Source organism: Silurus meridionalis, chromosome 17 (assembly GCF_014805685.1).
Source record: "Silurus meridionalis isolate SWU-2019-XX chromosome 17, ASM1480568v1, whole genome shotgun sequence".
NCBI classification, from domain to species: domain Eukaryota; kingdom Metazoa; phylum Chordata; class Actinopteri; order Siluriformes; family Siluridae; genus Silurus; species Silurus meridionalis.
Window position 1 is genome coordinate 11,445,817 of NC_060900.1, and position 72,089 is coordinate 11,517,905.

Sequence of the window (72,089 nt, forward strand, 5' to 3'; positions counted from 1 at the left end):
TCCCAGGTATCGGTATCGGAAGCGAAAAAGGCGGATCGGTGCATCCCTAATGGAAACTTATTTTACTGTTAGCTACGTGAGGCAAAATAAGTCAGAATGAAGGAAAACTGAAATTCACAGAATTTCAACAACTTCTCCTCACGCACTTGAAGGATCACTAAGGGTAAACATCATATTATGCGACTACGCATTATTTTACGGAGACCTTACGAGCTACTAGCTATGTTCTTGCCTTAAGTACAAATGGTGCAACCGAATAAAGTACAAACTAGCTAGTAGTTACTAAGCCACTAGTGTGGACTTTGTTCCAATTTAAGAAAGAACTTACAAATGGCTGGTGCAACCTACCCTGTTTATTAACCGCTAGAGGGCCGAAAATCGCGGACAGCAGCTTTAACTTAGTGATACATTTTCCTGCAGCGCCACCAAATCAGGTGCTGGCGCCTCTGTCTGTAGAACTTAGTGGCACTGGTGCCACTGCTCTCAAATGTTAGTCTGGAGCCCTGTGTCACTGCAATTGACAAATTCAGCTGTCTGTTAGGGTTCATGTAATTTCCATGTTTTATTATTTTAATCTCTATTTTAATCTTAATTTCATTTCAGAATTTATTTGTTAGCCCTGTAAAGTATTCCCCACTGGTTACCGTTTTTGAGTGTGTATTTTACCTGACAGGCAATGGTGCCGTGTTCCAGCTTCAAATATACTGGTTTAGTGCATGGTTCTAATGATGGGTAATTCAATTGTACTTTTCATGATCTCTTTTATGTTATAGACAATGATGTAGATGGAGAGACTGTTGACATTGGGCTGACGGAGTCAATGGTTTCATTCCTCTTTGAGGGATCATTTAAGAAGCAGGCAAAATTCCACCAATTTGTCCAACAGATGAAGGAAATGGTGACATTAACGCTTGAACCTGTGCCTGCAGAATGTCTTTTTCAGTCTTCAGCTGGAGCAAGGTTGTTGTCATTTAATATTTAATATTGTTTCATTTGTTTCAGGAAACTATTCTGAAAGTTAGGGTGTTAGAAAATATTGTTACACGTGAATATCGCAATATTATGTTTGGCGATACTGTATCGATTCTAGGGATGTCCCGATCACGTTTTTTTGCCCTCGAGTCCGAGTCATTTGATTTTGAGTATCTGCCGATACTGAGTCCCGATCCGATACTTCTATAATAGCCTACATAAAAAAGAATAAAGAAGAGCGAAAAACGGATCCAGGAACAGTGCTTTTCAGGTTTTTCAGGTATCTAACAGTAATCAAATAGGAATGCTTCAAAGCTAGAAGCACGGCCAGCATCTCTAGGCAATTGATGTGCCACAGTAAATGGTGCCCCTCCCACAGACCCTGGCGGAGCGACCACTCATGACCGCTCCCACCCTGTGAGGGACGATCCGTCGTTAGCATTAAGCGACAACCGGGACTCCCAGCACAGGGCCTAGAGGATCCAGTACATATACTGTTACACATGCGCTGTCTTTCTCGAGAAATACGTCCTGAACCACCACTGAAGGGGCCTCATGTACAGCAGGCCAAGTGGAATCACACTGGACGCAGCTGCCATAAGCCCTAGCAGTGTCTGGAACTGCTTGACAGTGAGAGGCTGCCCCTCCCTGACCTTCCCGACGGCTGCAAGGATGGCCACAATGCGGGCAGGAGAAAGCTGCGCACGCAAAGTAGTTGAATCCCATATGACGCCGAGATAGGTGGTTCTCTGAAAAGGAGTAAGCACACTCTTCTCGGCGTTCAACCGAAACCCCAAAGCCTTCATGTGGGCGAGAACGACATCTCGATGCCGGACCGCCAGCTGCTCTGACTGAGCTAGGATCAACCAATCGTCGATGTAGTTGAGGATGCGGATGCCCTGAGACCTCAGGGGAACCAGAGCCGCATCCACACATTTCGTGAAGGTACGGGGCGAAAGGGCAAGGCCAAATGGAAGAACCCGATACTGGTAAGCTTTGGCCCCGAAAGCGAACCTCAGGAACCTCCTGTGAGATGGTAGGACGGACACATGAAAGTACGCGTCTCTCAGACCCACCGTGACAAACCAGTCCTCGGATCTGATTTGAAGCACGACCTGCTTGAGGGTCAGCATCTTGAACCTGAGTCGCATGAGAGAGCGGTTCAGCTGGAACATCTCCGGACTCTCGCTTGAATGGCATATATATATATATATATATATATATATATATATATATATATATATATATATATATATATATATATATATATATATATATATATATATATATATATATATATATATATATATATATATATATATATATATATATATATATATATATATATATATATATATATATATATATATATATATATATATATATATATATATATATATATATATATATATATATATATATATATATATATATATATATATATATATATATATATATATATATATATATATATATATATATATATATATATATATATATATATATATATATATATATATATATATATATATATATATATATATATATATATATATATATATATATATATATATATATATATATATATATATATATATATATATATATATATATATATATATATATATATATATATATATATATATATATATATATATATATATATATATATATATATATATATATATATATATATATATATATATATATATATATATATATATATATATATATATATATATATATATATATATATATATATATATATATATATATATATATATATATATATATATATATATATATATATATATATATATATATATATATATATATATATATATATATATATATATATATATATATATATATATATATATATATATATATATATATATATATATATATATATATATATATATATATATATATATATATATATATATATATATATATATATATATATATATATATATATATATATATATATATATATATATATATATATATATATATATATATATATATATATATATATATATATATATATATATATATATATATATATATATATATATATATATATATATATATATATATATATATATATATATATATATATATATATATATATATATATATATATATATATATATATATATATATATATATATATATATATATATATATATATATATATATATATATATATATATATATATATATATATATATATATATATATATATATATATATATATATATATATATATATATATATATATATATATATATATATATATATATATATATATATATATATATATATATATATATATATATATATATATATATATATATATATATATATATATATATATATATATATATATATATATATATATATATATATATATATATATATATATATATATATATATATATATATATATATATATATATATATATATATATATATATATATATATATATATATATATATATATATATATATATATATATATATATATATATATATATATATATATATATATATATATATATATATATATATATATATATATATATATATATATATATATATATATATATATATATATATATATATATATATATATATATATATATATATATATATATATATATATATATATATATATATATATATATATATATATATATATATATATATATATATATATATATATATATATATATATATATATATATATATATATATATATATATATATATATATATATATATATATATATATATATATATATATATATATATATATATATATATATATATATATATATATATATATATATATATATATATATATATATATATATATATATATATATATATATATATATATATATATATATATATATATATATATATATATATATATATATATATATATATATATATATATATATATATATATATATATATATATATATATATATATATATATATATATATATATATATATATATATATATATATATATATATATATATATATATATATATATATATATATATATATATATATATATATATATATATATATATATATATATATATATATATATATATATATATATATATATATATATATATATATATATATATATATATATATATATATATATATATATATATATATATATATATATATATATATATATATATATATATATATATATATATATATATATATATATATATATATATATATATATATATATATATATATATATATATATATATATATATATATATATATATATATATATATATATATATATATATATATATATATATATATATATATATATATATATATATATATATATATATATATATATATATATATATATATATATATATATATATATATATATATATATATATATATATATATATATATATATATATATATATATATATATATATATATATATATATATATATATATATATATATATATATATATATATATATATATATATATATATATATATATATATATATATATATATATATATATATATATATATATATATATATATATATATATATATATATATATATATATATATATATATATATATATATATATATATATATATATATATATATATATATATATATATATATATATATATATATATATATATATATATATATATATATATATATATATATATATATATATATATATATATATATATATATATATATATATATATATATATATATATATATATATATATATATATATATATATATATATATATATATATATATATATATATATATATATATATATATATATATATATATATATATATATATATATATATATATATATATATATATATATATATATATATATATATATATATATATATATATATATATATATATATATATATATATATATATATATATATATATATATATATATATATATATATATATATATATATATATATATATATATATATATATATATATATATATATATATATATATATATATATATATATATATATATATATATATATATATATATATATATATATATATATATATATATATATATATATATATATATATATATATATATATATATATATATATATATATATATATATATATATATATATATATATATATATATATATATATATATATATATATATATATATATATATATATATATATATATATATATATATATATATATATATATATATATATATATATATATATATATATATATATATATATATATATATATATATATATATATATATATATATATATATATATATATATATATATATATATATATATATATATATATATATATATATATATATATATATATATATATATATATATATATATATATATATATATATATATATATATATATATATATATATATATATATATATATATATATATATATATATATATATATATATATATATATATATATATATATATATATATATATATATATATATATATATATATATATATATATATATATATATATATATATATATATATATATATATATATATATATATATATATATATATATATATATATATATATATATATATATATATATATATATATATATATATATATATATATATATATATATATATATATATATATATATATATATATATATATATATATATATATATATATATATATATATATATATATATATATATATATATATATATATATATATATATATATATATATATATATATATATATATATATATATATATATATATATATATATATATATATATATATATATATATATATATATATATATATATATATATATATATATATATATATATATATATATATATATATATATATATATATATATATATATATATATATATATATATATATATATATATATATATATATATATATATATATATATATATATATATATATATATATATATATATATATATATATATATATATATATATATATATATATATATATATATATATATATATATATATATATATATATATATATATATATATATATATATATATATATATATATATATATATATATATATATATATATATATATATATATATATATATATATATATATATATATATATATATATATATATATATATATATATATATATATATATATATATATATATATATATATATATATATATATATATATATATATATATATATATATATATATATATATATATATATATATATATATATATATATATATATATATATATATATATATATATATATATATATATATATATATATATATATATATATATATATATATATATATATATATATATATATATATATATATATATATATATATATATATATATATATATATATATATATATATATATATATATATATATATATATATATATATATATATATATATATATATATATATATATATATATATATATATATATATATATATATATATATATATATATATATATATATATATATATATATATATATATATATATATATATATATATATATATATATATATATATATATATATATATATATATATATATATATATATATATATATATATATATATATATATATATATATATATATATATATATATATATATATATATATATATATATATATATATATATATATATATATATATATATATATATATATATATATATATATATATATATATATATATATATATATATATATATATATATATATATATATATATATATATATATATATATATATATATATATATATATATATATATATATATATATATATATATATATATATATATATATATATATATATATATATATATATATATATATATATATATATATATATATATATATATATATATATATATATATATATATATATATATATATATATATATATATATATATATATATATATATATATATATATATATATATATATATATATATATATATATATATATATATATATATATATATATATATATATATATATATATATATATATATATATATATATATATATATATATATATATATATATATATATATATATATATATATATATATATATATATATATATATATATATATATATATATATATATATATATATATATATATATATATATATATATATATATATATATATATATATATATATATATATATATATATATATATATATATATATATATATATATATATATATATATATATATATATATATATATATATATATATATATATATATATATATATATATATATATATATATATATATATATATATATATATATATATATATATATATATATATATATATATATATATATATATATATATATATATATATATATATATATATATATATATATATATATATATATATATATATATATATATATATATATATATATATATATATATATATATATATATATATATATATATATATATATATATATATATATATATATATATATATATATATATATATATATATATATATATATATATATATATATATATATATATATATATATATATATATATATATTAATATATTATTATGTATACATATATATCCGAGTCCTGATCGGGAGGTAACGTCCAATTCCGATCGAGTCTGAAACGTTTGAAATCAGGCGTCTATCAGCCTACCGGTCCGCTGATTGATGCCTGCTTGTGCTTTCAAGCACTCCCGCTTTCAAAGCATTTTCAAACACTTCCTTGTGCTTTCAAACACTCTTGTACATTGATCATTGTAGCCAATCACAGACGCATCCGATGTGTGCGTGAGCACAATGGCCAGAGGTGTTTACGATTCCAGTTCAACAGTGCTCAAAGCATCAAATTTTTAAAATTTCAGTACTGAATTGGTATCGTGGTTGGTATTTTATCGGAGCTGATACGGAGACTGAGTATTGGATTGGCGCATCCCTATACTGATAACCTTAATCCAGGTGTGTTTGATTGAGAAGATATGCAAAATGTGCAGTGTTGGTGCCCCTCAGGAATGTGATTGGGTACCACTGGCCTATACTATAACAAAGTAATTGTTATTTGTTAATGAATGTATTCATCTGTCTTTCAGTAGTAAGAACTGGTACTTTATAGTATTTGTCATACTTTATGTATCCCTGTAACATTTCATTGCCTTATTATTACTTTCTCTTTTTTTACCATAGTAATATCAGCCCATCAGCAGCTTATCCTGCACTTTTTGAAGTTCCTAAGTTTCCTTTTGATGTTCAGGCTAAGTTGGACCAAAAACAAAGCAAACTTGCAGCATCCGATAGGATCAAAATTATAAGAACATTGTATGAAAGCATGGCTCAGTACAGTATGTAAGTATTCCCCATTAACTGTGCCCAAGGTTTTACATTTTAATTACATTTTAAACAAGATGTAGGTGTCTTTGTTTCTACAAAGTGTTTAAAATGTTTTGCAGGTATCCGACTAATGAAGAGTATGTTCAAGTGGCTAAGGCCCTTATTCTGAGGTACCCTTTTAAAGGACAAAGAGGGCAATGGATATGTAAGTAGAGGAGTAAATCTTAATATCCTACTCTTGGTTCTAGTCATACAGTTAATTTTGTGTAAAACCTTTTTTCTTCTTCTTCTTTTGCCAAAATATGTTTTTAAATAGCACACATGGCACATGTCTCTGAAACGCAAGTTTAAATTTGAACGGACACCTTTGGCTGATGTTGAAGAAGTGAAAAAACTTAAACAGAAGTTTGGTCATTCAAAAAGTCTCAGGAACCTGAAAAAGCACTTGCAAACAAATGAAAAGGCCTGTGGTGAGAGCATACATTTATAATCTTTTACAATGGTACATGTTGCCAGTGTATTGTTCTCAAATTTATCATTATAACGAGTGACAAGACACCTGTGAAAAGGCAAACATTTTCTTTATTTTCTTGCCAAGAAGTTAGAAATAATATTCTACCTGATTGTTTTGTCTGTGTACAAGGACATGGATGTTGCTGGAGAGGATGCTACCTCAATAGAGGGACATGTGAAAGTCCTACAGGACCAATATCGAAAGACACAGCCAGATGCTCGTATTGTTGAAGAGCGAATGAGGAGGACCTTTGCCTGGAGGCGTAAGGAGATTATTGGTGGGATGACTGTTGAAGATGCTGTCAACAAATATCCGTTTTTGAAGAGTTCATCAGGGGTAAGTGTGGAAATTATAAAAGTACACAAACCCATTAACATGTAGGACACTGAAACTGTATAAAAAATTCTGACTTTCTTATGTTTGTGTCTTTTTAACAAATTTCAGCTTTATCAAGAAATTGGTTTCCTGTACAAGTCTGTTAATCTTTGCCGGCACTTTCAAGAAAGCTTTGGAAACATTGCATCCAGTGTGCTACAACTTGCTTGCGGGAAATCTCTTTTAGCAAAGCCGCTCATAGAAGCTAGAGAAGAATCTCTCGTTGAAGACCATAATGGTAATTGACGTTTTTTTAAATCTTATCCTATTTATTAAAGGGTTAGTTCACCCTAAACTGAGAATTCTGTCAGTAATTACTCATCCAAACCTACAAGACTTTTGTTCATCTTTGTAACACAAATGAAGATATTTTTAATGAAATCTGACAGCTTTCTGCCCCACCATTGATGGCTACGCACCGCTTTCAAGGCTCAGTCAGGTTGTATATCATGTCTGTATCAATGGCTCAATACGAGAGGCAACGCAAAATGCAAAGACATGTGAAATATAACGTCATCACAGGTGTTGCGTGCAAACGTGTGTATGGTGTTGGTTTCATGGATGTTAGGATAACTATTAAAGAGTTCACATGTTCACTTTTCTTGATTTGTTAATAGCTATAATCTGTTAAATGCTTCAGTTTGTTTTCATATTATAATAATATAATAGTAAAACAAATTGAAGCAAACTGATATAATATATCAGTTTAAATAGTTATAACCGATATGTTTTAATAGGCCTACTTCAATTATCTTTAAATTTTATTATATTATATTGTAAGCCTAATAAAGCCTAGCCATTAAAAAGTTTGAAACCCCCTGATATAGAAAAATCGTGGAAATTCAACAAACATTTAATGTTGATGGTTTAATGCTGTCTATTGCTAATAATTGACTAGCCTATACAAAACACATTAAAGTTGTCCGAAACCATCTCAGTGTAACTGCTCATATTATTATTATAAAGAATTAAACTGTCCTGCGGAAGATTTTTTAAAATAGAATTTCTTAGTAAAGACTAGTTAACACAGCACTGTAAAAAAAAAAAAAAAAAAAAGAAATAAAAGTCACCTAACATGCTTAATTTAGTGACTGAACTGATTGTTTTCACTAAGTTACATCAGGGGTCAAATAAAATAGAAATGGCACATTATTTAAAAGTTACAATTACATTTTTTTGTGTGTTTACGTACACTGTACAAGTTCAGGTGGTCAAAAATGTCCGCTCAATAGAGAAAAGTTTTGCTCAGTAAGAAAAAAAATTAGAGGGAACATTAGTCAGTATCATGTGTTTTCTTTTGTTTCAGGAATTGATTTCAAAACAGCACTTCTCATGTTGCTAGTCTTGTTCAGAGAAAAGCTTGAACACTTCATTGTGCTTGGGGAGGTATGCGCATGTTTCTCTGTCTATCATAAATGCATTTTTTTAATTTTTAAAACATTTACTGAATAATAATCATCTTACTATTAATGCAGATTAGTTAAATTGTTCCCTGATATCTACATAGAGTGTATGTGGCTTATTTAAGGGCAAAAAATGTCCAGATATGGTTTTACAGGTCCATTTACAACCCTAGAAATTGTCCCTAGAATGAAATGGGCTGACATTGCCTTATTTGGAAGTGTCATGAATAGTAATGTAGACCTCTGCTCTGATTGGCTGTTTCATTGCATAGTCAGTTGCGGCATGACGGTGGAGAGATTAGGCATTGATCCAACCTTATATGTTTGAGCCTGTTTCAGTAAAAATGTACTTGTTTAAAGCTAAAATCTGTGGTTTATTTATAAAGAGAGCACCTATTTGAAATTTTGATCTCCAGTTTTTGGAGTTGCGAGATCCAGTCGGCCACTGGGCGCTCAGTGCTCATTAAGCCTGGCTAGAGCAGCCTTTTCTCGGCTAGTCCTTCTGACGTCTGCCGCTGGCTCTGATGTTTCTGTAGTGGTTGAACATGAGTTATAATCCGTCTTGTGCATATCTATCGCGGCGATCTTTGGCCTCATGGATCTATCAATTGTTCCTTGGCTATTTGTTTTGGCTGAGGGTAAAGTGAAGTTATTTCTTTGATCATTAAAACTTAACGAAACGAGAGTTGTGTTTTATGTCATATTTAATTTTATTACAGTGAAGATAATCATATATGCACACTTATTGCGTGAACCACTTATTAATAGGCTTAATATTTTTTTAAATGTAAACGAAAAGAGGCAGGGTTGTTTTATTTCGTTTTATTTTATATGCAGTGAAGATAATCAATGTACGCGTTGCCTGAACAACATTTGTGTGGCTATTAATAGGTTTACATACATACAGAGATAACCAGAGTAGCCAGAGCGAGCTGAGTGACGCTGTAAGAATGCTGCTGTTTTCCGTCTGCAGAATCACCAGACTTCCTCTGGAGTTCGTTCTCCTGATTCGAACTTGGCAAGTCATTGGCTGGCATATGCAAATGCTAGGGGCGTACATTCCGGTGGTTGCGTTACAGTCGGTGTTATGTTGAGATTCGCCTATTTTTCCGTGGTGTTTTCATGCACAAGATTTACATATGAAAGGAGGAAGCAATAGTGTTTGAGACTCACGATATTTGCCAAGGTGCCAAGGTTAATTCAATTTTTCATTCTAGGGCACATTTAACCTGTATGATCATAAAATTTGACTGATATAAAATCTTATTTGTGCTTTTGTCTTTTTAGAGTGACCCATCTTCACCATATCCAACTGTTCAAGTACAGGAAACCACTGACTGGAAAACTGTGCTTACAAGAAGAGTCACTGCTGTCATCAGAGTTGATGGGATAGAGATCTGCCGGGCTAGCGGTGTGGACGAAGGGGTTCTTTCTGCATTCTGTGCCTATTTTGTCTTCAATTTGACATATCCACCTCACTTGAAGAACACTCTGGTGTTTCTTCAGCGGTATGTTTTGAAACTTACTGTGGATGGTGACAAGCTTCTACTTACTCCAGTTACCAGAGTAATCAACCTTTTACAGTAACATCTGCAAAAATGCCTCGCCCCTTCTGTTGTCCTAAATGCTCTCGGAGAACATTCACAATTGTCAAATTAATCCAGCACATTGGTCTCATTCATGCACATGAGGCAAATTTTTCAATAACTTGTGGTCTTAATGACTGTCAGAGAACATTTTCAAAGTATGAGTCCTTTAGATGTCACGTTTACGAAAGCATAAACATACGGTGTTACAACAGACTATGACTGATGATCCTCTTCCTTTCTTTGAGGATGTTGAGGAAGAATGTCCTAATGATAGTGTTGTACTGTCTGCCCCTCCAAACATGAAGGAGCTGTTTCAGCAATTTAGAGAGAACCTATGTGCCTTTGTTCTGAAATGCAGAGAAAAAAATCACCTGCCTCAGTCAGTGCAGCAAGACATTTTAGATGATGTAAATTTCTTATTTAGTTTTTTCAAAGAAAACTATGACTCATTTCTTGCATATCATCTAAAAGAAAATGGATTTGATCTTGCTGCATCCCCAGAACTTCAAAAGTGCTACAGTCCCCTGACTTTTTCAGAGGCCTCGAGACTTGTTAGGTCTCCACACATGTTCAAAGAGTATTGCAAATCAAAATTTGAGTTGACTCAGCCTGTGCAGTATACACTAAGAGACACGTATGGTAATAAGACTGGAAGTTACTCGTACATTCCTATATGTGAGGTATTGAGAAATTACTGTTCCCATGAGGACATCTGGGACCAGATACAAACTGAGTTCAACACTGAAAAAGATGAACTTGGTCTAAAAGATTATCGAGATGGACTTCATTTCAAAAACCACAAATTCTTTGCAAATAACCCACAAGCTCTGAGACTGCATCTTTATGAAGACGAGTTTGAGGTGTGTAATCCTCTGGGTTCAAAACGTAACAAACACAAACTCTGTGCATTTTACTATACAATTGGAAATATAGGTACAAAGTATTGTTCTCAGTTAAAACATATTCATTTAGCTTTACTTGCTCGCTATAGCCTTGTGAAACAATTTGGATTAGATGAAATTTTGAAGCCATTCATAGATGATCTTAAAAAGCTTTCATCAGAAGGAATTAATGTACTTGTTGATGGTGTGGAAAAAAAATGTTCGTGCAGCTGTTGAAGTTGTATCTGCTGATAACCTTTCCTCTCACTTAATAGGTGGATTCAGCATGTCATTTAATGTTGGTAGAATTTGTAGATACTGCATGGCCACACATAGCAACATTAAGAGATGTTTTAATGAATCTGACTTTGTTTTAAGAACTACTGATGTCCACAGATACCACTTGGAGTGTGTAAAGGAAAATCCTGACACGAAAGCCATTTATGGTGTTACCAGAGACTGTCCTTTTGACAAACTGGACTACTTTGATGTCACTACCTCACTTCCTCCGGATGTGATGCATGACTTTTTAGAAGGTGTAGTTCCTCTAGTGTTGCGCCTTGTTTTAAGTAAAGCTCACAGAGAAAAGTCATAACCATACAAGAGTTTAACGAGGAGCTGAGGAAACTTACTTTTGGACAGAATGATAAAAAACAAGCCTGTTCCTCTTTCTGAAAAACTTCTACACAACTTGAATGTAGTAGGGTCTGTCACACAGAAATGGTGTTTATTTCGCCTACTGCCCTTTTTGGTAGCACACAGAATCCCAGAGGGCTGTAGCTATTGGCATGTCTACTTACTTTGTCGTGAAATTTCTGACATTATAATGGCACCAGTTGTAAAAAAAGAATGGCTTCCCACTCTTGATCTCTTAGTTTCTGAGTTTTTGTCATGTACAGGTAAAGAGTTTGGTGATGTTCTTACGCCAAAATGTCATTATTTAATCCATTACTCTCGTTTGATGCTATGCTATGGGGCTTTGCGTTCTTTATGGTGTTTAAGGTTTGAGGGCAAACATCAATATTTCAAACAGGTCGCTAGCGCTTGTAAAAATTTCATTAACATTTCATCCACTTTAAGTAACCGACATCAGCATAGACAATGTTGGGAATTGTCTTCTGTTAATATGTTGGGGGAATATGAGAAAGTTGCTGGAATTTGTGTGAACACACCCTTTCAGTCTTTACCTACAGCTCTCCAGCATTCAATAAGTGTGAACAAGAAGTACAGCCATGTCAATTTTGAAGGCAAACAGCTTCAACGAGTAACAGAAGTAGAGATTGATGATGTCAAATATTGTGTTAAAGATGTGTTTACTGTGGGTCACCTCCATGCAGAAGAAGTTCCGTTATTTTTTCAGATTAAGTACATTCTTAACATGGACACAGACTGGTTATTGTGTGGCAAGCTGTTTATACCTGAATCTTTTTGTCGTCACTATTATTCATACTGTGTGAAATATGAAAATGAATGGACTGTCCTTTCACCAGGTGAGGAGGTTGATTACCAGGCACTAGATACCTACAGTGTTGATGACAAATTATTTATTAGCAGTAGGTATTCTTGCTGAAAATGCCCTTTGCTATTAACTTCAATGTGCAGCACATGACATAGCCTAATAATTAGCTATATATCAGTTCTTGTATTTTTTCTGATTTGATTTGTAAGGATTCTAGTGTAAAGACAATTTCTTGTATTCCTGTTAATTTTATTGAAGAGGTTGCTGTTTTAAAACTGTTTTATATCTCTGTTTATATTTAATGTCTGAGCTTTTATGTGCTATGAACTTGTCTATTTTTGCACCTGCTGTTGTGGTATGATGCAATACATTTCAAGAAATTCTATTCAAGTAGGTATTCTTGCTGAAAATGCCCTTTGCTATTAACGTCAATGTGCAGCACATAAAATAGGCTGATAATTAGCTGTATATCAGTTCTTGTATTTTTTCAGATTTGATTAAGGATTATACAGTAAAGACAATTTCTTGTATTCCTGTTAATTCTGCTTGAAGAGGTGCTGTTTTAAAACTGTTTTATATCTGTTTATATTTAAGTAATGTCTGATGAGCTTTTATGTGCTATGAACTTGTCTATTCTTGCACCTGCTGTTGTGGTATGATGCAATACATTTCAAGTAATTCTCTTTGAAATAGAAAGTTTATAAATAAAATTGCATCTGTAAAATCTGCATGTCTGTAAGCCAGTTTAAGATATTTTTCGCCCACATAGGATCAAAACTGCTTTCATTGGGGTATACCCTGGGAATCCTTTTAATAAGGTACAATTTTGTGATCTTTTCAAAATGCACAATTGTACCTTGGTGTACAAAATTGTTCCTTATATGGTACAAAGTTATAAGGTATAATTTTGTACCTTGCTTTAAAAGGTACAAAACTGTACCTTTGAGGGTACCACCCCAGTGACAGCCACTTGTACCCTAAAAGGTACACTTTTGTACCTTTTTTCTGACAGTGTGGGGTACAAAATTGTTCCTTAAATGGTACAAAGCTATAAGGTACAATTCTGTACCTTGCTTTAAAGATACAAAAAGGTACCTTTGAGGGTACCACCCCAGTGACGGCCACTTGTACCCTAAAAGGTACAGTTTTGTACTTTTTTTTCCGACAGTGAAGTAGCAGCACTGTTTTGTTCAAGAACATTGCAAAATTGGAAAAAGCAGATGTGTTGGTTAATGATACAGTCATATGCCAGGGCCTATTGGACACTGGTTCTATGGCATGTACTATTAGCGAGGAAATAGAGCACAGGCTGCTAGATGCATGTGGGACCCTTGAGTCTGATCAGCCCCACGCTGATATTTTACTTGTAGGTTGTGGTGGTGTTCGGGTCAGGCCCAAGTTCATCTATCAGCTAAAAATGCATGTATATGACCACTCAGTTGTTGTACCAACCCTTGTTGTACCAGAACATAAAGACCAGTTAATTGTCGGTACTAACGTCATCAAATACATTCTTAGTCAACTTAAACAGTCCCCAAGCTATTGGCGTGTCATGAATCAGCCGAATCCTACAGGAGAACCAGAGATCCAGTGGTTCTTGAGTATGTTATCTGGGCATGACAGATAGCAGGGCAGTTCTATCCCTACCATCATCGGTACCGCTAAGCTTGCTAAAGCTGTCACACTTCTTCCGTTTCTGTGGGTAGTGCTGTGCTGGTTGAGCCACCAAAGGCTCAGACTCACAAGAAGGGTGTTCTTGTCGGGCGTGTTATAGCCACACTGCCAGGTGACAGATGGGTGCCGGTTAAGGTTATTAACCCATCTGATGAACCGCTCACTTTGAGACGTAATGCCAAAATAGCAGATGTGTCTCCTGTTTTAGCAGTTTAAGACTTGGATGTGCAACTTGGACATAGTCACGGAGAGGCTGTGAATGTACAGAGCCAGTCTGTCTCCTCTACTGTTGGTATATGCGGTTCCCCTTCTGATATACATAGTGTACTGCAAAAGCTTGGCCTCGGTAACCTTGACATAGGGTCCTGCGAAGTCACTTCGTACTGGAAGGATCAGCTTCTACAGCTGATTCAGAAGTATCAGGATGTGTTTTCTAAACACGGGCTAGACTGTGGTAAGGCCAAAGAGTTTGTCCATAGGATTCATTTATCGGACAACCACCCTTTCAGGCTTCCGTATAGGCGTGTCCCCCCGGCCCAATATCAAACCTTGAGGAAGGTGCTCGCAGAGATGGAGGAGCAAGACATCATTAGGAAGTCTTGTAGTGAGTGGGCGTCCCCACTGGTCCTTGTATGGAAGAAGAGCGGTGAACTTCGCGTTTGTGTTGATTACCACTGGCTTAATGCTCGGACCATTAAAGACGCTTACCCCTTACCTCACCAAGCAGACTGTTTGGCGGCCTTGGGTGGGAATGCTTTGTTTAGCGTGAGCGTGCGTTTTTTGGGGCACGTTATTGACAGTACAGGGGTAGCAACTGACCCAGACAAGGTCAGTGCTATTGCGGCAGTATCAGAGTCTGATTTGATGATGGAGGATGGGGTAACCCCGTCTCAAAAGAAAATAAAGTCTTTCCTTGGGATGGTGTTGTATTACCAGAGATTTATCCAGAATTGCTCCACAATCGCAAAACCTTTGTTTGCATTGACAGCTGCCCCAAGGGGCAAAAAGCCTCCAGATAAGCGTGTTGCTGCGTTCAGGAAATTGAGCCCTGGGGATTGGAAGGAGGAGCACAGCAGTGCCTTCCAGCAGCTAAAAGCTGCTTTGGTGAATTCTGTGGTGCTGACACATCCTGACTTTACCCGGCCATTTATATTGTCCACTGACGCTTCTACTGACGGGTTAGGTGCCATACTATCGAAACTTGCAGAGGGTGAGACCAGAGCTCAGCCGATCGCTTCTGCTAGCAAGGCTCTTAACCGTGCCCAAGCCAGGTATCCTGCTCATCGCTTAGAGTTTTTGGCTTTGAAGTAGTCTGTCTGCGACAAATTCAGCCACTGGCTGAAAGGCAGTGAATTTGTCGTATGGACCGATAACAATCCATTAACTTATATCCTCACAAAGCCTAAACTAGACGCGTGTGAACAGCGATGGATCTTCAAGTTGGCTGAGTACTGGGCTTCAGGGCGCTGATGACCCTCCCTGTGTAACATCAAACCAATGTCCACTCTCCTGTGTTGAGGTGTCTGCGGTGTTAGAGGGTCATAGTCACTGGGAAGCAGGAGTAGAATCAAGAGCAGTCTCATTGATCGCTCAAGACATCCAACATTTGTCACCCCCTGGGCAATGCCCTTTACCAGTTTTGTCATTGGATGAACTTCGAGACGCACAACAAAATGATCCTTGCCTGTCCCGGGTCCTGTTTTAGATCAATAGGGGCAAACGAGCCTCGTGCTGTGAGCACGCTGGGGAGATTCAGAAAGTTCTCAGGCTTTTGAAGCAGTGGGACAAATTGAAGATGGTTGATGGTATTCTGTATTCTGTATTTTGAGCCTGTATCACTGAGTTCTGTACATAAAGATGTTTTAGCATTCTCATATTTGTTGGCCAGATGTTGCAAACTTCTACCCTGGAAAGCAATAAAATATCCCTCCATCTCTCGGGGATTTAAAGATTTGATGTTTTTTCTTAAGTTGGAGAAAATAAAATATACACTGAGGGGTTCTCCTGACACCTTTTTTGCAAGTGGCTTATTTTACGAGACTATGGGTGTTAACTGATCTAATTTGGTCAAAACTTCGACTGTATACATAAACTTTCTTTTGTTTTTTCATTTGTTTTAACAGGGGGATGTGGGGTGTGTGTGCATGAACATGTGTGTGCATCTTTGTCGGCGGTTTGTTTGTTGTTTTGGGTGGCTGGGTGGGGATGTTTGCTCTTTGTTGTTTAAAAAGGGAAAATGGAGAATTTTTCATTTACATTTTTGCATTTAGATTGTTGTTTTTCAATAAAAAAGAATTGAAAAAAAAAAAAAAAAGATATGGACCTGGAAGAGGGGGATTGCCTATTCTAGATAGATTGTGTTCAAAACCCTGTGTATGTGTATTTATGTGGATATGTGGTTGTAAGATTACCTGATATAATCGTTTAAACTAAACCAGTATATACGCACATCTGCACAAGCTGCAGAGTTGGTCGCACTTACAAGAGCATGTCAGTTGTCTGAAGTTAAAGTAGTGACTATATAAACTGCTTATGATGTTGTGCATGATTTTTCCTAAACACGGAAGCAAAGTTAAAAGTTTAAAACAGCTGATTGGAAAGCTAATAGCACATTTTAATCTCATAGGGGACCTTTAAAATGCTGTTCAACTCCCTGTCAAAGTGGCCATAGTTTAGGCTAAAGAACAGGCGATTCAGCAGACATTTGGGGGAAACACGTTAGCGTATAAAGTATCTAAGGAAGCAGCAAAACAACCAGTAGATTTGGACACAGTACATGCAAATCTGAGATCCCGATGATGGCACATATCTCCAATATACTGGATATTGATAAAAAAATACTTCAGAGTCAGCCAACTGAGGAGGACATAAAGTATTGGACTTTTAAACAATGTAAATCAGATTCTGCTGGTATCATTAGAGATGTAGATGGAAAAATGGCTCTGCCTAAACTATCTTTAATAGTGTTTTACCATGGGATGTCACACATTAGCTAAAGTCACACAGGTTATAAACCGATCATACTTTATTGCTGATGTAGCTAAAACAATGAAGCTTGTGTTTCATGTTTGACTTGTGCCAAAACTTACATACATTGACCTGTACGACATGATGCGCTTACTTTTCCTGAGCAATCGTTCCAACAATTACAGATGAATTTCACACATATGCCACCTGTGGGAAATTTGAGATACCTGTTGGTTATAGTTGACAGATTCAGATTCCTAGTGTGATTAAAAGTGATAAATGCACACCTTCTGCATCAACAAAAGTAACACAACTTTTGGCTAAACTCTTATCAATTGATTGCCATTTTATTATTCCCTATCACCCACAGTCAGCTGGAGTGGTAGAGAGAATGAACAAAACCATTAAGGAACATGTTACTAAAGCATGTCCTGATACGAAGTCTAAAGCCTACCAAGGTCGTTGAGCCGAAGTATCCAGTGACTGTTCTAGCTGTAACCAGAACTGGAGTTCTGACTGATTTTCAGCCACAGTGTATACACCCAAGCAGGATCAAAACAGCACCCCTTTAATCTCTGCACTACTTGGTTTGTTGGCATAGGAAGCCTGCTTAACTGAGTATTCAGGGCTGAAATATTTGAGAGCCCATGGAAATATCCTTTATAGTAGAAAGGGGGCCACCTCCGGGGTGAAGATCTGACAAACTGTTTTGTTTAGCGTACGCTGATACATGCTCTAGGTCTAAATTCTATTACAATATGTGCATAGTTGTACTTACACTCCAAATTTTCCTTATTCTCTTTGAACACATCATTCAGAGAGAAGAAACTGCTACGTATACCTGATAATACTGCTTATAGACATATTGAACATGAACTGAGAAACAATTGTCTCATGATGTCTTGAGAACGTGAAATAACTGCTGACAAAGTTTTTTGAGAACATTAAGAATTTATTCATGAGTGTTGAATACTTGGTTTTAGGATTGATTCTTGTATTGCTGTTTGGAATTGTACTTTGTATGTTGCCATGTTTGATGGCGATGGTAAGACTGGAGTGGTAATGATGAAGGATTATTTGCATATAGGGACGGAATGAAATGAAACCTGTTGTTTTTGTTTTGTACTTTTGAAAACGTGCCATAAGTGAACGCAAAACAATAAAGTGACTATAAAAATCAAGTTTTTACAAAAATATTACTTTTTTATAAAACATTTAAAAGTTATTGTAAAAATATACATTTTCTTACTCAAATGCATCATTTAATTATAAAAGGTTTAAAAAGTGCAATATGTAAGAAAAAACTTACTTTAAGAACCATGGGCTGAGAAAAATATATTTTTTTAAATAAAATATGAAATTAATTGTTAAAATTTACCTTTTTATATTCATCTAAATAATTTCATGAAAAACTGTGCATACATTTAATGAAAAACGTGATATGACAAATCAAGTTTTTACAACTCATTTTGAAATTATGACTTTTCATATTCATAAGCATAATTTAACTAAAAACTGTTGAAGGTGCAACAATTCAACGCAAGAAGTGTTGACAAACAATGGTTTGAACAAAATCTGACTTTCTTTTATTAAAAATCAAAGTATTAAAAAATTACATATTATATTCATAACCATAATTTCATGAAAAAAAAATCTTTAACATTTTTATAAAAATATTATTGTGAAAATATGAATTTTCATATTCATAAGTATTATTTAACTACAAACCATTAAAAGTGCAACAAGTCAACGCAAAACGTGATAAACAATGGATTGAAAAAAAAAAGAATTTTTTAAATACAAAATGTATTTTTTTTTATTTAAATATAACATATTTCATGGTTATACTAATAATTTCATAAATTGTTTATCTTCTCATAAAAAATATGATTTATTGTAAATTTATGAAATTTCATACATTAGCATAAGTTCTTTAAAAACTATTTAAAAAGTGCATTAAGTGCACGAAACGGTGACATGACAAAATGTGTTTAGACAGCAATATGACGTTTTTTTCATAAAAATATTTATTGTAAAAATATGAATACACATTAAAAAGTGCACTCTGTGAACGAAAACTTTTACATGAAAAACCATGGTTTGACAAAAATATGACTTCATACATAACGAAAAATGATAATTATGAAAATATAAATTTTCATATTCAGCAAGCATATGTTCATGGAAAACCTTTAAAAAATTAAGTAGCAAAAACAAAAAAGAGACCGTACAAAGCATATTTTGACAAAATGTCATTTTTATTAAAAATGTAATAGTTATTGTGAAAATATGAATGACCATATTTATTAGCATAATTTAAAGAAAATACACTAAAATAATGCAATTATGCATGCAAAAAAACTTCTAATAAAAACCATGGTCTGAGAAAAATATAACTTTAAAAAATACATATGATATTAATTTGGAAATTATAAATTCTCATATTCTTAAGAATTATTTCATGAAAAACTGTTAAAAAGTGCAAAAATTCAATGAAAAATGTGAAATGACAAATCAAGTTTTAAGATATTGTTAAAATATAAATGGTCATATTTATTTTCATGAAATACCATGTTTTGACATAAATATGACCTTTCTCATATAAATATAAAATAATTGGTAAAATATTAATTTGCATATTGAAAGGAATAATTTCATGATTTCAATAATTTCTTTTTTTGATAAGAATATGATTTTTATTGAAAAATATGAATTTTCATATTCATAAGCACATTTTTCATAAAAAGATAACCATTATTTTTAAAATGTGAATTTTTATATTTAGAAGCATAATTTAATTGAAAATCATGAAATTTTGCAATAAGTGAACAATAAACTGAAATGAAAAAATATTTTTGGACATATTTTTTTCATACATAACAGTTATTGATTTTAAGGGTTCTAGGACAAAGAGAAAGCGTTTTTTTTAACCCAGCATCATTTAACTGAAAAAACTAAAAAGGTGCAAATATTCATCGCAAAAAGTCATATGACAAACAAAGGTTTGAAACAATTCTGACTTTCTTTTATAAAAAGAAATATTGTTTTTATTAAAATATTACATTTCACATTCATTTCCATAATTTCATTTAAAAAAGTAAAATTTTCATAAAAATGTTTTTGTGCAAATATGAATTTTCATATTCATTAGCATAATTTTATTAAAACACAATAAAAAGTGCAATATGTAAACGAAAAACTTTTACATGACAAACCATGGTTTAAAATATTACATTTCATGTTCATAATTATAATTTCATAGATAAATATCAGTTAACCTTCATCATAAAAATGAGTTACTGTAAAATATAAATCATATGTTGATGGAAATACCATACGTGAATGCAAAACAAAAAAGTGACCATACAAATCATGTTTTGACCTTTGTTAGTTATTTTGAAAATATGAATTTTCATCATTTGATGAAAAACCGTTAAAAAGTGCAATATTTAAGCAAAAGACTTGCATTAAAAACAATAGTCTGAGAAAAATATAACTTTTTTAAATTAAAAATATAGGATTAATTGGTAAAATATACATTTTCATATTCATACAAATAATTTCATGCAAAACTGTTAAAAGTGCAGAAATTAAATGAATAACATATGACAAATCAAGTTTTTACAAGTTATTGTAAAAAAATTTAACTTTTTATATTCATAAGCATCATTTAACTAAAAACGTTAAAAGTGCAAAAATTCAACGCAAAACCTGATAACAATGGTTTAAAAAAATATATATTTTTTAGACATTTATTTTTTTTTTGTAAAATATTACATTTCATATTCATAATTATAATTTCATAAAAAATCTTTTACCATAAAAATGAGTTGTTTAAAAAATATGAATTTTCAGATTTATAAGCATAATTTAATGTCCAAAACATTGCAAGACGTAAACGAAAAATGTTTCATGATAAACAGTGGTTTGAAAACAATATGACTTTTTTGATAGAAATATGACTGTTATTGGGAAAATATTAATTTTCATATTCATAAGCAAATTTTGATTAAAAACCGTTCAAATGTGCAATACTACTGAGGAGGACATAAAGTATTGGACTTCTAAACAATGTAAATCATTAGAAATGTAGATGGAAAAATGTCTGCCTAAATTACCTTTAATAGTGCTGGTGAAGAATTACTATGGGATGTCACACATTAGCATAGTTAAAGTCACACAGGCTATAAACACAGGCTAATACTGTATTGCTGATGTAGCTAAAACAACAAAGCTAGTGTTAGATTCATGTTTGACTTGTGCCAAAACTAACATACATTGACCTGTACGACATGATGCGCTTACTTTTTCTGAGAAACCTTTCCAACACCTACAGATAGATTTCACACACATATGCCACCTGTATGAAATTTGAGATACCTGTTGGTTATAGTTGACAGATTCAGTCAGTGGCCAGAAGCATTTGCATGCGTGACAGATAACGCTAAACCAGTTGTAAAAATATTAACGAAAGAGATCATCTCTAGGTTTGGTATTCCTAGTGTGATTGAAATTGATAACGGCACACCGAAATTGAACTGTTAGTACTGTTTTGGCAGTACTCACAAAAATGAGAATGACCCCATCTTCAACTACTAAACTGTCACCTTTTGAAATTCTAATGGGCCGGCCTTTCCCGACCCCATGGGTCAGGCGACGCACTGGCATTTCTTCCTCGGGTAACCTGGACGTGATGGTGGACGACTACGTTTCTGCCCTGGTTAAGAAATTTAATTCTATTAGTGCTGATGCCTCACTAACTCTTCCTCTGCCCCAAGAAAACCCAACACACAATTTTGTGTCTAATCAGCATGTCCTGATATGAAGTCTGAAGCCTACCAATGTCGGTGAGCTGAAGTATAGTTGTAACCAGAACTGCCTCCGGGGTGAAGAAACTGCTTTTCTGCCATTTTTTTTTTTATATTTCATGTCATCATTTAACTATAAGCAAAACGTGATATGACAACATAGGATAGTCATTATAAAAATAGGAATTTTCATATTAAGAAGCATATTTTCATGAAAAACCCTTTGAAAGTGCAATAAGTGAACGAAAAAGGTTTCATGATAACCGTGTTTGGCAAAAATATGACTCTTTTAACATTAATATGAAATAAAGGAAGGAACAATTTAATGAAAAACTGTTAGAAAAGGGAAATATTTTAATAAAGAAACGTGACATAACAAATCAAGGTTTAGAAATCTATTGTGAAAAATATGACTTTTCATAGTCATTAGCATCATCGAACTTTGATGCGGATGGGCTACAGCAGCAGAAGACCACACCGGGTGCAACTCCTGACAGCTAAGAACAGGAAACTGAGGCTACAATTGGAACAGGCTCACCAAAATTCGACAATAGAAGATTGGAAAAGCGTTGCCTTGTCTGATGAGTCTCGATTTCTGCTGCGACATTCGGATGGTAGGGTCAGAATTTGGAATTTGATGTCAACAACATGAAAGCATGGATCCTGCCTTGTATCAACGGTTCAGGCTGGTGATGGTGTGGGGGATATTTTCTTGGCACACTTTGGGCCCATTAGAACTAATTGAGCATCGTGGCAACGCCACAGCCTACCTGAGTATTGTTGCTGACCATGTGCATCCCTTTATGACCACAGTGTACCCTTCTGATGGCTACTTCCAGCAGGATAACACGCCATGTCATAAAGCGCGAATCATCTCAGACTGGTTTCTTGAACATGACAATGAGATCACTGTACTTAAATGGCCTCCACAGTCACCAGATCTCAATCCAATAGAGCACCTTTGGGATGTGGTGGCACAGGAAATTCGCATCATGGATGTGCAGCCGACAAATCTGCAGCAACTGCGTGATGCTATCATGTCAATATGGACCAAAATCTCTGAGGAATGTTTCCAGTACCTTGTTGAATCTATGCCAGGAAGAATTAAGGCAGTTCTGAAGGCAAAAGGGGGTCCAAACACATTAAAAAACACATTAACCTTTACCATAAAAATATGCATAATTGTCAAAATATAAATCATTTGATCATGTAAAACCTTGAAAAAAGTGCAATAAGTGAATTAAAAAATGTTTTGACAAAAAAGATGACATTTTCAGTTAAAATGAAAATATAGATTTTTAACTAGGTCCGGCGACAGCTGTGTGGCATTGAAGGCATGCGGTACAGGTTGTTTTGTCCAGCGCGGCTACGTATTACACACAATGGTGTGGGGAAAGATTTTCTTTCACCTGCCGAAGCCAGCAAGTATATAAAAACTATCTAAACTGTCTAAAGTATGAACATCTTTTTTGTCGCTGTCGGACGTGATGTTTACTCCTTGTTTTTATATCACTGATGATCCTTGATGATCCTGATTTTGCAAATAGGTTACAGAGCAGTCTTCCCTTTATAAACACCCATTTGATAATTTTTGGTGGTGATTTGAATTGTGTTTTGAACCCTGTTTTGGATTGTTATAGTTCTCGTCCTGTATCCCAATCTATAATGTCTAAATCGATCTCCGATTTTGTGTAACAAAACGGTAGACCAATGGTGATGTCGCAATCCCGGGATCAAAAAATTCTAATTTTTCTCCCCAGTGCGTCATTCATATTCCAGAATTGATTATTTTTTTTAATTCATAGCCATCTTAATCACGCCGTTGTATTTACAGATTATTTGGGCATTATGATCTCTGATCATGCTCCTCTAGCGTTGGATATCCAATTCTTAAAACAATCTCCTTGGTGGTTTAATTCGCATCTCCTAGCAGGATCCTAGAAGGATTTCTGTTCGTCTATTTCTAAAGCCATTGATGAATTCTTTTTGTTTAATCATCTTGACTCTACTCCATGCTCATTATTATGGGAGACTCTGAAAGCCTATTTCAGGGGGCAAATTGTTTCGTACTCTGCTTTTATATATCGGAAGCACAGAGCTAAACTAAGTGAAATTTCTTTGGCTATCAGCCAACTCGATCAGAGCTACGCGTCCAACCCTTCTCCAGAGCTATACAAAGAACGTGGTGAGTTGCAAGCAGAATTCAATCTCCTCTCCACCAAAGAAAGTGAACGCATGCTACTACAAACTCGAGGATCGTATTATGAACACGTGATAAACCAAGCAGATTGTTAGCTCATCAACTAAGATAGCAGCCTGCATCACGCCTAATACCGCAGATTAATAATGACTCAAATGTTACTGTTACCAATCCCATAGAGATCAATGCAGTATTTAAGTCATATTACTCTGCTTTTTATAAATATGAATGCCTTACCGATAATAAGAGACTGTGTGCTTTCCTTTAAAGTGTCGCTTTTCCTGTTATTGATACGGTCTCTGTAAGGGACTTGGACTCTCCACTATCTCTTTAGTGAAGTCAGCGCTTCAATATAGGCAATGCAGTCTTATAAAGCCCCAGGCCCAGATGGTTTTCCTGTTGAGTTTTTAAAAAAGTTTATCGATAAATTGGCACCGCTGCTCCTTGGTGTGATCAATGAATCTCTGGATCAGGGCATGCTACCGCCCACTTTTAATCAAGCCTCAATAGCCCTTCTCTTGAGGAAGGGCAAGGATACCAACCTGTGCGGGTCGTACAGACCGTTGTCGCTGCTGAATCCAAGGCTTTATTTTGCTGTTGGTTTTACTAGATCTTAGTGCTGCATTCGACACTATAATTCAACTCTTTTTTTTGATGCACTTCAAACAGAACGACACTTAGGCGAGAAAGAAAATTGAACAGTGGTTAATCTAGTCCAACAACAAGAAATTGGTCTCTTTCTTTCTAAGTTATACATACAATCACAATAATTAATGTTAGCATCAAGAACAGGAGAAAGATATAAAAATAAAATAAAATATTTGCACCTAAGTACATTACACTCTCAAAGATATATGTTTTCCTTTTTCCTTTCTACATCTACCAAGAAGTCAGGGCAAGGGGAAGAGCTCAAAAAGGCTAAACAAGGAGAACAGAATTTTTTTTTTCCCATTCCTCTTTCTCTTATATATGATAAGAATGGTTGCCAGGTGGTTTAAAACCTTTCCATAATACCAAGTAATGTAAATCTGATCTTTTCTATTTGAATAAATTGCGACAGGACATGTATCCAATGAGAATAACTGGGTGTGTGAGGATTCTTCCAATTCAGTAATATAAGTCTCTTTGCTACTATAAAACAAAAGGCGAGCATGTTTGATTGTAAGGATGACAAGGAGGGATTTGTGGGGTTGAGTCCAAATAATGCTATTAGGGGACATGGTTTAATATCTAAAATGAAGTACTCAGAGATTGATTTAAAAATTGATGTCCAGAAAGAGGTCAAGGCTGGGCAAAGCCAAAAAGTATGATAAAGAGTAGCCAGAGCCTGCCAACACCGATCACAAGTTGGATCCAAACCAGGGTTAATTTTAGATAGTTTGGTCTTTGTCCAATACACTTTAAACTGTATTAACGAATGACGGGTGCATATAGACGAAGTATGTACACGACCAAAGGCCTTGGACCATTCCTCTTCCGTGAAATTATAATTAAGGTCTGATTCCCAGTTACTCTTTATTTTAGAAAGGGATGAAGAGCCTGACTGGACAATGAATGAAAAAATTGTTTTATAAATATTAGAGACAGTACCCTTACAAAGCAAAGTTTTGTTTCTAAAACTCGATCAATCTCTTGTTTAGGAGGTGGGTGCAGGAAATGTCGCTCATACCAGGTAACATGGAGGGGATCCACATCTGCCCCGTGCAGACTCACCACTGGTGTCCCACAAGGCTCGGTACTTGGTCCCCTCCTTTTCTCCCTCTATACCCACTCCATTGGTGAAGTCATATCCTCACATGGGTTTTCTTAACACTGCTATGCAGATGACACTCAACTAATCTTTACTTTCCCTCCATCAGATACCACAACTTCCGCTCGGATATCAGCATGCTTGACAGACATATCTTCATGGATGAGTGCTCACCAACTAAAACTCAACCCCAGCAAAACAGAACTGTTGGTCATCCCAGGTGATTCATCTCCAGGTCAAGCTTTCCAAATAACACTTCATGACTCTCTGCTCTCCCCTTCAGCCACTGCTCATAACCTTGGGGTAACTATGGACAATGAACTGTCCTTCTTCCCACATACTGCTAATGTTGCTCGTTCTTGTCGATTTCTTCTCTATAACATCCGAAGGATTCAACCATTTCTGTCCACACAGGCTGCCCAGGTGCTTGTTCAGTCTCTTGTCATTTCAAGACTTGACTACTGCAACTCTCTGCTGGCAGGTCTTCCCCTGAACGCTATTCGTCCACTGCAAATGATCCAAAACGCAGCTGCACGACTTGTGTTCAATCAGCCCAAGTTCTTCCACACCACCCCACTGCTGCACTCCCCTCACTGGCTTCCAGTACTGATGCTTGCCTACAAGGCCAAAAATGGACCAGCACCATCTTACCTCAGTGACCTCATCACATCTCGCACTGCATCACGTTGTCTGAGATCCTCCAGTACTGCTCGACTGGTACATCCTTCTCTCAGAATGAGAGGTAGGTACACTTCAAGGCTCTTCTCTGTTCTGGCACCGAGGTGGTGTAATGAACTTCCCCTAGATGTCGGTACAGCAGAGTTCCTGACTATTTTCAAGCGACGACTAAAGACCTACCTCTTTCTGAAATACTTAAATTAGCACTTTCAAGCTTGTAGAATTCAAGGGTTATATTTATATTAAGTTTGTAATCTTGCATACCAGTGTAGATTTATTCATTACTAGAGACTCAAAGCACTTTTGTACGTCGCTCTGGATAAGGTTGTCTGCTAATGTCTTGCACAAATGTAAATGTAAATGTAAATGAGAGGATGTATTCTTTACAAAATCACGAATTTGGAGATATCGGAAAAAAATAGTTTTAGGTAGGTTGAATTTTTCTGACAGGTAGGAAAATGTGACAAATGTATTCTCCTGAAAAAGATCATTAATGTTTACAATGCCCCTTCTTAACCACAGTGCAAAGGATCCATCCAAAATAGAGGGTAGAAAGGAGGGGTTTTTATATATAGGAGACAGACCTGATGCTGCCTGGAAACCGAAATGTTTTCTAAATTGTTTCCAGATTTTAAGGCTTTGTAGAACTAAAGGATTGGAGGAGTAATTGGATGTCTTCAACGAAGAGCATAACGAAGAGCATAATAAAGCATGCAGAGGCACATGAGTACAGGAACTACATTCTATCTCAACCCATGCCGGAACCCATTAGTACAGGCCATAGTGTGACTGGCTCCAGGCGAGAATACTATGGATATTTGCTGCCCAGTAATATATTAAAAAGTAGGGAGTGCAAACCCACACAGTTTTTTGGGCTGTTGAAGAAACAATTTTTGAAACCTTATTGGGCCTCCGTTCCAAATATAATTAGATACTGCTTGATCTAAGGTTCTAAAAAATGTTTTTGGTAGAAAAAGTGGAATACTTTGAAACAAGAAAAGAAATTTGGGAAGAATATTCATTTTTATACTATTGATTATACCTGCCAAAGAGAGCGGAAGAGTCGTCCATTTGGCAAGATCTTGCTTGGTTTTCTCTAACAATGCAATAAAATTATGCTTAAATAATATTGTTACTCCCAAGTATCTCAAGTTGTCCGAGGCTAATTTAAATGGTAATGTTGATATTGGAATAGATCTTGCAGAAGAATTAATTGGAAAAAGCTCACTCTTATGTACATTTCATTTATAGCCAGAGACACCACTAAACTGATTCAAAATATCTAAAACGTAGGGAAGAGATGATTCTGGATCTGAAACATACACCACTATGTCATCCGCATAAAGGGAAATCTTTTGTTCATTTCCTGCTCTAATAATACCAGTGATATTGTGGTTATTACGAAGGGAGATCGCGAGAGGTTCTATATCTAAAGCAAACAAGAGGGGATAGTGGGCAACCCTGTCTGGTGCCATGGTAAAGAGTAAAATAACCTGAGCTAACACCGTTTGTTCTCATGGACGCCAAGGGAGAGGAATGTTAGTTTTTAGTAGGACTCAAATCTATCATCAAAAAATAAATAGTCCCACTCAACTCGATCGAATGCCTTCTCTGCATCGAGAGAAACCAAGGCCTCAGGCATAGAAGAGTCAGATGAAGTGTAAATTATATTCATCAACCGTCTGATATTAAAAAAACCCTGCCTATTTTTAATAAAGCTGGTCTGGGTGAATGATGTCTTGGATAACAGTTTCTTATCCAGGAGAGAAAACTTTTTTTTTACATCTACATTGAGGAGTGAGACTGGGCGGTACAATCCACACTCCAACTTTTTAATAGAAGAGAAATTGACGCCTGACATAAATAGGGGGGTAGGTAACCGTCGTTTAGAGACTCTTTAAAGACCGAGAGAAAGCTGAGGTGAAAGCTTTTTAAAAAACTCTGTCAGAAATCCGTTTCTCACTCTGCATTTGTGATATAGATTGCATAATTTCTGTTAAGCTAATAGGTTAGTCCAATTTGGCTTTTGATTCGCTAGCAATTTGGGGGATCTTAAGATCAAAAAAACTACTGATAGCGTTAGGATCCTTAAAAGATTCTGACTGATATAATGATAAATAAAAAGATTTGAATACGTTATTAATTTCTTGCGGATCTGTTAAAATACTACCTTCTTGGGTTTGGATTTGGGTAATAATTTTTTTTGCAGTTTTAAATCTAAGTTGTAATTCCAGTGCTTTACCTGGTTTATCGCCAAACTCGTAGAAATGGTGCGATTTAAGCAAAAGCTGTTTAGCTTGAGCGGTGGAAAGAAGGTTAAATTCAGACTGCAAAAAGACCCCTTCATTATATAAGGAAAGAGTTGGGTGGCTTGCATAATCCTGATCTAATATGCCAATTTGCTCAGAGAGTTCGAGAAGCCTCTTATTACGGAGTCTCTTGATATGAGTAGAGCGGGAAATAATTTCCCCACGTAAATAAGCTTTGAGTGTTTCCCAAAGTAAAGATGTAGAGATTCCCTCTGTTGAATTAATTTCAAGAAATGTAGAGATCTTTTCTGAGAGAAACTGAACAAAGTGGTTATCTGACAAAAGTAATACATTCATTTTTCAAGCATATAAGGACCTATAGCAGCCAGGGAGGGCCAATTCAAGAGTTACTGGAGCATGATCGGAGAAAATTATACTTTCATAAGAGAAAGACTTTACTGAAGGGATGAATTTACTGTCAATGAAAAAATAATCAATACGTGTATACGTGTGGTGAGCTGGAGAGAAAAAGGAAAAGACTCTAGAAAGGGGGTTCTGAAGACGCCACACATCCGTTACTCCGTACAACTCTAAGAGGGAGTTAATTATTTTCGATAATTTACTTAAGTAGATTTTTTTGTTATCAGTACTTCACTATTTATATTTCAGATAAGAAAATAAGAGAGATAAGAATCAGCAGGGCAGAAGGCAGTAAGAAGTGTAAGAAGTTTGGGGTTAATGTGGATGAGACAGAGGGAGTCAGTGATGAAAACATGACTGAGATCAGACACATTCCTGATCATCATCATCTTTTCTCTGCTTGTGTTCTATATGCGGATGTTCGGCCTGGATACATTCATTCGGTAACAATATTTAAAATTTGTTTTGTATTAATATATGTATATATATTTGGCTGTCAAAATTAGAATGATTGTAAACGGCACTAAATTTTATTAACGCGCCATCAATTTAGTGCGCATTTCTGTTTTTATAATTTTGATAAAAAAATGTAAATACATAAATAAATATCTAAATATAAAAGAGGCAAAATTAACACCTTTGGCAAAAAATAAATCTATCCACGACGTCCGTTCTTTACTTAGATATAACAGATAAAAAAAACTCCAGATAAAAATATTTTTAATCAGTAAACTTTTGTTTTATTTCTGCGCCAAGTCTCAAATCAAACACCAAATCCGCCATGTTTTACACAATTAACCCTCTAGGTAGCGTGTTGTGGGTTTTTCTTTTCATAATGGAGAAACGAACTTAAATTACTGTCTTTATTGATCGTACAGATAAAAACAATACAACATTTAAATCTGTAAAATGTCTTTGATTATATATATAAAAGCTTCTTTACTTGACTTGAAGAGGTGCACTTTCTCTGGTATCAACTCATTGACTGTCCGTGTGGAAACATAGCAAAGACTCTTAATGATGTCCACACATCTCTGCACTGTTATAGCCTTTATATTTAATCACTGTACATATGCTTACATATATATCACATGCTGTACATATGCTACATATTTATTTGCACTATTTGCACGATTGCTACTTTTTGCACTTCTGGTAGATGCCAAACTGCATTTCCTTTGACCTGAGCAAGCTTTTGTGGCGAGAGATCTTTAAATGAGTTTCCTGTAAAAAACATACATTGGCTTTTAGGTTGTTTAAATGAGAAAATACTTTTACACTCTACCTTACACTTTACCTTATTATTTAAGCCTTTGACATTCCAACTAATCATTTTAACCCTGCCCCCAGTAGCTTGGTGCATATCAGGCATTCTTAGTCAACAAGGGTTTAATAGAGTCAATAAATTGGTCAGGGGGTTTTAAAGAGAGAGCATTAAAGAGAAGAGCAATCAATAACAAGTTGATCGAAGGTGCACAAAACAAACAAACAAAAATAAAAGCATAAACAAGCCCAATCCCCTCCGAACATCCAGAGTGGACATAGGGTCTAACACCCATAGCTACTACAAACCTAACTGGAAACTGGATACAAAAGAAAAAAACTAATGGGTTCCTTTAATTATTGGCTGCCCTTTCGGCAGTGCTCCTTGAACTGAATTACGATATGTACAAGTTATTATCAGCAGTATGTTACATATGATTAAATTAATGTGGCCTTATGTAACAAATACACACAGAATACTAAATTTTACTCTTCTTATTTTTTCTTTTCCTTTTTTTTTCTTACTTTTACTTTACTTTACTTTATAAGCTTCAGGTAAATTCTGCTCGTCAGGCATTGTTCGCTGTAGTCTTGATGGAAGCAGTGAAAAAAGAAGCTTTCACGTCCTTAAACTCAGCACGGCGCCTCACCACCTCACCCAACATGTCCGGGAAAATACGAATCACCGCCCCGTTGAATTCTAGAGAGCCCCGTTCACGACTAAGCTTCAATATAAGTTCTTTAGATTGATAATGGTGGAGTCGGACAAGCTTATGCCTAGGATACGCGTTTGGTTTTGGTTTCTGACCAACGCGGTGTGTGCGATCAATTTCGAAGGGCCTCGTGATTGGAATATTCCAATTATCCTTAGGTTTTGCCTCCATGAGCAAATCGTCCAGCTTGAGTTTTAAGCTGTTGTTCTCTGGTTTCAATGCGTCGCACATGGTCTCCACCACTGTCAATCGGCCGTCTGAGTCATTAAGTGCCGTTTCAATGTCTCCAATCTTCTGAGCTTGCTATGAAAGGGTTGCTTGTAGTGTGGACATGGCAGAACGAATCTCAGACAGAAATTCAAATCGCAGTGTTGAAATTTCCGAACGAATGGTGAATGATATTAACTCCCTCAAAGAAGCAGGTGTGAGCTCAGTCTCCGGTTCAGCTATAGCCGTAGCGTTAGCGTCGGCTGCTTGCTCGTTTTCCAATTCAGTCAACATTTTGCTGTATTTCATCCTTGCTTTCCCACTTTGGGCATTTTTCTTTGAAAATATGTTACAGATAGACTTGTTTATGAGTATGTTGCAAAAAATAATTAAGATTGCTGATAAAAAAAGACGAATGTTCACGGAGCGACTTCCACCTATGTCTAATCACCACGAGGCATACCGGAAGTCCTGCATTCGACACCATGATCTCCTCCTAGATCGCTTAGAGAAATACATCTGCATTCAGGGACAGGCATTAAGCTGGTTTAAATCCTACCTGTTCGATCGTTACCATTTCATAGACTTAAATGGAGAATTATCCAGGCTAATGCTAGTAAATTATGGCGTGCCACAAGGTTCAGTTCTAAGACCCCCGCTCTTCACAATATACATGCTTCCGTTAGGAAATATTATTAGAAGGCATGGAATTATCATTGTTATGCTGATGATACCCAGCTATATATCTCAACAAAACCAGGCGATACAGCTCAATTAGCTCGCATAAATGAGTGTGTTAAAGAAATAAGAGATTGGATGACTCATAACTTTCTACTACTAAGTTCTAAAAAGACGGAGATTTTGCTCATCGGCCCAAAAAACAGTATACAAAAGCTCAAGCATCTCAACCTGCATTTAGACGGATGTTCTGTAACCACTGGTTCAATGGTAAAAGACCTGGGAGTTATTTTAGACAGCAACTTGTCTTTTAAAAATCATATCAATCAAGTTACAAAAACAGCCTTCTTTCACCTTAGAAATATTTCTAAGTTAAGAAACATGTTATCTATATCCGATGCAGAGAAGCTTGTCCATGCGTTCATGACCTCCAGAATAGACTACTGTAATGCATTATTAGGTGGATGTCCTGCATCATTAATAAACAAGCTTCAGTTAGTTCAGAATGCGGCAGCAAGAGTTTTTACAAGGTCAAAAAAATATGACCATATAACCCCAATCTTATCATCCCTACACTGGCTACCTGTTAAGTTTCGAATAGACTTCAAACTACTACTTCTTACTTATAAAGCACTAAATGGTTTGGCTCCCATGTATCTCTCCAGTCTTTTAACACGCTACAATCCGCCATGCTCCCTGAGATCTCAAAACTCTGGGCTTCTAGTAGTTCCTAGAATAGCAAAGTCCAATAAATTCTTACATTTAGCTCCTAAACTCTGGAATAGTCTTCCTGACAGTGTTTGGGGATTTAGACACACTCTCCCAGTTTCAGTGTAAATTAAAAACATATCTTTTTAGCAAAGCCTACACATAACACGTCTCACATCATAACCTTGTGCTCCAGAACATCTGATCACATGCACATTATCAATTTGTGATGTTAATATCATGAACAGCAGCTATGCTAATTCCTCTCCACTGCTTCTCTTTCTCTCCCCATCCTGAGGCATCCTGAGGTTTGGCCAGCTCCAGTCACGTCCTCATGAAGATTATAGAACTTTAAATAAGTAGATGCCGAACTCGCAAACATCCCGAACCATCTAGAGACGTACCAGTGCCAATTGGATCCCGCTACAGGTTTTGACATCCTGGAGTGTTTAAAGGCAGAGTAGAGATATGGGTTATATCGGTAGAAGAATACTGAGGATGGAGCCACCAGGCAGGAGGAAAGGAGAAAGGAGGAGTTTTATGTATGTGGTGAGGAAAGGCATGCAGGTAGTAGGGGACAGGGTGGTATGGAGACGGCTGATCCACTGTGGCGACCCCTAAGGGAGAAGCCAAAAGAAGATGAAGGAGATAGGAAGTGGTCTAATTGGCTGTAGTTCATGTTGCTGTTAAGAGTTTTTATTTGCTGAAGCATCTTGAATTTCTTTCTCACCCTGATGGTGGAATATGATTCCATAGTCACCGTATGATCTGTTATTAGTAGGATGTGGCTAATAATATATAATGTACCAGTGCTTGTTATGTTATCATTGAAAAATCTAATTAAATTTTTTTTTTTACATGGAGCCAATATTTCCCCCTTATTCTCAAGTCTATTTTCAATCTCACTGCATAACTTAGCCCTACTTTCTGTAATAGCAGACCTTATGTTTGTTCAACCTCTAAACTCATAGGAATCAACTCAGAAAGAGGGACCAATGCCAGGGGTGTTAAGGCTGTTTCCAAAATGACAAGAAGAGTTGTTCAGAAGAAGTCTCTCACAGTCAACCAGCATTTGTCCACTCTTCTGAAGAACCTCATAGACTTTGAGTGGAATTTTATTGGTCAGTGAGTGCTCTCTACTTAGATCACATAAACTCAGCCATGGTTAGCTGCCAATTTAACTTCTAGTTTTATGCTTATCTTCTTACTGTCTGATTTAGGCACTTTTTTGTAGTATTCAAATTTGACTGGTTAGATCAGGGGTGGCCAACCCGCGGCTCGCGAGTTGCATGCGGCTCTTTGGCTGGTTTCATGCGGCTCTTACGTTCATATCGAAGATGTGTTTTTTAATGTGCGTGTTCACTTCGCTTGAGTTCAATACGGTATTTTTAAGACTTAAATGAGCTTGCCCCTACTGGGAAACTTTGCTGTATATCAGACCTGGGCAAACTACGGCTCGTGGGCCACATCCGGCCCTTTGTATGTCCCTGTCCGGCCTGCGTGAGGCCAATCATAAATTACAGGAATGCACCGAAAATTTTCAGCCGAAATACCCAAATCACCGAAACAACACGGCAGAAACACAATTGTAATGATGCAATAAAAAAGCGCAGCCAGCACACGGTTATCTGGATAAGAGCCAACATGTCTGCGGTGTGCGGATAGCGATTTGCAAAACATGCACATTTCAAAAGGGGGTGTATCTGCAAAGAGTTTGATACATTTGATTTTTATTTATGTGCATCAACAAAGAAAAGGGAAAAACATTTTTTTTTCCAGTTTTGGAGTATTAGAAGAAAATGAAACTAACGTTTTATCATTTTTCAATTTCTCTTTCTAAAACCAAAATTGAATGACAAGAAGGTAAACGGACCAGAATAAAAGTTCTATTTCGTATTTTATACGTCAGGTGGATTTATTTAAGAAGGAGGTTGACCAGCAGATGGCAGGTTTTCTCTTTTTTTATTATCATTATTATTTGTGTTTAGTTTCATAAAAATGTTTGTCACTTATAAAAATAATTTTACAATGACAACATAACACAAGTGAACACAACATGCAGTTTTTAAATGAAAGTTTTTATTATTAAGGGAAAACAAAATCCAAAACATAGCCCTGTGTAAAAGTGTTTGCCCCCTGTTGAAATTGTGGTTTATCACACCTATGTTAAATCTCTCTAACCACACCAATGCCTGATTACTGCCACACCTGTTTGCAATCAAGAAATCTTTTAAATAGCACCTGCCTGACAAAGTGACGTAGACCAAAAGATCCTCAAAAACTAGACATCATGCCACGAGCCAGAAGAATTTCAGAAAACAAATGAGAAAGAAAGTAGTTGAGATCTATCAGTCTGGAAAAGGTTATAAAGCAATTTCTAAAGCTTTGGGACTCCAGCGAACTATACTGAGAGCCATTATTCACAAATGGCAAAAACATAGAACAGTGGAGAACGTTCCCAGGAGTGGCCGGCCGACCAAAATTACCCCAAGAGCACAGCGATGACTCATCCAAGAGGTCACAAAAGACACCACAACAACATCCAAAGAACTGCAGGCCTCACTTGCTTTAGTTAAGGTCAGTGTTCATGACTCCACCATAAGAAAGAGACTGGGCAAAAAAGTTCAAAGACAAAAACCGCTGCTGAACAAAAAGAACATAAAGGCTCATCTCAGTATTGCCAAAAAACCTCTTGAAGATCCCCAAGACTTTTAGGAAAATACTCTGTGGACTGACGAGACAAAAGTTGAACTTTTCGGAACGCAATTCTACACAATTTAAATTCCTCCACAGCGCTGTAACAGACTCATTGCAAGTTATCGCAAACGCTTGATTGCAGGTGTTGCTGCTATGGGTGGCCCAACCAGTTATTAGGTTTAGGGGCAAACACTTTTTCACACCACTGTACATAAACTCTTTGAATAATCTTTCTATTTTATGTATCATCCCTTAGTGTAATCATTTATTTCAAAGACTGTATTAAAAGAAAAGCCTTTAATTCATCTCAGGAATGGGTCTATTATAAAAATTTTGTCACTAAACAAGTCAGAAAAGATTATTTATCATGCGGATGATCCGCTGTGGCGACCCCTAATGGGAGAAGCCGACAGAAACTAAATTTATAGTTGGATTATTTTAATTTCTAACACTATAGATATTCTGGTATGTGCATAAACAATGAGCAAATAAGCAATACGCAGACAGAATAAACAGTATAAACAGAAAAAAAAAGAAGAAACTAGATAGTTAGATCACTTTATTCTTCCCAGAAGTGCCTTTTAGGGTAATTTGTACCAACAGGGATCACAGTGTAGAGCACTGCTTTAAGCCAGTTTTAGGATTAGCTCATTAATCTATATCTGCACTTGACCATCATTCACTATTCACAACCATGTGCACTGCCATTTTAATGCCATTTACTCTTCTGCTGTTACATTGTCCGCTTCGATAACGGTTGCTCTACACCTTCACTTTTATTCATTTCATGTCAATTATACTGTTGTATCAGCAGTGTTTACCCAAAAAATGTTCTGCTGCAGTACATTTACTTCATCATACTGTATCTGTTTCTTCTTTATATACTGTATATCTATACTGTATAATATGTTTATTCTCTTGCTATTTTTATTTATAATGGAAATTGCCTACTCAGCCCATGAGAAAACAATCCTGAATTACCCCATTATCCCACTTTTTTAATAGGGTAAACGTCTTGTACAAATTGTTTGACAAACAAAAATATATATTTTTTTAAACAAAAAACATTAGTTTGAAAATCAAATCGAAATGACATTTTTATTAAAAAAAAACATTTGTCTTAGCATTATTTCTTAAACTTCTAGCATAAAATTAGATGACTGACTTATTACTGGCAAATATGAGGCAACTTTAATTATAATATAAAACTATGGACAAACATTAACATCAGGGTACGGACCACGAGTCGGATGCGAAGTAACTCAATCATCTTTATTTAGTGTTAGAACACAAACTGGACTTGAATCAAGGTACGAACCATAACGCTTGTACAATCCGTACTGCAGGTAGAATCCAGGAAGCACATATATATCCGCACAGCGAGTGCAGTCTGTAAAGCAGGTAGAATCCAAGGGGCAGGTATAATCAGTAACGGGAGTGATCTTCTGCGACACAGAACACAAAGCATGAGACAGAATAAACAGAGATAGATAGATAGATAGATAGATAGATAGATAGATAGATAGATAGATAGATAGATAGATACTAGATAGATAGATACTAGATAGATACTAGATAGATAGATAGATAGATAGATAGATAGATAGATAGATAGATAGATAGAGATCCATTGACACAGCGGCAGGCTAAGTCCCCCAACCTCTAACTTAGAGGTGAGTGTGGAGGGAATTATAGTGTTAAATGCTGAACTGTAGTCCACAAACAGCATCTTTGTATAATTCCCATTTCTGTAGTCCAGGTGGCTCATCGTAGTGTGGAGATGAGCAATGGCGTCCTCAGTAAAACGGTGCAACGGTGCAGCCTTGTACTCATCCATGTCCCCGGTGGTGATCCCCGTGATGTAGGCAGTGGAGCGGGATCTTAGAGCATCGCAGATGGTTTTATCCACCCACGGCTTCTGGTTGGGAAACGTTCTGATAGTGGTTTTCTGCACCGTATCATTTGCTAGTTTCCTGATAAATCCCACAACTGCTTCCTTAAACATGTTGAGCTCCAAGATGGCACCGGTGAAGTCAGCTGCCATCACGACTGCATCACTACACGTTTTCTTTTTTTGTTTATTTTATATTTTTATTCACTCAGTTACCGTTCCATCTACACTCATATCTATTGGTGTACAGTCCAGTCACCTTTTGCCATTTTTAAACTCATGCTGGCCGAATCCTGAGGGAGAACAAAGCGGAGCGGCACCCTCAGCGGAACGCTGGAGCGGAGCGGCACCCTCGGCGGAACGCTGGAGCGGAGCAGCACCCTCGGCGGAACACTGGAGCGGAGAGACACGCTCGTAAGAACGCTGGAACGGAGCGACGCACTCGGTGGGATGCTGGAACGGAGCAGCACGCTCGGCTGGACACTGGACGGGAGAGACAAGCTCGGCGGAACCGAAGGGGCAGAATTTGTCATCCCGAACATCCCCATGAAAAGCCTGATGAAATTGGCATACGAGCCAAAATCACCTCTATTCACGCTCCACATTATACTGGCCCGAGAGAGGGCCTCTCTAGACAAGAGGGATTTTGGCTCGTTTGGTGGGGAATTGGGATGACTGCACATCCACGTACCTGCCGACACTCAGAAGGGCATGGCTTGCATGATCCGGCACTGGCGAGCATGATCTGGGAGGAGCGGCAAGGGCGTTTTCCAGGAAAAATCCAAAGCGGAGTTTGCATGCCGATCTATCGCAGTAGAGCAATTCCTCTTTCTGTTTTGGTCGGACCTTCTGTCAGGGTACGGACCACGAGTCGGATGCGGAAGTAAATCAATCATCTTTATTTAGTGTTAGAACACAAACCGGACTTGAATCAAGGTACAAACCATAACGCTTGTACAATCCATACTGCAGGTAGAATCCAGGAAGCGCGCAGTCTGTAACGCGGGTCTAATCCAAGGGGCAGGTATAATCCATAATGGGAGTGATCTCCTGCGACATGGAACACAAAGCATGAACCAGCGAGGAATGCTGGCGATCTAGAATTCGGTAGGTCACGATAACCATCTGGTAGGTCCGACACGAGTAAGATCGGAATGGGAGCTTATGTAGGGAAAAATAAACGATGGATAGGTTTTCTGTAGTTAAAGAGAGATAGCGGCAGCATGACAGCCGCCGAGGGGGGCAAGGCAGGTGGATCCCTGACAATCAACTAGTGATGAATGCTATCATAACATTTCTATTTCCTATTAATTGTGTGATATGACCAATATGTAGAAAGTTAGAATTTAATAAATCTACACACTTTCTCCTTCACATGCTTTCTTATTTATAGAAAGTGATTCAATTTATTTTTTATTCATATCTGTCTTCCTGCTACATATCCTGTTTTCTGAAAAACAAGTTTTTAGCAGGCAAATTCTAAATGATTTGAGAATCTAGTGATTTCCTCAGTTAAAAATGTTTTTATGTTCTATTGTAATTGAAATGAGTTTATGAGATTTGCAAATCATTGCATTTTAAAATTTTGTAGTTGTTTTTATTTACACTATACACAGTATCCCAACTTTTTGGAACTGCAGAAGGGATGCAAGCAAAGTCAGTGGGTCAACTGAAGATCTATAAATTAACTTACGATTAACATCAGCAACGTCTGCCACAATATTAATAATAATGGGATTGCAAATAAATAAAAATCTTTGTAAAAGTTTTGAATGGCATAAACAGTTAAAACTAGCATCAAAGTTAAAACACCCTTTGAACTGGATACTGTTTGATCATTGCAAGCCAACCCCAAAGTCCAAGTCTTCAAAGAGGATTTGATCACAAACAAACAGAATACACACAGTTGCATATCAGAGACAGAGAGAAGGTAAGTAAAAAAAAAGCTCAAAAAAATTCTACAGAAATACTGCATATATATATATATATATATATATATATATATATATATATATATATATATAATACATTTTTATTTTTAACTCAACAAAACTTTCATTTCAACATTTTTAAAGGATGTGGATTCCTTTAGTCATAGCAACAACCTTTCTACTAAATGCTCCAGCGTTGGGTGGAGTGAAGGACCTCGGTTCACACTTCAGCTTCTATGAAAAAAATAATGCAATGGCTATTAATTCACAGTCACTTCCAAAGGTTGATGACAACCAACAGATGGAGTCTGTGTCTCCAGACTTCCATCAAAATAACACAATCACCAAAGATTTGCCACTGGAAGGACTCGAAGAGGAGGATTACATTGATTTTGATAAGATATTGGAAGGAGATGATGACTACACTGAAGGTGATGCAGTGGATGAAATTACCACACCTGAGCCAGACCCTAAGTTTGTCTCAGGATTGTCTGACCCTAAAATGTGCCAAGCATGTCTCTTAAGACTCTTTCATGGTCGAACACGGCTTCAGCGCATTAATGTGGTCAATGCTTTTTTTGGATTTCGCCTCTATCGAAGCCTCCGCAACCAAGTGAATCAAACAGATAATATCCTGCTGGCACCTGCTGGAATCTCCATTACTATGGGAATGATTGCACTGGCTGTCGGTTCTACTACACACAAGCAGCTCTACCAAGCATTAGGCTTTGCTGAATTTATAAATGCAAGCATACATTATAATGATTCCACTGTGCACAAGCTTTTCAGCAAACTTACACACCGACTCTTCAGGCGGAACTTTGGATACACATTACGATCTGTCAATGACTTTTACATCAAGCATACTGTTCTCATGTCAGAGAACTTCCGTAGTCAGGCAAAGGCATACTATTTTGCTGAGCCTCAATCTGTGGATTTTAGAGACCCATCATTCCTTGTGAAAGCAAACCAGCGTATTCAGAAAATGACCAAAGGCCTGATCAAGGAACCACTTAAAAGTGTTGACCCCAACATGGCGGTAATACTTTTAAACTACCTGTATTTTAAAGGTAAACACCACAATCTCTTAAGCTTTGCAGTCTTAAACAAACAAACAACAGCAAAAACAATAATAAATTGTTTAATACCTCTCTAATATGCAAGTTTTCTTAGAATTCAAATAAACAGTAGTGGGAAGAGGAATAAGGAAATTGTTGGAAGGGGCTACATTTCAAGGTGAGTTTAAAATATGAAGAAATAGTGAAGCTAGTTTGGGCACTGCTGTTCTTCTTGTACCACTAGAAGACTGGGTTACTCGATTGACTGAACTGGGCTTTTTTTATCAACAACACTAGAGCATTATGATAACCAGTGTGATTTTAAGAATGTGTATTGTTTTTTAAGTTATTGATACTTTACATTTTTAAGTCTTGCATTTAAAACACTTAAACTTAGGAAGCGTTTAGTATGGTTCTCATCTAGACCCTGGGCTGAACATGCAGGAACATGGGAGCAGAAGTTTCCAGAGGAGCTGACCCATTACCGTAATTTCCGTGTGAATGAGAAGCATCAGGTTCGTGTGCCCATGATGCAGAATAAGGGTTCATACCTGGCTGCAGTCGACCATGAGCTGAACTGTGATGTCCTACAGCTGGCCTACAAGGGAAACATAAGCATGCTCATTGCTATGCCTCAGAAATTTTCTGGTATGAAATTTCTTGAACAAGAGGTCTCCCCTACTGTAATTAACAAATGGCTCAACAATATGACCAACAGGTGAGGTATCAATGAAACACTCATCAGAAAAATAATCTTACATTTATCATTTAGTTAATTCCGGGCATCACAACCATATTAAAAAGATGCTTTGGAGTTTGAAATGTGCTTTTCCACAATCAAAAATAAAAAAAATGTCTGAAAATGGTATTTCTGTTAGAACTCGTGAGGTGGTGTTCCCACGATTTAAGCTGGAGCAGAACTATGATTTGGTCAGCCACTTAAAGCAGTTGGGTCTAACTGACCTCTTCACAGAAAAGGGTGACTTCTCTCCTATGGCAACTGAGAAGGTCTCTGTCAACTGGGTAAGACAAGATCTTGTGCTAAAAGGAAATGGTTTTGTATTTTGTATAAATGTTTTTTTTTTTTTTATATCTATACTGAGCTACTTATTTGTATTTAAAGAGTATGTCAAGCTAGCTTAGTCTGTTTGGAATATACTAATATATTTTCTCATGATTATGCGTCACATAATGTATTTTTTTTCCTTTACAGTTTAAGCACCAAAGTGCCATAACAGTAAATGAGGAGGGCACTGAAGGTGCAGCACTGACTCATGTTGGTTTTATGCCTCTGTCAACACAGACACGCTTCATTGTGGATCGTCCCTTTCTGTTTTTCATCTATGAACATCGCACTGACTGTCTTATCTTTATGGGACGTGTTGCAGACCCATCAAAAAATTAATTTTCTATACACAAGGATGCTAGCTTTAACTGCATAGTAAATTAAGCACTGTAAAAAGTGTACTGCCAAGATCACTAATGCAGAATCTAAATCAGAAAAGCGGCACAATATTGTGTTACATTATAAATGACATAATTGATATTGATTTTCACTTTTTAAATAAGTATAAATAACATGAAAAAGTAGCATTAAATATTTAAAGCATTATAACATTTTTGTTGTTTTCTTTCATATGTTGAGGTTGTAAACATATAAAACACAGCTACAGTACATAAATTGAGAAAACAATGATTTTTAATAATTACTATTACTATTTTGTTTATGTTTAAATGTTATGGTCTTTTATCAGTGATTAAAGAATCAAGAAGTAAAAAACATATTCCCCCCACCTTTGATACCCTAAATATCCTGATAGTGACAATAGAAATCTTAATAAATATAAACTACATTCAGCTATTCAGTACTGTATCTTTTGTAGTTTTCAGTAACACTGCATTTCAGGGTTTTACATGAATTTATTTAAATAGTTTCTACAGATCATAGTATTGCATAATCCTGCCAGTTGGACAGATGACCTCACATTCATCACAAGAACTATTTCTAGCCCCCCATCTATGAAATCCATATTTTGTGTTATAAACATAAACATTTGATATGCTTATAAGCATGTATGCCACATAAAGTGACTCTTGGGTTTTTCCTTATTTAACATTTATTTATTTAAAACCATTCAAATTTAATACATTTATATTTGAAAAAAAAAAGGTTTTAAAAAGTAGGAAAAATAATTGGTCATTATATCAATTCCTAATAGATTTTGTCAGAAATTGCAAATGTTTTGTAAATAGGCAGCCCTATAAATCAGCCTGATATTTACATAATCACATTCAATCTCTCCTCAGCATAGGGTGTAATCAGAGCTGGGAACATGAGTCCAAAGATTATGTCAATATTGACATGGGGAAGGTACATTTTTCAGTGACTTGTTGTGCCCATGCTTAAATCCATATTTTAGCCCAGTCAGAATATACAAATAACCCTGTGTATATTTCAAGCATCTGAGAAGTCTCTTGAGTAAAAGGATAAGAGAAGTGGCTCACAAACTTTAAGCACACGCCACTTGAAAGCATAATTTTTGGCAAATGTAACAAAATAGAATGTAAACACAACAGACCATTTAAAGATTGTGTTTTTTTCCTTTTACTGATATAACGGACACTATTCTAAAAAAGGTTTCCACTCGATTTTTAAATTATGGTTAAATGTGCCCATTTAACCACAGGCATTAAAAGTCAAGCACTGATGTCATGTAGATGACCTGGTGTGTGATTTCCATTCCAGTTCCTCTTTAAAGTGTTTGGTAGGATAGCAGTCAATACACTATGTATAACCAAAAAATCAAACACAAGCTATATTTAATTACAGTTTACTATTGTTTATATAACCTTATCCATTACGCAACATAGATTGGAAAGCTAATTATTTGTTTTTAAATGCAGTCGCATAACAGACCAAGTGGATCATAAAAGAGTGTGACATTCAAATGGACAATTTATATGCTGTCAGAGCTAGATGAAAATCATGGAAAGCAACCTAAAAATAGGTTTTCTTGAATGTATATTTACTGCTGTCAAACCCAGCCATTAGGGTTGCACAAGCTAGTGCACTCTTAGTGTCGGTCCCAAGCCTGGAAAAACGGGAGGGTTGTATCCAGCGTAAAAATCTGCCAAATCAAATATGCGGATCACAAACCAGAATTTCATACTGGATCGGTCAAGGCCTGGGTTACCAACGACCGCCACAGGTATTGTTAGCCAAAAGGGTACCGGTGAAAATTGGGCTACTGTTGGCCAAAAAAGGAGCAAGAGAGGAGGAAGACGTCTACAGAGACAGCAGGGAAAGGAGAAGTGTAGGAGAGTGAAGGTTTGGGTGGACAATAAATGTTGGTACTATGATGGGTAAAGGGAGAGAGGGAGCTGATATGATGGAGAGGAGAAAGGTAGATATGTTGTGTGTTCAGAAGACCAAGTTCAAAGGGAGTAAGGCCAGGAACATTTAGATGTGGGTTTGTGGAAAGGGAGTAAGGGAGCCACCGATGTGAAAATAAATAAAAACAAAGACATTCCTCATCACCAATGGTCATATATGAAGAAGATGTTTGAAATTATCGGTGTAAAAAAGTGCTGGCTTTCAAGAATTCGCCGTCAAAAATCGAGAAAGAACATACAGGTAATCTAATGTTTTACTGTTAAATCTTTCTTTTCATGAGCCATTTTAATGTTTAAAGTTTTTTCCCTACAACTGTGTTTGTCTTTTATATAAGGAAAGCTGCCACATGTTTTATTTTAAATAAAAATGCTCTTAATGTTCTTAATTTCAACTCAAAATGTAGTATGTAGCTGTCATTTGAAATCTGAGGTTTTGTCAGATAGTTTCTATATGTTGTAGAAATTCTATACAGGTGAAGTATAAATAATAAACTTCCATTTCAAACTTCAATAAAATGCACAGGAAACTCACCTTCAATTTGTCATTCGTAAAACATCATAACTTTGAGTTGTTTTCAAAGACAGCTGGAATAATTCTACAATCTGGGATATGGCCATGGTGATGGCAAAAAATTTTTTTTATATATATATATAGATAGATAGATAGATAGATAGATAGATAGATAGATAGATATAGATATATATAGATATATATAGATATATATAGATACACACTCACTCACCGGCCACTTTATTAGGTACACCTGTCCAACTGCTTGTTAACGCAAATTTCTAATCAGCCAATCACATGGCAGCAACTCAATGAATTTAGGCATGTAGACATGGTCAAGACGATCTGCTGCACTTCAAAACGAGCGTCAGAATGGGGAAGAAAGGTGATTTAAGTGACTTTGAACGTGCCAGACGGGCTTGTCGGAACTCAGAGCCCGTCTCTGAGGCGACACATCGAGGGTGGATTCTTTGCTCAGAGGATTCCCAATAATGCCCAGCCAATTCTAGAAAAAACACAAATATAATAGACACAAAACCACCAATGAAGGATCCTCAGTCCTGGATGTGTAAAAGCAAAACTTCTTTATTCCATGCACGTTCCAATGAGCTCAATAGAAGGTGGGTACTTCACATCAAAATGAACAGCACATCAACAAATGATAGAGCACGCCATAGTGAAGGAGTACACTGACTGTTGTTTCACGCTCGTATTTATACCCTGTGGCCACCGTGTCTTTCTATTTTTTTTTAACTCCTTGGCCTTGAGTAATTCCCCTTATGTCTCGATCTTGCCTTCTCTTGTCAATTCCCCTTATCTTTGGTCTTGGTGTTCATTCCTCCAACCAATACCATATTTGGAGTTCCTGTTTTTCCAATTTCCCCTTATTTTCAGCCTTAATCTAGTTTTATTTAAAAAAAAATAAGTGTGTATAAAAGCCCTTATTGTCTCTAGATCCAACCATACCTTGCTTCCGTCTTTCAAGTGTGAACAATCATTTTGCGGCCTATTTTGTCTTCCTGCATCTGCAATGGGTAAGTGTTATGCTTTATTCTTTTTTATAATGCTGTTTACTATTCTACTTTTATTGAATTGAGTTATATCAGTGTATTAGATTGCCTGTATATATATGCTTAATTATATTACTAGTGCCCAGGTTATTTTTTAGTTGTGCATTCTGAACTGATTTTTACATAGTGTACAGATTCTTCTCTTGAATGTGTGTTATCCTTTGCCTGTGCCCCGCAGTCACTGTGATGTTTTCCCTGTTTAACATCTTATCTGTTGGTCTCTTTTGCTCAGCTCCACCACGCCTGCCTCCCAGAGCATCTCCGCTGGGTATTCTTCGCAGACAATTTCGTCCAGTTCCAGCTCTCCTCACTTGCTGCTGAGCTTACTCAATTTCTTGAACAGCTCTCTAGCCCAAGTGTCCCAGAGAATCTCTTTCTGCCTCCTCGCATTGTGCAAAGAAATTCTACGCATGACAAGAGCACACAGACTTCTCCTGACCTTAACGACCATCATGGCTGCTCCTGCTTTCCTGACACGACACCGCAGTTTTCTCCCTATCCTTCACACTGGTCTCCCACTGATTATTCCCCTACGTCTCCTGTTGCTCAGCCAAGTCATCGTGCTCCTTCACCCGGCCCTGGACCTAGCTACTCCTTCATGTCTCCTGCAGCTGCACCACCCCGTATGCCTTTTTATTCCAATAAAAATGCTTAAACTCCCTCAAGGTCGTTTTCTGTCCTTCTTTGTATATTCCACACACTCATAACATTCAGTCAGATTCTATCCTACTCACACATGTAAATACATTATTATTATTCTTATTATTACTATTTTACTTATACTTGGTGTAAATAAAGGTTTGATTAACATATAGATTAAATTGATTTTATCAAACTACTTCTATTGTGTCTAATAAGTTCTACATCGATTATTAAGTTAATTAGGTCAATTTTGTTGGATTAATGTTAGTTTGATTATAACACACGCTAGATAAGATTGATTAAAATTATTTTCTCGACATTACTACCCCCTCTGAGACTTTATAGTCTCACATTCCACTTACTTCTGTGATAACCTTTTATTAATCATACATATCTTGTAATGCGGCAGTAAAAGAATGTAAAAAATCTTTGAGTTCTTTGGCACATGTTGTTTTCTTCTGACCCAGATACTTTGCGTATCGCAGAGGGTCTTGTTGGAGCCCTGGAAGAGGTTACTAGCACTTTACCAGGCGCGCGTGTGTTGATATCCACGTGAATGTGTTGGTCCAAGGTAAAAATCCATTAAGGCGTAATATCCATGGTGATTAAAAGTAAAATGATCACAAGTACACAATTTAAACAATCTCCCAAAAAGTCCATTTGGTCAGGAAACCTACAAATCTATTTACACTAGTCTAAATGAAACATTAACTCGATAGAAAGGAATCTAGTATCCATGAATACCCGGAGGCTATCAAAACCAGTGTTAGTAATCAAATTCAGTGAATAATATTTAGTGTAAGACTACAACATACTTTTACTCCGTGTAATAAAGTGAACAAAAATCGAACCTTTCATTTAAAAATGAAACAAAAAAATGAAACAAATCGGAAAATGAACGCATAGACATAGATCGACAGATCGACATTACTCCCACCCTCACCGTGCGTAATCACAACATTGATGAACTAGGAGTGGGCGAAAAACCCTGGAGACAGCCAAATGCCAGGGAAAATTCCCACTCTGCCCGCCAGTGGCGCGACAGTGGAATCACCACCAAGGTCATCCTCAGTCGTGACTGTACATGCAGCTAAACATGAGACATGTGAAAAAGAACGAAAATGAAAATGAAACAATATAGTCCGCATAAATGTGGTGGAGCTATGGAACAGGTGACGACCGCTTAATCCAATGCGGCAAGTGAGCGGATATACGGCGACCAGTCCGTATTGCGAACCACACAGCGTTGTACCATTTTAGGCGGGAACGTCTACCCTGCATTGAAATTACTTCTGAGTCTATTGCACGCATGTCTGTGAATCAGGATAGGGCGACAGTGCCAATCCCGATGTTTTGCTGGTTCCGTTGTCCATAGAACATAGCCTCCTAAGGTAATGGTGTAGAATGTTACAGTAGTGCGTTGCATGACGAAGGTCGTGAGCAGGAAACTGTGGGTGTTTCGGGCCCTTGTTGAGAAGGAAAGAACTCCAAATGACTCGACCAGGGAGATAGCACGACATATAGTGAAGACACGGGTGACCAGCTGGAGTCCACCAGGAAGATCATAGACAGAGTTCTGAATGGAGTCTAACCACATACCCTCTGGAGAAAACATGTTAGCATGGCTCATAATGGCGGTCACTGGTCTACGCTGGTCCTCATCTGTATCCCAAGCAAATTCATCCCTTTGTGGAGGAAAACCGAACCAATCACGGGGTCCATCATAGCAGCGGTCACCCAAAGGACAGTTGTCACGGCTCTGGCACCACAAGCAATGTGTCTGGCTGTCAAAGGTGAGGGCCTCACATGCCTCACAGGGACCCCTGAATGTGTTGAAGGCGAAGCGAAATCCCTCATAACGTGTCAGTGAATGCGCACACACCAGGAAACAGCCGCAGATTTGGCTGTAAGCTCCTGGGTTCACCAGCGGCCATGTTCCTGCACACAACATGAAGAACTCACAACAACAACATGGTTCATACAACATGATTAAGACAGCAAGCATCTTGAAGCAATTTTCATGAAAGTGGGAAATATAGAAGTAAGACTCTGCGGGCACGTCATCAGTATTAACATCAGTAATCAGGCACAGATGGATAGATGGCTAAACAGATATATATATTTATATATATATATATATATATATATATATATATATATATATATATATATATATATATATATATAGTAAAAAAGGATATTAGTAAAAGGATATGTCTGGTGAACGTTATTCTTGTCCTTCGTTCAGGGTCAAAAAATCTGCTTTCTCGTTCTCATAGACGTTATGGTCCATAGCAGCATAGATGTGTTCCACAGTAGACTCCGGCTCTGTGACAACGGACATTGGGAGCTGTACATATTGTCCGAATAGTGAGTGCACTTGCTGATAAGTGCGCGGAGACAGGGAATTCCACAGCATACAAAACATGCCACGGCTCCAAGAATAATGGCAAGTGTAGTTCCAATACGTATCAGTCCCGCCAACCAGCTTGAGGAAAAAAGCCAGCTTAGCCAACTGGTAAGTGCGGATTCTTTCGCATTATTGGAGACCATTTCATCACGTTCTTTCTGCATTCGGTCAAGTAGATCGTGTAGCGGACCTGCAGAACCAGTGTGAAGAGGAATAACCGCACCACAGTCCTCCCCAATAAGATGGCATACACCTTGGTCTGGGCCAAGCATTTTGTCAATAGCGAATCTATTCTGCACAGCCATTAATGTAGTGGCGTGAAGTTGTTCTGATATCAGTTTCAAGGCTTCAATTGTGTGATTAATAAAACGTTGTTGGTTGTACCAAATATAATTTATCCAGGCCATATTACGATCTATTTGGATCCAAGGGAGAAACATTGTCAATGCCTTGGAGGCGCCTTTGTCTAGAGCAGCAAATTCAACCCGGAACACCCACTGGTGTGCCCTTCCAACTTATATAGATCTCAGGATCCGGGCCCCATGAGGGTAACCTAGATTTATTAGTGATCGTGAGATACTTGTCCTTATAATTGTTCATGATACTAGATAAGAAAGTTTTTTCAACGTCATCCTGAAGAGTGCTTCGACGTCGTCTTGATCTAACCAGGTCATTTAAACGGGTCTCATTTACCGCCATAACAATGAGACACCGGTGCACAGCGACCATGCCATAGGCTAGGTAGAACCTGCAGCACTTCGTTTCCACCACAGAACCAAAATATGTCTGCTAGGGGCAGTGTGCCCCTTCTCAAGCTTGGGACATGAAATTGACTACGTGCTTTATTATCACATTTCTGTGTGGAGGATTTACAAGAATCACACCTTTGTGTGGAAGAATTACAAGACTGTCTTAAGTTAAGTATGTGGAACGCTGCATCAATCTGTTGGCCACATGCTGCCTCAGGCAGTGATCCTACAGTAACTACTCCTCTTGCACGAAGGCACAACGGAAAAGTTTGTCCTGGATGCACAATCACCCGTAAATCATCATTACTAAGCGTGGCCAGGGGCTGATATTCGCAAGCAGCACTACGTGAGCGCATCCAGTCGGCTCCATAATCAACAGCAGCTGAACCCAATAGACATATAGCTGGACAGAGATGAGTGGTGTCATAGGGTGCTGTATCACATGCCTCTAACCCTACTGTCGGCATAACACGAGGTGGACGTCGAGATCTTCTGTCACATCCAATACATGTAGAGTTAGGCACTGCTGCATGCCCTGAATCTACTAACCATTGTCTGTATAGGTTAAGGGTAGGCTGAATGTTTGTAGCTTCAGTATATTTCTTTACTGATGTTACATTCAACCTTTTAGTGCATCCGACACAAATTGGGGCTTTTGGGTTAAAGGGATATTTGGGGTTCTTGTATCTAAAACTAAGTTGTATTCTAGGTAGGTTCATTCCTTCCTGCCAGTTAGGGACATATACTAGAATCTTATATAGATCAGTCCCATACACTAGAGATTCTGCTGAGGTTCTTTCGAACGTATCATGCGGGATCCCTACATTGGGAAAACCATAACACCATAAAAGCGTGATAGCAACGCAACTGTGGTAGGCTGCCATACGCGAGACTATTTTGAGGGGTACTCCTGTGACCACTATAATGTCTGTTCCTTTCTCTGTGTCGGTTATTCGAGCCTCAAGCCTCATCTCGTATTCGGGGGTGTCTGTTGTCTCTGTTGAGTTGTGAGGATGAACTAAGGATATAGTATACGTTACAAATATTTGTTGTGCAGTTACAGGAAAGAATGGTAGGACCTTGGTGTTATTTAAAATGCCCAGTGCACACCTGAATTGTTCTGCGAGCACGTCTCTTGCCGAATATACAGAGACCCTAGCAGCTTCTGCTGAAGTGAGACTGGTTTTAGCAAGGCGACCTAGAGGCCCTAGTGGTGTAGATCTTTTGTGTCTATATGTGGACATGATGCAACTTTCTGGACCTGCTGCCGTCTGAGAGTAGTTACTTAGAGATATGTTAGACACATGAACTGCTACATCTGCTGGATGATTTAGATATCGGTTAAGGGAAATGTATGCGCAAATGAACCATTCTACTAAAGCCATGACAAGTAATGCCCAGTCTCTTTTGGTGGGAGTCCGTTTGGGTTTTGAGGAATTCCTCATCATGATCTCACAGGTAGATGGATATCTAAGTCTACTAGATCTTGTAGATTAAGGGTGCCAAACTGTTCAGGCGGAGTGAAAGTGTTGTCTTCGCTGTCTAGTAGTCTACGAACAGTCTCTTCCACTTTGTCAGAGTCTAGTGTGCCGTGCGGTGGTCGTGAATCAACCTGATATGAACAGCCTGCCTTCGGTTTCCCTTCAACTGGTTGTGGCTGTTTGGTTTTGGCGCGAGTCCTGTATGCAGGCCCTCTGTCCTGTGCTGGGCCTGCGCCGTCGTCGTCGTCCTCTGAGTCGTCAGAGTGGGCGCAGTGTGCCAACTCAGCCTGAGATTTCCTCCACTGTGGTCCTTTCACCGCTGCTCTGCAACAATGGTTAAGATGATACCAGTATTCCTTACCTTCAACCTTGACTGCGGTAGGAGTTGCTAGTACCACCTTGAATGGGCCTTCACGGCGTGGCTCACTCCAGTGTTTCCTTTTAAACACTTTGATATACACGTAGTCACCTGGTTGCACCTGCTGCAATGGTTCATCCACTTGTGCTCCGTGGGTGGCTTCACAGACCTGTGAATATAAAGTTCTGTGTATTTGCATCAGATGTTTGCAATAACTAGACATGTCTGCTTCAAGTTGGTCAAGTGAGGAGCCTGTGTAAGGTCCTTGAGTGAACGCAACTGGCATTGGTCGTCCAGTCAGCAGCTCATGTGGTGTCAGGTGTGTATTGCGATTTGTTTGAGAGCGCATCTTCATCAATGCCAGTGGAAGAGCCTGTACCCAATTCAAATCTGTGCTAGCACATATTTTTGCTATTTTCTCTTTCAACACCCCATTTGCTCTCTCCACCATTCCTTGTGACTGTGGATGGTAATCACACCCCATTCTTTGCTTGATGCACAAAGCTTCTGCGAATGCTTTGATCACATTATTTACAAAATGCGGTCCATTGTCAGAGCTCAGCTTGTCAGGTATCCCAAACCTTGGAATCACTTCCCTAATCAAAAACTTACCTACGGTCTTTGTGTCATTCTTGGCAGTAGCTGTTGCCTCCACCCATCTGCTAAAATGATCTATTACTACCAAGATGTATCTTTTCCCTTCCTTCCTGTCTGCCATGTCCACAAAGTCCATCATCAAATGTCGAAATGGTCCCCTTGTTTCAGGGATGTGACTGATTGGTGCTGTTAAATGTTTCCCGACATTACGTGCTGCACATAGCTCACAGGACCTCAGGAATTTGTCCACCATACTGGCCAGATATGGCGACCACCAATTCCTTGGGATTGTGTCTATTGTCTCCCTACGATCACAATGATCTACCCCATGTGCTTCAGCAATGAGCTTCGGTAAAAGAGCTAACGGTGCTACCCACACTCCATCAACACTCCTCCATAACCCAGTGTTGGGCACCTTTCTTTCTCTTCCCCACTTGCTACATCCTGATATTCCCCAAGATCTTCTTCTGTTATCTGCCCTCGTACTTCCTCATGTTCTTCATCCTGCACCATCACCTTTACACAATCTTCGTCTACCGCTGCACTCTTAGCTGCCTCATCTGCTGCTGCATTACCTCTACTGACCAACTCACCATCAGATTTGTGGGCTTTACATTTCACAATAGCTAATGCCTTTGGAAGCATCATTGCTTTGAGCAAATCAGAAATTGCAGGACCATGCAAAATGGATGATCCATCAGCTCTCTGGAAACCCCTTTGTTCCCAGATGGGTCCAAATGTGTGACATACCCCATGTGCATATGCTGAATCAGTGTAAATAGTACACCTTCCCCCTGCTCCCAACATACATGCTGCTGTTAAAGCTTTTATTTCTGCCAATTGGGCAGAACAAGGTTGTGGCACGCTTACACTAGCTAGTACTCGAAATGAGTCATCTTCCTCATTGTGCATGACCACAGCATATCCTGCTTTATTGCCATCATTCGCGCGATAGCAAGAGCCATCCACAAACAAAACAACTTGGGCATCTTGCAGTGGTTGGCTCTCTAGGTAATCTCTAGCTTTTAGAAATTTCTCTGCTTCTGTAGTGCATTCATGGGGAATTCCCTCATCTGGTAAGACCACTCGATCAGCTGGATTGATTGTGAGGCACCTCTCAATTGTTAGTTCTGGTGCAGACAGGATTACATCATACCCTGTCCTTCGTGCATTCATGATCACAAACTTTTGACTTGTCAGCAGAGCATGTAATGCATGAGAAGTGTACAGGGTCACTGGATGACCCATCGTGATTGTTGATGCTTTTTGATAGGCAAATGCTGCCGCTGCCAATCCTCTGTAACAAGGTGGCATGCCTTTTTCCACATTGTCAAGAACTGTACTATAGTATGCAATTGGCTGTTGTGCTAAAATGGCTGATGCAAAACCTCGCCTTTCTGACACATAGAGGTGAAATGGTTTTGTGTAATCTGGACAGGCTAGTGCTGGGGCAGATTTTAGATCACTTTTGATTGTTTCAAAGGCCTTTTTGCCTTCCTCTGTCCAGATTCTTTAGTTTGACTACAAATCAGTAGGTCGTCCACATATTGGAGCAAACTGCTCTGAATGTCTAGATCTGCCAGATCTCGTGCTAACACCTGGTTAAAAATTGACGGACTTTCACAATACCCTTGTGGCAGACGCGTGTAGGTGTATTGTTTTCCCCCGTATGTGAATGCAAACAGAAACCGAGACTCAGGATGCAGAGGTACACTAAAAATGCTGAGCATAAATCAATCACAGTGTACCATTTAGTCCCTTCAGGGATGTTTGTTAACAGAGTGTGTGGATCGGGTACTACAGGATTTTCTGCTACCACCACACGGTTTACTGGTCTTAGATCATGGACCAATCTCCATTTGTCTGAATTGGGTTTTCTGACCGGAAAAATGGGTGTGTTGCAAGGGCTGTTTGTTGGAATTAACACTCCTGCTTCAACTAGTCCCTCAATGGTTGGTCTTATCCCCTCTATTGCTTGTTGCGACAATGGGTATTGTTTCTGGTAAGGTAATTGCATATTGGGTTTTAGTTGAATTTTTGCCAACCCTGATGACTTAACTAACCCTACATCTGTCTGATGTTTAGTCCATAGCTTTTCCGGAATCTGTTTCAGTACCTGTTCTTCTTCTAATTCAGTCTGTTCTACCTTTTGTTGCCATTGTCCTACCTGCCCTACTTGTGTTCTCATTTGCACCTGTCTGTTGATCAAAATAGTGTGAGCTATCACACTGTCTTCAGCTGTTAGCTTTATTTTGAGATACTTTCTGTCTGACGACACACTCATATTTTCTTCCACTGGTATCCACTCAGTTACCTGACTTGCTTCTCTGACCATTGGCCCTAAGTCTTTTGATTTAAAATTTTGCCCGATCATTAGGGAGACATGTGGAACAGAGTTCTCAACTGAATACCATTGTGCAATGTGGTCTGGTAGTTGTACCGTTGCAGCTATCCCCTGGGGACCAATGATCACGTTTTCTGTTTTGAGGCTGTATTGGTTTCCTTCTACATGTTCTCCCCACAAAGTCTCATATTCTTCATCTTGTCCCCCCTCATCATACCTCATTGTGCAGTGCCATGGTTTTCTGGTTTCCTCACAGTCTGGACGCATGTTTGTAAACCATGTTTTCAAGTGGTCATACAGCTTGTGAATTTCTGAGGATGTCACGTCGAGTTCTAGCCAATAGACTTTATCCAGTGTCTGTTGTTCTATTTTTCTTTCCACCATCACACACTGTTGAGCTAGGCATTCAGGAAGTTCGACCCACACTCCTGTAGGTCCACAGAAGATTTTTGCTCCTAGCTTGCACAGTACATCTCTGCCTAATAGATTTGCTGGGGTATCGGGGGAATACAACAATGGTGCTTGTATTGTGATTCCTTCTACTGTTATGTCTTGTGGCTCTGTGAAATGCAAAGTTTGAGTTTTACCCGAGAAGCCTACTGTCTTTACTGCTTTGCGTGAGAGGGGGAGCTTAGAGCCTTCTTTTCCAATGCTTGTAAATGTTGCTCCTGTGTCAATCAAAAACGATGTCTGGAGCTGGTTACTCACATCCACCATTATGGTTGGTTCCTGTGCAGGGTACAGTGAGGTGGGGCACTGTACCAGCTCCCCCCTCTGGCTTCTCTGGGCATCTTCACATGGATATATACGTGGATATTGATGATTTGTTGGATATGCCATCATTGGTTGTCCCACAGGCATTAATTGCTGACTTCCTTGATCTGGTATGGTTTGACTAGCTGGATCCTGCTGTGCATTTGTTGGTATCATCATGACTGCTGCTTGTTTAGCTGAACTTTTATCTTCTTTGCGTTTTTCTTGATTTTCTTGTTTGCTCCGTGCTATCTCTCCAAGCTGTGTAGCAATGTTATCAAATCTTCTGCTGCTTGTTTATTTGCTTCTTTCTTTTTTCTATACATTTCCACAGCATGTGTGATATTTGCCTGGAAAGCTGCCCAGGGCAGGGCATTAAGTCCCACAACTGATTTAAGCTTCTCTTGTACTTCACTTGGAAGCGCCCTCTTCAACATTATCTTGAACAACGTGAAGTTGGCCGTTGTCTCATCCCATGCTGACCCCATCTCTTCAGCCCATGCTTTCTGTAATCTGAGGATGAAGGCAGCAGCTCCCTCTTTTTCATCCATTTTCAGGTTTTCCACTTTGGTTAGATCAGATTGAGTTGGGTATGCGGATCGAAGTGCATTCCATACATCGTTTCTTTTCGCTCCAAATGTCCAGCGATCATACTTTTGATCCTTTCCTACGTCTCCTAGTTGTGCCTGATCCAATATCTCTATCATCTTAGCTTTTCCCAATGACTGTGTCAAAATCGCCTTGATATCTCCCATAGCCAGCATCTGACCCATAGTTTGTTCTTCAAAGCGTGTTATCCATCTTTGTGCTCCTTCACATATGTTAGGCAGTCTGCTTATTAGTCCCGTAAGATCCATAAATGACCATTGTGTGTATACTGATTATGTACCTTTTATAATGACTGGCATTTGTAAGGATTTTCGGTAATTGGGACTTGTCCTTTCTTTTTCTTCCATGTCTTCTTCTTCATCATTGTGATCTTTTCTCTGTACTTGTGATCTTGTTATCCTGCGTCTATGCGGAAAATCAGTTATCGTTTCTTTTGTTTTCTTCTGACTTTTCTCTCTCCCAACCTTTACACCGGTTTTTGGCCGATTTATTGACAGTTGGGACTCTAGCTCATCAAGATATTGTTGGCAATGGTCCATTCTTTCTGAACTTTCCTGTTCAGCTCTCTGTATCTCTGCCTCGAGTTGGGCGTTTTCGTGTTGGTATAGCTTCACCTTTAATTGATGATTTTCACCTGTCACTTTCGTTATGATCTCTTTTGTATGGTCCATTTCCCTTCTAGTGTCTTTTAGAATTTCTTCCATTTTCTCCATCCTCTTTTGGGTGTTTGCCAGTTCTTGTCTGTTTGTTGCATTCTCTTCTTCATGAAGCGTCATTTCTTCTTTCAGAGCTTTTACCTCTGTGCGTAGTGGATCACTTCTCAGTGGCATTTTTGGTGTCATTTCCAATATTCCATGAACATGCACCTTTTCCGCTCTTTCTGGGTTCAGGACAACAAAATATTCTTCATCCTTACATTCTTCTCCTGAGGTCGAATCCTCCTTTCTTTCATTCTTGTTTCTGACGTCTGGAAGAGATGTGGCTTTGCTTAGTCTTTCTTGTGTTTTAGGGGTGCTTTCACGCCTTTCTTGCCTTCGTGTTTGCTTTTTCTGGTGATGTCTTTGATTCTGATCATGCTCAGGCGGCTCTAGTTCCTCTCGCTCTCTCTACCAGTCTTCAGGTGGGATATCTAAATCATAATCATGTTCATAATCATATATCCCTTCACTGCCGCTTTTTTCATCATCTCCCTCTTCTCCATTAGGATTCTAAAATAACACTCTGTTTGTTTGTCTTGCACTTCCTTTGTTTATCTTGTTGTCTGAAGCCGGGAGTTCCATTCTCCCTTTAATACGTCCTCCCGTTATGTCTAGTTGTATGTCATGATATTCTTTCTTTTCCTCTATTACTGGGTAGAAACTAATTACCTTATGCTTTTTCACTTCAGCATATGGTGGTGGTTTCTTCTGTTCCTTTGTTTATCAAAGTAGATCGAAGATGGCGGCGCGTGCACAACGCGAGGCCCAGCGTCTCTCCAGATTTTGCGATTCAGTAGCAATTTCTCCATCAACAGCAAGTTTATTCACGCAGAACAGGCTTGCACACATCTCATACAGCCGAGAAGCATTACTAAACATCGGCAACACTCACAGATACGGGCTTTCAACGGACTTTGAACTCCCTCGGGAAATTGCCCGAACACCGCGGACCGCTGATCCAGCTCGGCCGACAGTGAGACCACAGCGCCGGCGGCGAGACCGTAAACAAAGGAGGGGGAAGCGAGGCGGCATCAGGGCTAAGCTAAGGCTAAACCCGCATCAACCAGCGATTCCAAGCGTCTTCCTTGCCAATGTACGGTCTCTTGCTAATAAAATGGATGAGTTGCTGCTCCGGATATCATCACACAAACGGATTAAGGAATGTAATGTCATGATTTTCACGGAAACATGGCTCAACAACAACATTCCCAGCAGCGCCATTGAGCTCGGGGGTCGCAGTGTTTATCGGGCGGACAGGACGGCAGAGGACTCTGGTAAGCGCAGAGGTGGAGGTCTGTGCATTTATGTTAACAACTCATGGTGCACGGACTCTACTGTTACTGAAAGTCATTGCTCTGTTCACTTAGAGTATTTGATGATTAAGTGCAGACCCTTTTATTTACCGAGAGAATTCTCAGCCATTGTTGTGACTGCTGTGTACATTCCACCGGATGCTAATGCTAAGCTAGCTATGGAGGAACTGCATGCAGCTATCAGCAAACAGCAGTCTGCACATCCTGAAGGAGCTATCATTGTCGCTGGAGATTTCAACCACTCCAACCTGAAATCTGTCTTACCAAAATTTCACCGCAATGTCTCCTGCTCTACTAGAGGGGACAAAACACTGGACCAGGTATACACAAACATACCTGGGGCATACACAGCCATTTCCCTCCCCCACCTGGGTCAGTCTGATCACCTCTCTTTGTTCATGCTACCCAAATACACACCACTAATCAAACGTGTGAAACCAGCTGTGAGGACAGTAAAGGTGTGGCCAGAGGGGGCCATTTCTTCTCTACAACAACAGTTTCAGGATACTGACTGGAACATGTTCGCTTCACAGGCCACACTGGACTTTCACACAGACATGGACAGTTACACATCATCTGTTTTGGACCATATTAACACGTGCATTGACAATGTCACTACTGTCAAACACGTGAAATGCTTTCCTAACCAGAAGCCGTGGATGAACTCTGAAGTCCGTCTCCTGTTGAAAGCAAGAGATGCTGCCTTTAAATCTGGCAGAGCAGAGGACTACAACAGAGCCAGGGCCAACCTGAAAAGAGGCATCAGGAAAGCAAAGCTCACATTTAACCACCACATAGAGGAGCACTTCCACAACTCTGACCCCAGACGCATGTGGAAAGGCATCCAGTCAATCACGGACTACAAACCCACAGCTCAACCAACCAGCAGTGCCTTCCAACCGAACGAACTTAATCACTTTTTTGCTCGTTTTGACCAAAGCACAGGACATTTTACACCAACCACGGACTCTGCTACTGCTTACAGCCCACTTTCAATCTCAACAACGGACGTCTATTCAGTGTTCAGCAGAGTGGATGCACGTGGGCAGCTGGCCCGGACGGCATACCGGGGCGTGTTCTCAGAGCATGCGCTGGACAACTGGCACAGGTTTTTACTGACATTTTCAACCTGTCACTGGCCCAAGCCATGGTACCTACATGCCTGAAGACCACTACTATCATACCAGTGCCTAAGCACTCAGCTGCTAAATGCCTGAATGACTTTCGCCCGGTTGCACTCACCCCATTGCTATGAAGTGCTTTGAGAAACTGGTCCTGAATCACCTCACTGCGGGCCTACCACCTACACTGGACCCATACCAGTTTGCCTATCGCCCGAACAGGTCAACAGAGGATGCAGTTTCCACAGCTCTTCATTCTGCTCTCACCCACCTGGATAAAAGCAACACATACATCAGAATGCTGTTCATTGACTTTAGCTCTGCGTTCAATACAGTCCTCCCACTGTACTGATCACTAAGCTCAGTGAACTGGGTATCTGCACCTCCACTTGCAGATGGATTCTGGACTTTCTCACCAACAGACCTCAATCTGTCAGGTTGGGAAACCAGGTATCCTCAACCCTAATTCTGAACACTGGCATACCGCAGGGCTGTGTTCTGAGCCCACTGCTCTACTCCCTGTTCACCCACGATTGTGCTCCTCTGCATAACTCCAACATCTTCATCAAGTATGCAGATGACACCACCGTGGTCGGCCAGATCGACAACAACGACGAATCGGCCTACAGGAAGAGATCCGTAATCTGGCAGCATGGTGTGCCAACAACAACCTGACTCTCAACGCCACAAAGACCAAAGAGCTCATTGTGGACTTCCGGAAATCCAACAGCAGGAGACATCTACCAGTCAACATCAATGGAACCGAGGTAGAGCGAGTCTCCAGCTTTAAGTTCCTGGAGTTCACATCTCTGAGGATCTGACATGGCAGCAGAACACGTCAGCTCTGGTTAAAAAAGCACAACAACGCCTGTACTTCTTGAGAAGTCTCAAGAAATCTCATCTGTCTCCGGGGATTTTAACGAGCTTCTACCGCTGCATCATTGAGAGCATCCTGACCAACTCCATCACTGTATGGTACGGAGGCTCCACTGTGTGTGAACGTAAGCACTGCAAAGGGTGGTCAAAACCGCCCAACGCATCACTGGCACTACACTACCTGCCATTGAACACCTTCACCACAGCAGATGTCTGCGCAGAGCTCACAGCATCATCAAGGACTCTTCACATCCCAGTCATAAACTGTTTAACCTCCTTCCATCAAGAAGGAGATACAGGAACTTACGTACCAGAACCAGCAGGTTCAGGGACAGCTTTTTTCCATCCACCATCACACTACTGAACTCAACACTACACCGCTAATCACTACACAACATCCACCATCACACTACTGAACTCTACACTACACCGCTAAGTCACTACAAAAGACTGTATATAACCTCTGTACAATACATGTACATACTTCATATTATATCTTTTTCACTCCTCAGTACATCTGCACTTTTATATCTGTTTGTATACTTATCATCACTGTACATTCTGCCCAACATTTCACATCAATCTGTGTACATAATGTATGTGTATATATTTATATATATATATATATATATATATATATATATATATATTTTTTTATATATAGTAGACTGTTTATTCAGCTTGCTACTCCTTACTGCCATAACCCTGTGATCTGTAACCTTCATAGCCTTTATATTTATTCACTGTATATACCTCATATATATACACCACTGCTGTAAATATGCCAGATAGTTATCTGCACTGTAAATATGCTAGATATTTATCTGCACTTTTTGCACAACTGCTACATTTTGCACTTCTGGTAGATGCCAAACTGCATTTCGTTGCTGTGTACCTGTACAATGCAATGACAATAAAGTTGTATCTATCTATCTATCTATCTATACTCCTCTAATGGTGGGGCTGAGGCCTTTTCTGACCCTTTTCCCTCCTTACTTCCTGTTACCTTTTCTGTCTTTTCTTTGTGTACTTTCAGCATTTCCCCCTCATGTTCAAACCACTCAATGATGTCTAATTTCCGTTTTGTCTTTTCCTTCTTTTCCTTTTTTATTTCTCCCCAATTTCTAATTCTGGTTTTTATTACATCACACTTTTCTTTGTTAAATGTTCCCTCTTCTGGCCATTGCAAATCCCCAGTTGTCAGGTCTTTCCATTTTTTCATGTATTTTTTGATCTCCGTTTCAGCCCCTTTGTGCCTTATAATTATCACATCTACAGGTGTGATTGGGGATTCTTCCGCACTCATGATGCACCCTTGTCTCGCTCTGTGTGCCTCTCTACGGTGACCTGGGTATCTATTTTGAGCAGACCACTTTAAATAGACGTTTATCCGTCTCACTGTCTTACAAGGTCGTGTGGGATTTTTCCGGCTTTGTCCACTTAACGAGTTGATTTTATCAACTAGAATTGAGGTGGCTGCACCTCTTTCCCACAACACCTCTTTAGGTTCTATTACAACACTTGCTGTCAGTCCTGAGCAATAATTAGATTGTTCAGGTACTTCTGCGTTTAATTCTATCAATGGTTCCTCGTCTTCGTTGTTTGGGTCTGCTATGAAATCAAACAGGTGTATCACAGCTTTACTAGGTGTAGGGGCTTCCACTAAGGTGCGCAATACTGGGTATTCCAGACGCTTTTTATTTTTTCATACCAGTTTTCCTCTGGGAATATCTGGTGTAACACCTCTATACCATGTAAACGTGTAATAGCCCACAATCTATCTTGTATCTGCTTCTCTGTCTGTCTCCTCTCTATACCGTTTCTATCTTTATATGTTCTTTGCTATATTTTCCCTATTTTTCTTTATTCGTTTATTCGCACTGTGTATGTCCGAGTGTATGCATGTGTGTGTGTGTCAGCGAGCGAACACTGTGTGTGTGTGCTATACTCCGTGTGCCTATGCGCATGCGCACCCCCCCTTCGTGCGCTCCGTGTCTATATGCGCGTGCCCGCGCCCCCTCCTTTTGTGCTCTGTCTCTCGTCCACGCGCAGCTCTCCTATGCTTCTAATATGTGTGCGTGTATACCATGCTATTTTTATCAATAATACAGATATGCGAATAATATGAGTATAATCACAATCTCAGCATCATCCCTATCAGCGTAAGCAAACAGCAAGCAATGGCAAATACACAAGCATACATATAAATTCACAGACAAAACATTAGCATACATGAAAAATACAATTTCAATTTTTTACGAACAATATGACAACAACACTTACACAACTGCAGTTACAACGTTTCTCTTATTAATGTACATGTACACATGGCCATCACTTCATCTCAATAATCTCAATATCTTTGGGTCCCACCCCGTACTTGTTACGGTGACTCTCCGAGCCCTTTACTCTTATACTGACAACTCACAACCTTTTAAATGTACCCTTTCCACCCCAGGTTACGAACCTGGATCCCCTAGTAAAGACCTATGGTATCTTTCCTATTTTTAGACCATATGAGAAGTGTTACCTTCTCACATCGGGACTTGAACCCGAATCTCCAAGACTTCACTTTTGGGTTACATGATTTTGGTCTGCATAGTCTGCAACCTAATTAGACCATATGGAAAGTCCGACAGACTAAGGTACAAACAATTAGCCGTAGTTTCACGTGGGTCCCACCCTGCGTCTCTATACGCAGTGACTCTCCACCTCACAACTTTATTCACGTAGGTCCCACCCTGCGTCTCTATACGCAGTGACTCTCCACCTCACAACTTATGTCTTTACCTTTGCTTATACTCATCCAACACTAATCTTCCACCCGATAGTTCTTTGGCCCTAGGCCAGCAGTCTATACTCTCCCCGGGGCCGACAACCTCATAGGCATACAGTTACTAATCACAGACTTTGAGTATAACAGGTGTCTGCTTACCTTTTTCTCTGAATTTTGTTTCCAGCAGCTGCAGCCCACAGGATGCTTGGTGCCCTGTTCAGGTTTTCGACCTTTGCACTGACCTTTAGGGCCCCACGTTGGGCGCCAATAAATATGTCGGAACTCAGAGCCCGTCTCTGAGGCGACACATCGAGGGTGGATTCTTTGCTCAGAGGATTCCCAATAATGCCCAGCCAATTCTAGAAAAAACACAAATATAATAGACACAAAACCGCCAATGAAGGATCCTCAGTCCTGGATGAGTAAAAGCAAAACTTCTTTATTCCATGCACGTTCCAATGAGCTCAATAGAAGGTGGGTACTTCACATCAAAATGAACAGCACATCAACAAATGATAGAGCACGCCATAGTGAAGGAGTACACTGACTGTTGTTTCACGCTCGTATTTATACCCTGTAGCCACCGTGTCTTTCTATTTTTTTTTAACTCCTTGGCCTTGAGTAATTCCCCTTATGTCTCGATCTTGCCTTCTCTTGTCAATTCCCCTTATCTTTGGTCTTGGTGTTCATTCCTCCAACCAATACCATATTTGGAGTTCCTGTTTTTCCAATTTCCCCTTATTTTCAGCCTTAATCTAGTTTTATTTAAAAAAAAATAAGTGTGTATAAAAGCCCTTCTTGTCTCTAGATCCAACCATACCTTGCTTCCGTCTTTCAAGTGTGAACAACCATTTTGCGGCCTATTTTGTCTTCCTGCATCTGCAATGGGTAAGTGTTATGCTTTTTCTTTTTTATAATGCTGTTTACTATTCTACTTTTATTGAATTGAGTTATATCAGTGTATTAGATTGCCTGTATATATATATGCTTAATTATATTACTAGTGCCCAGGTTATTTTTTAGTTGTGCATTCTGAACTGATTTTTACATAGTGTACAGATTCTTCTCTTGAATGTGTGTTATCCTTTGCCTGTACCCCGCAGTCACTGTGATGTTTTCCCTGTTTAACATCTTATCTCTGTTGGTCTCTTTTGCTCAGCTCCACCACGCCTGCCTCCCAGAGCGTCTCCGCTGGGTATTCTTCGCAGACAATTTCGCCAGTTCCAGCTCTCCTCACTTGCTGCTGAGCTTACTCAATTTCTTGAACAGCTCTCTAGCCCAAGTGTCCCAGAGAATCTCTTTCTGCCTCCTCGCATTGTGCAAAGAAATTCTACGCATGACAAGAGCACACAGACTTCTCCTGACCTTAACGACCGTCATGGCTGCTCCTGCTTTCCTGACACGACACCGCAGTTTTCTCCCTATCCTTCACACTGGTCTCCCACTGATTATTCCCCTACGTCTCCTGTTGCTCAGCCAAGTCATCGTGCTCCTTCACCCGGCCCTGGACCTAGCTACTCCTTCATGTCTCCTGCAGCTGCACCACCCCGTACGCCTTTTTATTCCAATAAAAATGCTTAAACTCCCTCAAGGTCGTTTTCTGTCCTTCTTTGTATATTCCACACACTCATAACATTCAGTCAGATTCTATCCTACTCACACATGTAAATACATTATTATTAATCTTATTATTACTATTTTACTTATAATTGGTGTAAATAAAGGTTTGATTAACATATAGATTAAATAGATTTTATCAAACTACTTCTATTGTGTCTAATAAGTTCTACATCGATTATTAAGTTAATTAGGTCAATTTTGTTGGATTAATGTTAGTTTGATTTTAACACACGCTAGATAAGATTGATTAAAATTATTTTCTCGACAGGCTGGTCTGAGTATTTCAGAAACTGATGATCTACTGGGATTTTCACGCACAACCATCTCTAAGGTTTACAGAGAATGTTCCAAAAAAGAGAAAATATCCAGTGAGCGGCAGTTCTGTGGGCGCAAATGCCTTGTTGATGCCAGAGGTCAGAGGAGAATGGCCAGACGGGTTCGAGCTGATTGAAAGGCAAAAGTAACTCAAATAACCACTCGTTACAAAATGCAAAAGAGCATCTCTGAATGCACAACGTGTCGAACCTTGAGGCGGCTGGGCTACAGCAGCAGAGGACCACACCGGGTGCCACTCCTGACAGCTAAGAACAGGAAACTGAGGCTACAATTTGCACAGGCTCACCAAAATTGGACAATAGAAGATTGGAAAAACGTTGCCTGGTCTGATGAGTCTCGATTTCTCGATTTCAAATTCTCAGAATTTGGCGTCAACAACATGAAAGCATGGATCCATGCTGCCTTGTATCAACAGTTCAGACTGGTGGTGGTGGTGTAATGGTATGGGGGATATTTTCTTGGAACACTTTGGGCTTATTAGTACCAATTGAGCATCGTGTCAAAGCCACAGCCGACCTGAGTATTGTTGCTGACCATGTGCATCCCTTTATGACCACAATACAATACCACAACTCCTCTCTTGGCACTCTGTCATATGCTTTCTCTGAATCCACAAATACACAATGCAATTCCTTCTGTCCTTCTCTATACTTCTTCATCAACATTCTCAAAACAAATAAGGCTTTTGTGGTGCTCTTCCTCGGCAGGAAACCATACCGTTGCTCACAGATCGTCACCTCTTCTCTAAGCCTGGCTTCCACTACTCTTTCCCATAACTTCATGGTGTGACTGATCAACTTAATTCCCCTGTAGTATCTCCCTTATGCTTAAAGATCGGTACCAGCACACTCCATTCCTCAGGCATCCTCTCACCTTGCAGGATCTTGTTAAACAATCTGGTTAGAAACTCCACTGCCATTTCTCCTAAACATCTCCATGCTTTTACTGGTATGTCATCTGGTCTAACCGACTTTCCACTCTTCATCCTCTTAATCGCTGCTCTCACTTCCTCCTTACTAATCCTATCCACTTCCTGCCTCACCAACACATCATCCAACCTTCTCTCTCTCTGATTTTCCTCATTCATCAGCTGTTTAAAATACTCCCTCCACCTTCTAAACACACTCTGCTCACTAGTCAACACATTTCCATCTCCATCCCTCATTGCTCTAACTTGCAGCACATCCTTCCCAGTTTGGTCCCTCTGCCTGGCCAATTGGTACAAATCCTTTTCTTCTTCCTTAGTGTCCAACCTCTCATACAGTTCCTCATATGCCTTTTCCTTGGCTTTCGCCACACTCTTTACCTGCTGCCGCATCTCCTTGTACTCCTGCCTACTTTTCTCATCACTCTGTCGATCCCACTTCTGTTTTGCCAACCTCTTTCTCCTTATGCTCTCCTGCACTTCCTCATTCCACCACCACATCTCTTTGTCTTACTTTCTATTTCCAGATGTCACACCAAGTACTTTTCTAGCTACCTCCCTCATCACTTCTGCAGTAGTTACCCAATCATCCAGCACCTCTTCACCACCACCGAGCCCCTGTCTGACCTCTTCCCTGAACCTCACACTACAGTCTTCCTCCTTCAGTTTCCACCATCTTATTCTTCTTTCAGTCCTCACTCTCCTCTTCTTCTTCGCCTCCAAAACCATCCTACAGACCACCATCTGATGCTGTCTAGCTACACTGTTCCCTGCCAACACCTTACAGTCTGAAAGTCTCTTTCAGGTTGCATCTCCTACATAGAACATAGTCCACCTGTGTGCACCTTCCCCCACTCTTATATGTCACCCTATGATCATCCTTCTTTTTAAAATACGTATTCACCACTGCCATTTTCATCCTTTTAGCAAAATCTCTAAGTCATCACCTCTGTTCCCTTCACCTACATGCCCCTTAAAGTTTGCCCCAATCACCATCATTCATTCCTAGGTACACCATCTACCACTTCATATGATTCACACCAGAATCTTTTCTTCTCTTCCATCTCACAGCCGACTTGTGGAGCATAGGCACTGATGACCTTTATCATCAGCCCTCCAACTTCCAGCTTCATGTTCATCACCCTATCAGAAACTCTTTTCACCTTCACTCTTACTGTATTCTTCCTTCAGAATCACCCCTACAAGGGCCTAGGGGACGCCAAAAAGCGCTGAGATAACCGATGATCGAGATAAACGAAAACCGAAATGGCAGCAATATATTAACGTACTTAAAATTTCTTTATGTACATGACGTGCGTTAATAAATGAAAATGTGCATGCACATGTTTTTGGAGGTTTTTTTACATAACAGCGTAGCCACAATTTGTTTGATGAAGGCATGCTATAAAAATGTACATACATGTTTGTTAACTGTCAGGAAACCACCTGCCACGCCCTCTTCGGCGGCTGTCAAACCTCCGCTTTCTCTGAAGCGCCCGGCTTCAATCGCGCACATTTAGCACTCATCACCAGCTCCTATTTAAACCCCTCACTTCCAGACTCTCACCGTCCGTTATTGTTGGTATATGTTGGTTCACGGCGGTCGTTGTTATCGCGCATGTGCATCCCGGTACGTGCATTCCCACTCGGACTCCGCACTCTCGCACTGGCTGCGCTTTTCTTCCCAAAGGGCATCGCGGATTCCCCCGATCCTGCCGTTGTTAATTCTATGCTTTTGCTGCTTATCCCACGTTTTTCCACATTATATATACAGACTGCCTCTTTTCAGTTTGGGACTTAGTGGACCGCGCTCCCAGAGCGCACCACCGGAATATTCACTTTCAAGGCGAGTGTTTGTGTTTGGCTTTGCCCTGTGTTGCAATAAACTGTTTTGCTTTCACTTCGGCTATCGCCTCCCGTTCATCGCATAACATTTAACAACAAAAGGCATATGTGCACCAACTAACAGCAGAGATTTACCAGTATACAATACAAACCACTGTCGATTCTCGATACAAACTCTCCAACATTGCAAACACAAAGATCACTCACAAAATCAAAACGTGCGGGGTGTAGTTTGTTTTTACAGAAAGCTAATCAGTGTCAAAATTAAATTCTTGAGTCATTTCACTCTGACACAGCTCTGTAAAGTGTCCTACACCTGTAGCATCTGTAAGGCTTGATTTTATATATATATATATATATATATATATATATATATATATATATATATATATATATATATTACACTTGCAATCAGAAATATTCAACCCCTAAAGAGTTTTAAGGATTTATAAATAAAATCTTTTCAAAGTGCAGGATACTGCTTTGGATGGCTTCTTTTTGAGTTTAGTGATACATAAAATCAACACAGAAAATGTGTGATGTAGTATTTGTGTGTAACAGTATATTTTGTTAAGATCGCAATGTCACAATTATTCAACCCCTATATATATATATATATATATATATATATATATATATATATATATATATATATATATATTTTATGGCCTGAAGTGGAGCTGAAACATCATTAAGCCTTTGGGAACTCTATAACGATCCTTTATTTGCTTCAGCTCTTGGGTCTTGGGTATAAAAAGATTTCGAAAAGATTTAACATTCCAAGAGACACCATTGGGAGCATTAGAAGGAAGTTTAAAACTTATGGAACAGCTGCAAACCTGCCTGGCCATGGAAGAAAGCTCACAATTTCATCAAGGGCCCTTAGCAACTTAGTCAGGACAGCTAAGAAAAACCCCCATGTGACTGCAAGACAGCTACAGGATGACATGATGAAGGCATGATGAATGACAAGTGCTTCAGTGGCAACTATAAGACGTGCACTGAATAATCAAGGACTTCATGGCTGGACCCCAAGACGCACTCCACTCTTGACCTCAAGGAACATCAGGAGTCGACTAGAATATGCTGAGAGGAATTTGGACAAATTTGGAGTTCTGAGAGACTAATGACTAATGAAATCAAACTGGAACTTTTTGGACATATGGACCAGCAGTATGTCTGGCGTGCAAAAGGTCAGGCTTATGACCAGAGGAATACCATCCCCACAATCAAGCACGGAGGTGGGTCAATAATGATGTGGGGCCGTTTTTCTGCGGCAGGAACTGGCAATCTTGATTGTGTACCTGGCATCATGGATTCCAGAAATACCAGGTCATTTTGAAGAAGAACATGATGCCTTCTGTTGACAAATTAAACCTTGGTGATAATTGGATCTTCCAGCAAGACAATGATCCCCAAGCACACCTCCAAATCAACCAAAGGTTGAATGGGGAAAAGATGCTGGAGTGTCCTGGAGTGACCTTCTCAGTCACCAGATTTGAATCCAATTGAAAATCTTTTGTGGGATTTGAAGAAGGCAGTTGCAGCATGGAAGCCGTCAAACGTCACTGAGTTAGATGCTTTTGCACGTGAAAAATAGGCAAAGATTCCAATCGAGAGGTGTAAAAAGCTTGTCAGCATTTATCTAAAACGCTTGTTAGAAGTTATAAAAACTAAAGGGCGCTCCACAAGGTACTGAAGCTGGGGGTTGAATAATACTGCACATGCTCAGGCGTTGATCCGGAACGACACCCTCGGAGGGCCGCTGGAGTGTTCTGACGTTGAACCGGATCGACACCCTCGGAGGACCTCTGGAGAGCTCGGACGTTGACCCGGAACGACACCCTTAGAGGGCCTCTGGAGAGCTCTGCCGTCGTTAGGGGGACCTGGGGGCCCGACGTCGCCCTGCGGGGAACCTGGAGGCCCAACGTCACCCTGCGGGGAACCTGGAGGCCCGACGTCGCCATGAGGGGAACCCGGAGGCCCGACGTCGCCATGAGGGGAACCCGGAGGCCCGACGTCGCCCTGAGGGGAACCCGGAGGCCCGACGTCGCCCTGAGGGGAACCCGGAGGCCCGACGTCACCATGAGGGGAACCCAGAGGCCCGACGTCGACCTGAGGAGGACCCGGGGGCGAGCCCTCGACCTGAGGAGGACCCGGGGGCAGTACGACGTCCTCTTCGCGGCCAGGCGGCGGTACGACGACCGCTTCGCGGCCAGGCGGCGGTACGACGTCCTCTTCGCGGCCAGGCGGCGGTACGACGACCGCTTCGCGGCCAGGCGGCGGTACGACGTCCTCTTCGCGGCCAGGCGGCGGTACGACGACCCCTTCGCGGCCAGGCGGCGGTACGACGACCCCTTTGCGGCTTGACCTCTCTGTGGGACTCTGGACCGGGAGCGAGCTCTCTGTGGGACTCTGGACCGGGAGCGAGCTCTCTGTGGGACTCTGGACCGGGAGCGAGCTCTCTGTGGGACTCTGAGGCTGAGCGGCACCCTCGGCGGGACTCTGAGGCTGAGCGGCACCCTCGGCGGGACTCTGAGGCTGAGCGGCACCCTCGGCGGGACTCTGAGGCTGAGCGGCACCCTCGGCGGGACTCTGAGGCTGAGCGGCACCCTCGGCGGGACTCTGAGGCTGAGCGGCACCTCGGCGGAACTCTGTGGCGGCCCGGCTCTCGTGGCGGGTCTGTGGCGGCTCGGCTCTCGTGGCGACTCTGTGGCGGCCCGGCGCTCTCGTGACGACTCTGTGGCGGCCCGGCGCTCTCGTGACGACTCTGTGGCGGCCCGGCGCTCTCGTGACGACTCTGTGGCGGCCCGGCTCTCTCGTGACGGGTCTGTGGCGGCTCGGCTCTCTCGTGACGGGTCTGTGGCGGCCCGGCTCTCTCGTGACGGGTCTGTGGCGGCTCGGCTCTCTCGTGGAGACACTGTGGCGTAGAGGCGCGCTCGTGGAGACACTGTGGCGTAGAGGCGCGCTCGTGGAGACACTGTGGCGTAGAGGCGCGCTCGTGACGGGTCTGTGGCAGCTTGGCTCTCTCGTGACGGGTCTGTGGCGGCTCGGCTCTCTCGTGACGGGTCTGTGGCATAGAGGCGCGCCCACGGGAA

The 72,089-nt window shown here is 37.3% G+C and overlaps 2 protein-coding genes across 2 annotated transcripts; both read left to right on the forward strand.

Moving 5' to 3' along the window:
- Nucleotides 1-9,097: 9,097 nt before the first annotated feature.
- Nucleotides 9,098-40,250, forward strand: LOC124399773. Its single transcript, XM_046870936.1, has 6 exons — nt 9,098-9,301; nt 9,410-9,578; nt 10,647-10,726; nt 12,031-12,251; nt 27,962-28,030; nt 39,878-40,250. Exons 1-6 carry the CDS (start codon nt 9,098-9,100, stop codon nt 40,248-40,250), a joined length of 1,116 nt encoding a protein of 371 aa, XP_046726892.1.
- A 1,176-nt stretch (nt 40,251-41,426) lies between these two features.
- serpind1 (serpin peptidase inhibitor, clade D (heparin cofactor), member 1) lies at nt 41,427-44,421 on the forward strand. Its single transcript, XM_046870392.1, has 5 exons — nt 41,427-41,503; nt 41,647-42,576; nt 43,009-43,282; nt 43,443-43,587; nt 43,778-44,421. Exons 2-5 carry the CDS (start codon nt 41,652-41,654, stop codon nt 43,967-43,969), a joined length of 1,536 nt encoding a protein of 511 aa, XP_046726348.1. The 5' UTR covers nt 41,427-41,503; nt 41,647-41,651; the 3' UTR covers nt 43,970-44,421.
- Nucleotides 44,422-72,089: the final 27,668 nt, after the last annotated feature.

What these genes read in the sequence shown, in the direction of transcription:
- LOC124399773 (XM_046870936.1), top strand. Translation starts at nt 9,098, where the DNA reads ATGGATGTTGCTGGAGAGGATGCTACCTCAATAGAGGGACATGTGAAA. An exon ending in ACTTCATTGTGCTTGGGGAG is followed by an intron (nt 10,727 to 12,030) that starts GTATGCGCATGT and finishes TTGTCTTTTTAG; the next exon opens with AGTGACCCATCTTCACCATA. An exon ending in ACTCTGGTGTTTCTTCAGCG is followed by an intron (nt 12,252 to 27,961) that starts GTATGTTTTGAA and finishes TCTCTTGTTTAG; the next exon opens with GAGGTGGGTGCAGGAAATGT.
- serpind1 (XM_046870392.1), top strand. Translation starts at nt 41,652, where the DNA reads ATGTGGATTCCTTTAGTCATAGCAACAACCTTTCTACTAAATGCTCCA. An exon ending in CTCAACAATATGACCAACAG is followed by an intron (nt 43,283 to 43,442) that starts GTGAGGTATCAA and finishes TATTTCTGTTAG; the next exon opens with AACTCGTGAGGTGGTGTTCC. An exon ending in AGAAGGTCTCTGTCAACTGG is followed by an intron (nt 43,588 to 43,777) that starts GTAAGACAAGAT and finishes TTTCCTTTACAG; the next exon opens with TTTAAGCACCAAAGTGCCAT.